The following is a 66,983-nucleotide window of genomic DNA, read 5'->3' on the forward strand; positions in this document are numbered from 1 at the left end:
AAACGTAGTTTACGCAAAATCTCCCCCTTAGCCAAGTTGGTAAGGGGGAGATTCTCCTACATAGCAGCTTTGAAAGGTTAACAGGTATGTCATAACATATCAGCATACATAAAAATGTATGATACACCCTTCCACATCTTGCACTCAAAAAATCACAAATAATTTTGTGATGTTCGTAATACGCGATTCGTAATGAACAATCCATCACACATTAAAATAAAAGGACGACTGGGATGGCGACAGCCATTGCATGCTATCAATTTGTGACGTCATATGACACGTTTAGCCTAGAATCAACTTGAATATGCAAAATTCGGTCGAAAAAAGAAACCTGTTTAATCAAGCCTAACCAAAATAAATAATACTATTGCACAATATCAGTATTAGTACAGGAAATACTCCCTACCTTCCAAGGGTCACCTTGAACCTGTTTGTCGAAGCGATGAAATTATGTTCAGCTTCCCCGCCATGTACATTCGGAAACCTACGGTTTTTTTTAAAAAGTTCCGAACTTCCATTAACCATTACGAGCCCGATTTAATTACCCCAGTCATTAATTCAGTCGTTATCACTATGTAGCATTTGACCAAACATTATAAAAAGTAATTTTAAAGAAATGACATTACATCTCTCTCTCTCTCTCTCTCTCTCATTTTTAGTCTGTCTTTTTGCTTAATGCTTAAACATTATTTTATATATTTGTTTTTGAGGAGTGAATTTTTACAGATTCTCAGTTTATGTATTTTTCATTAACCACAGGCTCCGCCTGCTCCATTTTAAAATTTTCTCTTAATGAAAAAAAATCCGTGTAAAATAATCCGCCGGTGCCTGACGGTCGTGACGTTATATTTTACATTTGCTAGAACCTCAACATATCAATGCAATATACACATTTATCATCAATGAAGATCTTATATTTTCAAAAAAAAATCTGAAGAAAAAAATCTTTTTACTCTGTGTGTGTTTGTTTAATTTTTTATTTTTTTTGGGGGGGGGGGGGGTGTTTTGTTTTGTTTGTTTTGGGTTTTTTTTAAAACAGCCTTTATAAAGGTAGCTTTTTCTTTCAAAAATCATTCATTCATTTATTCAATCATTGATGTCAGGCTTAAACAAATAAAATATTTTCATCAACAATTCGTCTATTTAAAGCTAGTTCTAAAGACTTTAAAATTTGCATGCTTGTTGAAAGTTGCGCTCTATACATGTATTTGATTTTCCTCAAAAAAGAGAGAATAAAACTTGTGCAACCATTTGACTGATTAAAATGATTGAGTTCTGCAAAAAATAGCTTCACTCCTTATGTCATACAAAGTAAGATACAGGTATATAGACGAAAAATATTTCATGCTATGTACTAGTATGTATATATCCTCTCTCTCTCATTCTCTCTCTCTCTCTCTCTCTCTCTCTCTCTCTCTCTCTCTGCACGTTTGTGTTGTAAAGTCTCATCTGCATGTCTGCCTATTCATCTGTCCATCCATTTGTCATCCCCCTCTTTCTCTCACTCTTTTCTTGTCTACTTATATCTTTTACTTGCTACCCATCTCTCTCTCTCTCTCTCTCTCTCTCTCTCTCTCTCTCTCTCTCTCTCTCTCTACCTCTCTCTGCATGTTTGTGTTGTAAAGTATCATCTGCATGTCTGTTTATTCATCTGTCCATCCATCCATCATCCCCTCTTTCTCTCACTCTTTTCTTGTCTACTTATATCTTTTACTTGCTACCCATCTCTCTCTCTCTCTCTCTCTCTCTCTCTCTCTCTACCTCTCTCTCTCACATACATACACACACAAACGCACTGTATCTCTCTCTCTCTTAATTTTTTTCTCTCTAAGTCTGAATGTCTGACTGTCTTCATTAAATTAAATGCTGTTTCTGTTCATGTTTACACTTATTCCTATCACATTTCTTTCTTTCTTCTTCTTTTCTCTGTCTTGGTATGCCTTGGTCTCTCTCTCTCTCTCTCTCTCTCTCTCTCTCTCTCTCGCTCTCTCTCTACATGTTTGTCTCTTAATGTCTCTTTATTTGTTACCTCTTTGCAACTGCATGTCCATCTATTCATCCATCTGTTTGTTTCTCCTTCTCCTTCTCTCTCTTTCTCTTGCTCCTTTTTCTTATCTACTTATATATTTAACTTGCCATTTATATCTTTTCTCTCTCTCTTTCTCTTTCTCTCTCTGTATGTGCATGTATGTTTAAGAAATAAATGGCAATTTAAAAAGTTCATTGGGATATGAACTTGGTTGGTCACATGATCAAATCCTGTAAAGCTAGGAGGGCTTCTCAGAAGATTTGATCAAGTACCATCCAAATTTATATCCTGGTGAATTACTTAACATTGCTTACATTGTAATTGATGTTTTTTGTTTTTTGTTTACAAATTTATGCAATTGTCAAATGATAAGCATGTGCAATTATCATGAAAAAGTTTACACAGAATTGATTAGTTCATATAACTAAAGGAAGCAATTTGTGAATGTAGATATTTACATTTCACATTGTGTGGAAAGCTACTAAAGATATAAGCACCATTACACAGACTGGGTACCCAAAGGTTTAAATGATGAGTTCCCCAGTCGACAGTAAATTATGCTATGGAAAGTGTCTACTTATTTTTACAGTCAACTGAGAAACAGGTTGACTGTTGACAGTAGACACTTTCCATAACAGGTTGTCAACCCTCAACCTGTCCCTCAGTAGATAGATCAATAGAATATTTCATGGAAAGTGTAAACTGTCAACCCTCAACCTGTCCCCCTGCATGTCAACATGAAATCGTTTCTCTGTGTTGTACATGTTTATTTATTACTAAACATTTCTTGTTATTTTTTCAGCCTATTGTTCTATTAAACATGTGTGTATTTCCCCCTTCCCTTCTGCTTTTTGACTGCATCTGTCTGTATGCTCTATCTGTCTGTCCCACTGTCTTTGACACTCTCACTTTTACAGTCTCTCTCTCTCTCTCTCTCTCTCTATGCATGTTTATTCCTAAATACCTCTGCATATATCTGTCTTTCTCTAACTCACTCTCCCCTTCTCCCTCTCTGTCTTTCTCTCTGTCTGTCTGTTTCTCCCTCTCTCTGTTCTCTCTCTCTCTCTCTCTCTCTCTCTCTCTCTCTCTCTCTGCATGTTACTGATGCCTGTGTATAAAAGCTCCATCTGTCTTTAATCAATTTGATCTGTCTGATATGATCTGAGTATAATCCATTTCTCTCTCTGATATTTTTATTTCAAATATATGACGTCTTAATGATTTACATGATGATAAAATGAACAATTTTTATTTCTTATATTTCCAGATGGCCTGATAATCTATAATACTGCAGCTTAGCATGCACAAATATCAGGCAGGTTATATATAAAACATTTTTATTCAATATTAATGATTAATGTTAATCTTTAAGATGATCAAGGATGACGGTAAAATGTACATATATTATGGTTAAAATCAAGCTAAATAAATTACAGGACTTAGTTATTATCCAGTATGATTATCTATTTGAAACTGTTGCTGACAACATTCCATTGTCTTGGTCATTTCACACAATGAAAATCTGTTTAAGTTTTTTATTAAATTTTTTTCATGTGTCTTATTTTTTCATCATCCTCTCTTGGGCCCCCATTCTTTACTTTTTCTCTGTCCCTGGCTCGATAATTGCCACATGTGTGTTTCAGCAGAGTATCATATTTCTAGTCTGACTCAGTTTTAGCACAACATTCCAATGTGATTAAATTCATGAACTAGGCTAGTTTCACCAGACACAAGAAATGAGTTTATGCCCCCCCCCCCCCCCCCAAGAAAAAAAAACAAATTTAATGTTAATACAGCAATAAAAATATAGTTCTACTGACAATAGAATGCAAGTTCAAAGAAAACATTCATTGATCCTATTGAATATATGATAAAAGATGGAAAGAGATTTACTTTGGCTTTAAATTATTAAAATGTACTTTTTGTTAAGTTAATTTTGTTAATTTATATATTTTGATAAAAAAAAAAAATTTAAAATAATTTAAAGCATTTAATCATACATGTAATTGCATGCTTTAAAGTTTACTAAATTAATACAATTTATTTCTCACACAACATTAGAAACTACCCATGGATCACAGTTCTTTCTGAGTAATCAAATCATAATATTTCCTTATTAAACACCCGAATAAAAAAATTATGCGATTCACACTGAATTAGCAATTTAGGTTAAAGATGTTATCTCATATTTCACCCAGAACAAGCAGCATAACTGATGAAACATAAGTTTATATGTACATGTACATGGAAAGAATAAATGGGTCAAAATATACACTAATTATTAATTATCAGTAAACCTGTTGATCTCACTATCTTTTTATTAATTCTTTTAGGTCAATGTTATGCATGTGCTCTCTCTCTCTCTCTCTCTCTCTCTCTCTCTCTCTCTCTCTCTCTCTCTGGAATGAAAATGATAAAATAACAGACAATTACAATTTTATGATTTCTAGTAAAGATCTAAATTGTTTTTCAACCTACATTATTTGTTTGCAGGCATAAATTGTTTATGTGTCTATAATATGATGCATTTTAAATATGAAATTATATAATATCACAATACCAATGACAGTGAACAAAATTGCAAATTTACAGCAAAATTCATCAATTTAAATAGTTGACTCTGCTGGCATGAGGAAAACAAACTCCAATGTATTACAGAAATCTATTGAACTATAATTCAAGCAGCAAGGACAACTTCTAGCTATAGTAGATGCAATTACCTGTTGCAAAAATTGGCAATTTGTTGACATCTTTATATGTGCATCTTTTAATATGACCTGAAATAAAAATAGCTTTGACCTAAACCTATATGAAGTGCATGTGCCAGCTGCAGCATGCATGGTTAGATTGACTGTTTATGGTGTTATAGTACTACCTAATTATCTTCATATTTTGATCATAAAAATATACATGTATTTGCATTCACAGTATTTATCATCCACCAGACACTGCAATTATATTAATGATAATATACATGCATCACTGAATTAAACCTTTAAGACATACAGGTTACTGTGACAACTACTTTATAATGAGTACAGTGGGCTCTTAATTCCAACAATTAAGCTCTCAAAGAAATCATCGTTCATATCTAACAAATTATAATAACTGTTTATAAATACATGTTCGTTCAATAGTTTAACCATTTTTGTAATATCCATTTCTATGCACTTTCCATTCTAAACTTCTACACAGTTGTAAATTGTTATACATGTACTTGGTAAGAACCTCGTTAGTTGCTAGAACTTGTGTTTGAGCTATTTATATATTATGTTTATGCAATCATTTCAAATATGTTCAAACCAAATTAATATATGTAGTCCCATTATGATGCTGATTTTTCTGTTATGAAGTCTGATTGCCAGCTAATACCGCCTTATTTTTTGTTCTGTAACAGTGTAATTATAAAATTTCTATACAATGTCAGTATTGTTGGTCATTGTTTATAGACATATAAGGAATTAATTATACATAATATAAACCTGATCACAATTCATAATGTCTCTAGACATTAAACAGATATAAATAGACTTTACATTGTGTTCCTTTAATTTTTAATTTCGAGTCATCTCTTTTTTATAATTCCTGTACATATGTACTAACAATTAAATTTTGCTTACATGATATTTATTTTGAACTGATTTTATGGTAATATAATAACAGTGGGTATGATATTCTAACACAATGAGTTCATGGATACACATGTACACCAAAGTTGAAAGTCTCGACATCTAAGAAAATCAACATCATGTATTGCTCAGGTCCAGTTCCCTTGTTACTTGAAAACCAGCCTTCCATAGTCCCACCCAAATTCAGATAACTAATTCCATTGATCAATATGGCTGGGGGTCTCTCAATATGACAGTTTTAACAAATACATTATATGCTAATATTTCAAACTTTTACTTACGGTGTAATGAATCATGCATATCCAATCAAATTTGTATGGGATGTACCCCTGGATCTAAAATCAAGGGTGTATTAGAATTGATTCTGGGATTAAGGGTCACTAAATTAATCCCACTTCACTTTTAATTAGACTTGGATAATAACTGAATTTCTAAGTAACTGAATGGAATTCAAAATCTCAGAAGTCTTCATGCAGATCATTATGTAAACATCTCATTTTGCATTTAATTCTTTTCTCTCATATACTTTAATGTCATGCAGTGACTTCACAAAATTTAACCTTTAATGTCTTTAGCAAGATCTAACGAAACTGCAATCTATTCAATGCTGTTTGATCAAATTGGGTAACTTCATTTGGGTTATAAAGTAGGACTGAACTCCACTAATTATACAAATGCATGTGCTGGTAAATGAAAACTGTTTTTATATGAATCTGAGACTCTCTCTCTCTCTCTCTCTCTCTCTCTCTCTCTCTCTCTCTCTCTCTCTCTCTCTCTCTCTCTAACACATGTTAGGGTTTTTTCCCATCAATTGAAAATAAATGAGAATACATATAAGATTAATATTCATATAAACATTCCAAGTTAAAAATTATACATGCAGGCTAATATTTATAAGTGCAATAAATTGTAGATGTATAAACAAGGGGCACCTAAAGGGAATTGTTTTGAATTTAATTTAAGCTCTGTCACAGACTTGGATTCCATTGACTTTATCATGATGTGATTGTGCATGTTTGTTTTATTCTATTGAATTGAGAATCTGTTATCTTTAATTGATAAGATTGAAAATCCAAAGAAAAATCAGATAATAATTAATTAGATATGCAAAATCTATATGTAAATGCAGAGTTTCAATGATATGTTCTGTGTACTGTGAGATGGTAATTAAAATTTAGATTTAAAAATGATGTTATCCCTATACATTAAGAAAAGGATATACATGTATATGATTGTACCCATCTTTTAGTCTTCACAACAGCAACCACATGTGCATTTCAAGAGTTATTTTTACCCACCTTAAGGATTGTTGGGTTTTTTTTTTCTTAAGCATCAGGATTTATGCAACCCATGGTTGTGTTCATTTATTGTATGTTTATATCAAATTTGAACACTATCATATATCTTTATAATTAGATATAATATATTTGTTCCCATCGTGGGTCCTTCATCAGAATGGTAGATGGTAGTCGTCTAGGTTATTAATTTAACTTGGGGGGGGGGGGGGTGTCATACTTTACTGTTGTTAAAACAAAAAGGTCTGTAGGACATATTCCTCACCTGAGTAATAGATTTCTTTATGTGTACATACAAATGCAGCTGCAAATTTATCAACAAAATTTATCAATATGGGTACAATATACAGGAAAATCTCAATATAAAACTCTTATAATCAGGATAGAAAAATTAAGTTGTGATCAAATGAATCGACATTATGCTATGAATACCGGTAAGTGACTGTGACTCTTGTTACCAAATAAGATTAAATGGAATTTTCACTTATTATAATAAATGTTTGCTTTCTCAGGCAAAAGAGTAAATATACATGTAACTTCCTTTTTTGATAGGACAAGACATCTGAACCCTTCTTTGCTATTTATATGGGGTGTATTCGTTTCAGGATATCTTCAGTGTATGTACTTGCTATTTTAAAAGTAGATAATAGGAGAGACATAAATAACAAAATATTTATGTCTCTGATGATAGAGATTTACAGGAGATCTCCGAACCCCAAACGAGCAAATTAGATTAATGTTGCAGCTCTCCATCCACTTAATCAAATACACTCATTGTCTCCAGCATATTTCAAACTTACACAAACTTGCACGAGTTCTTGGCGAGCTACATGTATGATATGGTGTTCCGATGGGACCACTTCGACCTTCGCACTTTCGCCTTTAGGTCGAAGAGTTGCAAAGGCGAAAGTGCAGAGTGCGACGGCGAAGGAGCGAAAGTGCGAAGATGCGACGGCGAAGATGCGATGGCGAAAGTGCGAAGGCGAAGGAGCGATACTACTACGCCTTCGCAACTTCGCACTTTCGCCTTCGCCTTTTTTGATAGCATTCAGAAAGTCTCGGTCGATTACATAGAATTTGATGCAGGCACCGTACTCGCCAAGGTTTTCCGATTAATCCATGATATTATTGGTACGCATGCGCTAGGCCATTGCGCTTACTATGAATGTTTATAAATATTTTAATGTGTATATGTGACATATATGTTTACCAGTGCTGGCTATGCCTAATCATTTATACTCCGTATAAAATGTAATGTCCACCAGAATGTATACATATGCACTTTCAGACTCCTGCCACCTACCAGCTGTCTGTTTACCGTGGATCAAACACAGAAACATTCTAATTTCATTATGCGACACTCCTTGCTCATGTATGGACCTAGAGGGGGAGAGGGGGTCCGCCACCCGGAAAATCCAATACTAATAACTTCACACATGCAGTAAAGGGGGAGAGAGGGTCCGGATCCCATCCCCCGGAAAATGTAATTTTATTAATTATATATAATAAAATTTCTAATTGAATATACTTCATTACAATGAAGTTGTTAATCTTATTAGAAATGTTGATATTGTAAGTTCATCGTCTACCTCATATTTCCTTTTATACAGCTAAAATTGTTTTTAAAAGATAGAGAGCTCCACAATTATAAAAAGGCGAAGGCGGAAGCGCGAAGATGCGAAGGCGAGAGTGCGAAGTTGCAATGGCGAAGGAGCGATAGTAGTATCACCATGTAAAATGTATATTTTACATGTTCCGAATATTTTCTATAGTTTAGCTTGTTGGTAAATTAACGTTATTCACTCTTCTTAATTATCGTGAAAGTCCTCCTGACTATGATGTGATAGAATGTAAATTAATGTTTATCAAACCGTCTTAACTGTAACAAAGAAATAGGACATCAAAGTAATCAAGTGTAGCTTTGGGAAAGATACTTATTAGAAAGGCAGGATTGAAGGACAATGGTTTCAGCTAACAAATATGTGTTTGACACTTATAGAGTTAATGCAATTACATAACATTTAGCGGATTAACGCAGGTGAATAAATGGGCGTTTACCTGGGAGATGGTCAGTTTAGGGATAAAGAAATATTCTCTGATTGGATGATTTATACATGTCAGTTATTTAGAGGGTCACGCCAGTAAAATATTATTATATGTTTTAGAGATGATTGTAGGTTAGTCTAAGAGAGTGGAGAGTCAGAGTTCGATAGTTAAAGGTTAAGAGTCAAGGTACAAGTCGTCCGTCTAATCCGTTACGTTTTCCCTCACTGTCATATGTAGGTTAACATTAAGTTAGAATTATTAATAAGCGAGTTCCCCCTTTTTAATGTGTACGGAGTGGAGAGTAACTGTTTGTATAATTGTGTTATTAACTGGAATAAATGAAGAAAATACAGCGAGTGTTGAGCTAATTCCCTAGTAATCGCCCGGTACGGAAAATACCCTATACGGTACAAAACCGGCGGTTATAGTAGTATCGCTTCTTCATCTTCGCGCTTCGCCGTCGCATCTTCGCACTTTCGCACCTTTGCCGTCGCACCTTCACACTTTTGCCTTCGCAACTTCGCACTCTCGCACCTCGACTTAAAGGCAAAAAAGTGGCCCCATCGGAACACCATAGTATGACGATTGTTCTACGAGAATGTTCAAATGTAGACGACCTATTACGACTTGACTATTCATTCGTGTGTTGGCTCTCATAGATACTTATATTTATAGTCCGTCAAAGGTTCAGAAACCTATTCAATAGAGGTACATGTATATGCAGCTGGAGATGACCGGATGATCATCCATACAATAAAGTAGAGAAAAGATGAAATAAAATAGAACAGCTCAATCACAGTGGCAACTCCGGGAAAATATCGATCAGAGCCCGTACAAATTAGTAAAAATGTTGAACAGAGGTCTTTGAAACTAGTTGAATTTCGGATGCATGTTGAGCGGAGATCGTGTCTATGCTTTCAGAACTCGCTAAGCAACTCTTAAAATGTCAAACTACTTTTTCAAACGGGGGGAATCGCCGACATACTAGTAATACAATAAATCGGCGACATGCGCACAAGACTGGACAACATCAATTCAATATGTCTTTGACATTTGTTCGAGACTAAAACTTGCACAAGAATTCAAAACTGTTTTGAATTCTTGTCGCTGTTTGGCGAGCAGCGGCGACATGAAGAGACATTTATTCAACATGCACAGAATTACCTGTGGTATGTTCGAGTCCTTCACGACACCTAAATGGGTTTATTACATGTACTCGCTATATAAACTCGTAGCTCCAAATCGTGACAGCGAGACCGGGGCTATAAGGCTCTCTGCGTGTGGTTTGGCCGCTTGTTAGGACATTAGGCTCCCGTGTTAGAACCTGCTGCACCATCGTTAGATGTCAAGACACCTAATGCATCAAAGGTATCCAATGTTAGGGCATTAATTAGGCTCCGTGATTAGGGCCTTTATGTAACTAAATCGATTTTAATTCTTCATCCTAACACAGTCAAAACAAAAACTGATAATTTAACGATCAATTTAATAATTTGTTTAAAGAAAGATATACAATGTAAATGAAAAAATGACAATAACAAACTGTCAACCATTTCAAAAATCCATAAAACGAAATGCAAATTCACAGTAGAGCAACACGGACCTCTAAAAATCAGGTGTCATGGGCGAGTGAGCATCCTCTGCGCGGGGTATATATTAAAGAAATACTCAAGTAAAGAATGACTGGATGATTTCTCCCATGCTAACCGGTCACACCCGCCGTGTGCTCTTTGTGGTAATCGAAAAAAAAAAATCGGAAAACTCCGTAGACAATTAGGTGATTAATTTTGGTATAACAATTAGTATGAAAAACGTCAGTCAGCATGTGACCCAGCGGAAGATTGTATTTGCTGACAAGGTCGTTGTATCGACCATAGAACGTACGAAAAGATGACTTCAAAGGAAACTGTCGACAGTCCTGTTTTATCAACTTGTTTAATTGTCAGTAGCTTGTCTCGTCTTAGAAACTGTTCATACGAAGAGCATGCCTTTATGTATCGAATTAACTTAGAGACAAAAACACCATATACAGGTGACGAAGGTATATTACTACATAAGTAAGGAAAGTTGACTATAGAAAAAGTTATCGCGTTTATCATAAAGTTGTGTTGTTAGATTAAAACATCATTATGCAAATCTTTCATGAAACAAAAAAAAAAGTTGGAATCTTTAGAAAAAAATAAGGAACTCTGTTCATATGCATAGAAAAAAAAATAAAGAACTCTGTTAATATGCATAGAAGTATCATTAGATGCATATTTCCTACCCCCCCCCCCCCCGGAGGTATGCAAACAACTTTACAGATTACATCTCTGCCAATGTAAAACAAAACCCTGTTTTACTTTAACCACATATTAACAGGTATTTACAATATCTTTGATAGCTACAATTATCCCTCTCGATCAAATATTCGAAAGTCTGCATCTATACATGTATTTTTCATATAAGATACAAAAATTAGGTATTTGGATAGCATCAGGGTCATCTATGTTGGTTTCTGGGAAACTTACAATATCAACATTTCTAATAAGATTAACAACTTCATTGTAATGAAGTATATTCAATTATAAAAAGTTAACTATAGACCGACTCTTGCCACACCAAGTTTGCTCCCCAGCTTTTGAATGATTGTTTTGTTACGTTTAGTAATGCAGTTATAAGTTATTCATATTTTTAGAATTCATAAATTGCACATAAATGTTTTCACTTTTTTCATTTCATCAAACCAATATTTTGATAAATCAGTCCCAGTTAAGTCTGTGTATAGAAGAAGCTTTGAAAGAAAAAAAAAATATGAAATGCACTACCTTCAAAAGACACGACCTGGTCATTATTTTCTACTACATGTATTAAAAAATTCTTCAGTTTTTATGCATAATAAAAATGTTGGTTTTTCTGTGTTCTACACAGCATGTACATGTGTATTGAATTATAATAAAATGATGCCAAAGACACCAACCATTCATTTTGATATGCATGCATGTATATTGTACTGTGGATGTCTATCGAAATATACTCAATGAAATCGATGATTGTGTCAATGACATCAATTATTCATTTTCTTAATCGTCAATTTTGTTTAATTCTTATAACTAATAAATGTATGCATCTGAGCATACACCAAAGAAGTTAACTGAAAAACATATGTGTAAATCAGGATTGTTCTGAAGTTTCCAATTTATAAGTAAAAAGGAAACGGTCAAAATGACACGCTTATATTATCATATTTTTTGTTCAACCTTAGTGTGCGTATAACTCTTCAATGTAAAATAAACAGTCGCCATATTCAGTTTGTTCCTAAGACATCGATTCACCTGCCTACTTTAAAGTAGTCATGTTGTATATTTTATTTGTTAAAATGAAATATATCAGAAAGGACACTTTGATAAAACTATAATCATGTACCAATCATTACTAAGTATATGAAATGTGTATGTATACATTAAGATTTAGCATATTGCCCGCAAATATTTATTTTAGAATAAAAATTAACCTCCTATCAAAAATTAAATAATAAACTGCACTATATATCTATGAAAAAATAGGCGGGCGTTGAATCTTACTGATTTGTAATGAATGCAATAACATGGCTCTTAAGATATGTCAAAAAATAGTTTTACAGTAAGAAAGTTTTGTAAATTAGCTACATGATAGAGATGATAGCTACATGATAGCAGAGGATACTCACTCCTCCTTGGCACCTGAGGCCCGTTTCACAACGGCTTCCTAAGATGTTTCCTAAGATAAGATATGCCTACATTGTAAGTTATAACTTAGGAAGTTCCTAAGATTTGTCATAGCTGGTTCACAAAACTTTATGAGCGTAACGCAGTTGACTAAATCTTATCTTAAGCCCCTTACACTATTTGTGCACGAGCAGAAGCGACTGAATATTCGTGCGACCGATAAAATTAGATGTGAATCGTAAACTGTTGCCGAAAAAATCGCATTTGAAAAAAAGTCGTACGATCTAAGCGAGCGTTATGTGATGTAAACGCATTAAATCTTGCGATATATCTTGCGTCTATATACGACTGTTGAAAGATAATGCGATAGGATCGCGCGAGAGACCAGGTGATCGGACAATTGAACGTGCGCCAATGCGATTGGACTTGCGATCATGCTTATATGGTACGAATGCTCGTGCGAGTCAGAGGGGGTATATATACCGCCCATTTCCGACGCTTTAGTAGACACAGTTGAAAGCGAAAGAACATGCCGGCCAGTAAGAAACAGAGATGCAGCAGCAGATATTATACATGTAATACCTCAATATGATTATTCTATTACATTTAATCGGTCTAGAAAGTCAGGTGACAGGGCGATTTCATAGGAATGAAAAAGCCGATATGAGCATATGATGTAGACAAGCATGATTAAATAAAAAAATATTTAATCGTTATGATTATATATCACAAGACCAACTTAACTATCTATGATTAGAAATTATGAAAGAAAAGGGAGGCAGTAACATGCAGAGGAAATCAAACAATCACGACGTTATTGCCTTTGAAAAGTCAAACATATAATCATATGTTGTTCGGGATAATAAAACGTTTTTTGCATTAATGTTTAAGGAATATGAAGATTTATTACCCCAGCAAAACAAATTTTCCTCGGGCGATGCCCTCGGGAAATATGATTTTTCTTGGAGAAATAAATCTTCATATATCCCTCACAACCATGCAATAAATGTATATTGTTGAACTGTGATCTGAAACAGAGATGCTTATACATGGTATATAAACTAATGGCAAATCATGGCATATTACTGATAAGTCGTGCAATGATAGTAAAACGTTGCAAGATAACATAGGCATGCTGAGCAACAGTCTTATGGTCGCACAATACGCGCATAAACAACTGCGATTTATCTTACGACCTTTAAAAATCGTCCATCGCTCTTGCGAGTACTCAAAACGTTGTAAAACGTTCGTACTAATGTTCGTGCGTTGCACTGCGATAATTTGGATCGCGTTCGGTCGCGTCTGAATAGTGTGCATGTCCACTATTCAGAGGAGACTTGATACGACAAGTATGCAGCGAATGCGAAAGTTGATGCAACGTAAGCGAGGGCTCGTGCAACGTATGCGAAAGCTCGTGCGAAGCTCAAAAATTTCGTCGCAAAGTGTTGTAAAGTGCTCGCGCGCCAATTGTGAAAGGGGCTTTAAGATACATTGTAAGCCAGTTTTTTTTAATAATTTCGTTAATTCCAAACTCACTAGTATCTCGATCATGTAAATTCTTTTCAATATGTCAGGATTAAAAGTCTACACGAGAGATGTTAATTGAAGAAATATATGTATATTTTGATAGTTCTAAAGTTTTCAGTTAAACCCCTGTCACACCGGAGCTGCGTCTTAACGGCGATCCCGCTGCGTCCTTAAAAAGTGTAAAACGCCAAGGTAAACGCAGTAGAGTCTCCTACAGCGCCGTAGCAACGCAACGACATCTTCGTCCGTCGCGGTGGGATCGCCTTGAACGTTTTAGAACGCCATGCGACGGCGCACACTTTGAACATGCACAAAGTAGGCGCCGTGGCTCTGCGTTCTGGTAAACACGCCCTAGAAGTGTTGTGAGGTCGCCGTGACAGCGCTGTAAGATCTCCAACAGCGCCACGAGAGCTCCGTGGGCGCGCTCAAGAAACGCAGCTAATCGCAGTGTAGAAGCAGTGATAAGCAATTGCGCTTGCACGGAGACCTCACGGAGTCCTTTGGGATCTCACTGCGTCTCTATCCTGCTCTCACTGCGCTCTCACTGCGCATCCACAGCGTTTGAACAAGTTGTTTTTCATTTGGCTGCATTCACACAGCGATCCCAAAGAGCTGTTGCTGCATTCACCGCGCTCTCGTGACGTTTCTTCTGCGTTTATACCGCGCTCCCACGGCGTTTCTTGTGCGTTGTCGAAATCTGTGACTGTTGTACAATAGCAAGCGATGTAATAATTATCAAACTGGATGTAGATGACTGTAAAAAGTAGCATTTGCTAATATTCCAAGACCTATCAATGAACGTAGATGGAATTCATGCCATCTAATTACGGATCTTTTTTGTAGACCTGACTACTAAGAGTTTTGTCATAGTCCTTCACAAATTGGTTAGAAGTAGTTATGTTTCAATTACAATGTACCTTCTTATAAAATCAAAAAAAAATTTAAATCATTTATTTACTAATTGTAAATTCTTGTTTGTTTCCAATACAATGGTACAAATCAATATTAACCTATTAAGAAGTAAAGAACGTCTTGTGCACGCAGTCAGCGCGCAGAGCAGGCCTTGGACGCGCGGTAGAAACTCCTAGAACGTCATGAGCGCACGGCGGAAAGTCAGCGAGAGCGCTAGCGCAGTACATCGCCAAGTAGAACTCCGCGGAAACGCATTTACACGCCGTGGGAGCTCCGTAAGAACGCCTCGGTCGCCGTCAGGACGCCGTAAAAAAACCTGTACATTTTTTCTCAATTTTACTTGCGATCCTACGGCGATTCCATGAATTTTACAACGCCGTGAACACGCCGTGGGGACGCAGCTTTGTGTGACAGGGCCTTAAGAAGTCCTGATGATTTGTGTATTCTTGTATTTTCGTTCAACTTTAATGTGCATGTAATTCATTTCAATACCAAATAAACAGTTACCATATTGAATTTGTTCCTAAGACATCGATTTAGCTGTTTTAAAGTTAAGACATACATGTAATTTAGGAATTTCATAAGATAAGACAAGAATAGTGAAACGGATAAGTAATGAACTTAGGAACAAGTACTAAGATATAACTTAGTCCTAAGTATGCTTTGTGAAACGCACCCCCCCCCCCCTGCTTTCGACTATTGATTGAATACCCAAATTGTCCATGGATATTTCTCCGTTTTTCCCGATCATGATATTTTCCCCAAATTACGACATTTTTCCCCGATATTGACATTTTTACCGATATAATATTGGGCGCACTGCGGGTGTGACCGGTCAGCAGTGGATGCTTACTCCTCCTAGGCACACAAAGATTTCCTAAGATGTTTCCTAAGATAGAACTTAAGATATGCCTAAGTTATAACTTAGGAAGTTCCTAAGATTTGTCATAGCTGTTTCACAAAACTTTCTTAGCGTATCGCAGTTGACTTATCTTAAGAAACAATGTAAGCCACTTTCATATCATATTTGTAATCCTAAATTGATACCGTCAATTTAAATTCTTTAAATTTCAATATGACACAAATGTAAACTTTTTCAATGATTGTAAAAATTCATTCCCTTATTCACCTAGAAACATCTTAGAAAAAAAGTAAAACGTGTAAATAGAGTGTAAATAGTGTAATGTCTAAGTACATGTACTAAAATTATGTATAATATTTTTACACTCACATGCATACAAGAGTAGATTAAAATTACGTAATAAATTCGTACACTTTATTTTCTTTAATTTGAGAGAATGGATAGATCGTCCTTTATTTTTTCAGCTATATATATTTCGTTATTTATATTTTAATATTATTTTTTGGACCGCATAAATTAATGGAAAATATTGGTCACTGCTATAATTTCTGTTATTTTTATGAATGTTCGAGTGGTTTTTTTTTTTGTCTACTTGGTCCATTTTTAATAGCATGTGTTAACGTATATTGTTATACTTTCATGTTAAATACTGAAATCTGATTGGTTAAGACGCAGTTAATAATATTTTCTATTACCCTCAGCGTTAGCAACGCACTTAGCAACGGGTAACATTAAAAATGTTACATGCGCGAAAATTATGCGCGTACGGTTCGCTGTAGAATTTACGTTATTCCTATATAAAAGCAGTAAAATTTTCTTAAAATTAAGACATTCAGTATAACAAAATAAATAGTGCCTGTTTGGGAGGATAACAGTTAAAATTGACACCCCTCGAAAACCATTGTCAACCTCCGCTTCGCGTCGGTTGACAATGGTTTTCTCGGGGTGTCAATTTCAACTGTTACCCTCCCAAACAGGCACTATTTATATACTAATATGCTTATTCCAAAATCTAAAAAACGATCGTTGAAATATCCAGATGATTTTACTGTTTCATACGGTATGTTCCAAATGGAATACAATAATTATATGCAGTGACAAGTAGGATTTTGAATGGACAGATGTGGAACTTTTAAACTAAGTTTTTATAACGCTAGTTTTCTTGTAATGATTGATATAAAATGGTGTGTTTTATTTTGTTGTTACAAAAAGAAAAATCGAAATTCACAAATAAATGCATCTCGGCTGATAGAAAAAACGAGGATATAAGGCAAGATTTTCAGTGACTGTATAAAACAGCATTCCTATGGAGGATTTAGCGTCGACATTCCTAAAACACTTCCCGGTTATTCCTACCCCCCATCCCCCAACAAAAAAAATCAATTAACATCCCACCAAAAAACCACACACACACACCTACCACCTAAATTTTCTCCCGTAAAAAAGGTTTATTTCTTGGAGGGATAGGACAATTCATCCAGTCAATCTGTAATTGAGTATTTATTTAGTATTTATTCCTGATTTTATCAAACTATTTAAGAGATCAGTGATTCCCGGGCGTGAATAATTTAATTAACATCAGTGCACTAGCTATAACTATACCCGCTATCAATCTGCGTGTGCGATTAGATAATCTAAAAAAAAATGTAAAAATTTGAAGTTAACACCAAAAAAATTAACTGATCATGAAGAAATATAGGTATATTTTGACAATTTTTAAGTTTTCAGTTTAGAGTAATGTATCTATCGACGGAGCTTTGAAATGAATAATTTGGACTATATAAACCTCGCATTTTTATGGCCAGTCATTAATTTTTAAATTATAAGGAACATATATTCCGTCTTTTTGAAAAGATTAATAATCTTGATAATAGCCCTTTAATGATACGTGTATTCTAGTATATTTGTTCAACTTTAATATGCGTATAATTCATTAAGATAGACAGTCGCCATGTTAAGTTTGTTCCTAAATATCGATTTACCCATTTTTTTTTTCAATTTTATTGTCATTTTCAAAATTAATACAAGAAATCAAAGAAACAAAGTAAACTTTTATTGTCACTTACAAACCCTTTCATACACTTGCACACATAACTAAAAGAAACATTCTAATTGTTTACATGAAAATTACAGTTTAAAAATATTTTTCCAGTTTGACCATTGTTTGTCAAATTTTACAATTTCACATGATTTAATTGATATGTACATGTATCTTTCAACCTTATATTTGAATAAGATATGTTGTAGTAGTCCCTTTAAGTGAGGATCTTTTTTTGTTTCAAACAGTTAAAAATATACTGTTTGGTATACAAAATTATAAAGTTTACAACTTTGTTACCCCAATTTAGAGATATTTCACCAACTATTACATTAGTAATATTAAATCCAATTTATTTTTTTACCCATCTTTATTTACCCATCTTAAAGTTAAGACATAACTTAGGAAATTCATAAGATAAGATTGGAATAGTGAAACGGGTAAGTAATGAACTTAGGAAAAAGTTCTTTCCTAAGATACAACTTAGTCCTAAGTATGCTTTGTGAAACGGGCCCCTGATATTTGGAGGTCCGTGTTGCTCTGCTTTGAATTTGTATTTCGTTTTATGGATTTTTGAGATAGTTCAAGGTTTGTTATATTTATTGTTTGTTATTGTGTTTTACCACTTTACAACTTACAGATCAAACCGAATGCTCCGAGACAACGACTTTACTCAATTAAGACATAAAACTGGAAACAGCAGACCAGACTGGATATGGAAAATTCATAGCGACGTTCAGGAAGTTACTCTTTGTAAATTTATTGTTAAACTTTTGACTCTCCAAGACCTTCCCCCGCACATCTGCAGTTTATGTTAAAAACTAATCACAAATATTTTTGAACATGTTTCTACTACTTGTGATTTATTTAGAGAAGCCTGGTGGCAAACTGTTATAGAAAATTTGGATGCAGTAAAGATCGTGTGATCAAAATCAAGAGGGATGTAAACCCCTCATATGAGTCCGAACCCCTTATCAACGCGTTTAGAAACAATCCCTATTATAATAATCGATCAGTGCTTATTATTAAAGTATTATATAAATTTTACTATTGTCAGGTACTCTTCACACATTTGCCCTAAAAGAAGAAAGTCACTATTCATGATCACAAAATACAACATTACAACACATGTTTAGAATATCGATGTTCATGTATTACGTAGAAGAAAACAAAACTGCCCACCACCTACTTTTTCTTAAATTTAAATTGAATGAACATTGAGCCCCCCCCCCCCAACACTTTTATGGGACAATGTAAAAAATTGAATCGAAAATAAGGAAATAATCAGTGAAATTGAAGTTAAAGGTACCCCCCCCCCCCCTAAGATTAGGATTTTCAGGATTTTGGAGAGTAACCTTTTTCCTTTTTTTTTTTTGTTTTTTTTTTTGCTTGTCAAGATTTTTTGGATGAGTCTAATATCATTTCAACAATTATTCTTTCATGATTATTGTTCGTTAATTATCACACAATATCCTTTTGTGTATGAATTTGTTTTTCTTTATTATTTGCATCATTACCCGCCATATGTCGAAGAACGAAGTGAAGTAACTGTTAACAATAAATTTGTGGCAATGTAAGAGTGTTTAGGTGCTCTTGCTACGGATTCGAAAAACTATATACAGCGATTTATTTACAAGTTCGGTGTTTATAACTTCAAAATCAGTTGAACAGAGTGAAAATACAAGTAATTTCAAAGTCGTTTTCTGGATCAAGGTAACAAATGTATTCTTGTTTACAGCGGGGTCATTTTTCTACGGGGTCATTTTTCGTCATGTTTTACATGAAGAAAAATAACCTCTGGGTCCTTTTTCTTCAGAAAAATCAAATTATTCTTCAGCAAGGGGGTTCATTATCCTACGTCGAAAAATGACCCCCGGTCATTATTATACGGGGTCATTATTCTTCATTACACCGGCATTTCTAATATCACAAAAGGGACAGTAATTTCAAGAATTACATACACAATTTTTATAACAAATTTTGTATGTGAAGAATATGGCCTAAATTCATTACGCATAAAGAAGATGGGTGTTAAAGGCGTGTACAGTACCTATATAAAGACAGATAAGATACTGTAAAATTAAAATATCAATATTTAAAGAATGTATATATAATATTACATCGATTTGTAACCCTTAAATATGGTAAATACTTGGAATATTTTGCTTTGAAATAGCGTATGCGTATCAAAACTTCGATATAGTGGCATTTCTGGAACTTATATGCCTTTTGATCTAAAGAGTGGGTCTGAGCTTTGTACTTTCGTCATGGTCTAGATAAGGTCTGATGGAAATTAAACCTATTTCAATCAAAAATACATGGAGAAATGACCCACTATACTATGAAAATATTATTTTGTATCACAACAGTTGAGTGATTAGGAAAAATCACTTTTGGAAATTGGGATACTCCAAATTAGAACTGAAAAAGGACGATATAAGGGAGAACCTCTATCTCGATGAAAGAATACATGTGTATAATTTTTTTTAGTCGATGAAAAAGAAAATGAGATAATTCTTTAAAATTGTATTTAGTGTTTTCGTTTTTAGAATGGAATTATTAAAAAATATCGAATACAATCAAACATTAGTAATGTTTTACTTAGACTGTATCATTTCCCTATTTTTAAAATTTTCCTAGACATACATCTAAATACTTACTTAAAACAAACCTGTATAGACAATCTTTATTGTCCACAAACGCAATGTGTAATTTCTGTCAATACATATATGTTATGATTGTATTTCAGTGGCAGATAGGCCCAATGGGCTGGGTGTTTCAATATTCATTTTGTTTTACAGTCATCTAATTTGTTATAGCACATGTCACTATAATAAATTATTCACTTTATTGCTTTTTTACTTAATATAAGTCCGTAAATTCGTGACCAAAGTCGCATATTGCATTTAAACAATGTACTTTTTGCGACTGAAATGGCTCTATGATGAGAGCATCAGATGAAACGTAACTTTATAGAACTAGGCTTTTTAGGTTGTGGGTTCGTTGACACCCACACTTTCTGAGTTTTTTCTTATCGTTTGTTAGAATATTCAAAACTGAATATAATTCGACATTGCCCTTTTGTAAACTTGTATTATAATATTACATGTATCAAATACATTTATAATTAATTAGAAATTGCATTTACGACTAAACCAAATGGACATTTGCACTATCGTTGTCACTCATTTTCTTGAGTAATTTTTGTGAAATCTAGAACAAGCAACCACCGTTTCTCTATGGGGGTTGTTCGCTGGAGTAATATACAACCTCACGAAAGAATTACAAATTGTGGAATGATATTCAAATAGGAGACGAGTTTATATACCTGTTAAAATGTATTTTCTTTGATTAAATAAATATCAGATATATAATGTCCAACCGAGTACTCTAAAGTTCTGTACTTAATTGTCAAATAGTAACTGCGTACTAAAAAAGCCCTCTGCATTTTCATGACTAAAATTATGAGGTTTGTTCTTCACGAGCAAATTGAGCCAGTTCTGCTCATCCAAGCTGTTTGTACATGTATATCTATGTGTTGTGCTTCTTGTACCTTTTATGGTTTTAAAAAAATATATAAATTCAAAAAAGAAGAATTAATACAACGATGCGATAAAATTAAAGAGATTGCCCTCAAACGTTATATGCAGTATCATACTAACTGTTGTTGTTGTTATTTTTTTTTATCAATTAAAAGACTCAATGATATTCTTGTTAAATAGTTTGATTATTGGTTATTTTCTGAATTTCTTAATACAAGTTTTCATTCTACAATTTTTTTCTCCATTTTTAAAAAATCAAACATACTGTAAAACATGTCAGATTGACGGACGATTAAGGTAATGTGATCTGGAAACAGGAAGAGGATCTTATATCGTCCGGGAGGGGAGGGGGATATATCTAATGTTTGACGAAATAATATGCTAGGGCGCCTCCTTTACACCCGGAGGGATATTGCACACCAGACCCATTTTTCTGTGGGAAAGACTATGCGGGAATGAGGGTTTGAGGGGGGGGGGGTGGCTATGCTTTATCACTGGTACCAACAAGTTTTTCTGGAAAAATCTTTTTATTCCCAATGGAAAATTTAACGTCATTTAAATACTGTGGAATCATTAGATTTCGTGGTTGCTCAATGATTTTTGTGGAATACGTGAGTATCTCTCATCCACGTATTAACATCCTCCACTAATTAATAAATTAGTGTTATAAAGTCATATTTCCTATATAGAAGAATACACGAAATTACGTTCCCATGAACCAATAAAATTTAAGCAATCGACAAAAATTGGCCCCCACAAATCTTTATCAAATGGCAATACATGTAACTATAAGAATGAAAATCTTAAAATAATATTTTAGTTATCATTCAAAGTAAGTATGTTAGATAAAGATATTTCGTTTTCTTAAATCATATTTTTATGACTGGGATTAGTTTTTCACAATACTTCTATTTCATTTTTCCGCAGGTCAAAGAGGAGATAACTCGTTGGGGTCATGTAGTGCATGCGTTGGAATGTAAACAATGAGAGAGAGAGAGAGAGAGAGAGAGAGAGAGAGAGAGAGAGAGATTCATTCATTATTAATAATTAAATTAATTATTGTGGATTTAATCGAAAAGTTGTTCGAACAGTAGTCTAAATCACCTAAAATGAAGTTATGAAATTTTATTTTGATTAATCCTCTTGATGTTTTCATAATAATGACGTGGTATTAATTTTTTTCAAAGACAAAATCCAGTATAGAAGTTTACGAATGGTGCTGACAGCAAAGTGCGCTATAATTAAAGACATTCTACTTAAATGGCAGTTGTGTAACCATATAAAAACCATTGTATTTAAAAATTCATTGGTTTATAAAATTAACATTTCTTGATAAATATATGTAGTTTGATTACTTTTCATTTTAAGAAATCAATTACACAGTAAAACACACTGACAGACGATTTCGGCTTAAATACTCCATCCGTGGTTCAAAGAGAAAATAACTCAAAATAACTCACTGGGTAGACGTTGGAATGTAAACAAGAGAGAGAGAGAGAGAGAGAGAGAGAGAGAGAGAGAGAGAGAGAGAGAGAGAGAGAGAGAATATGAATTATGATTGCATGTTTACATGGAGCAAATGATAAAAAATTGCATGACTATTAATTATATGTTATTTTAATTTTATGACAGATCATGAGCATAATTTAATCAAACACTTCATTGAATAACTAGCCTACAAATATTTCATGTAAACAAATAAATGAGGCTTGAAGGACAATTCGTAGACAATACAAAAATGATCGAGTTGTGCAAGTCTAGGAGCAATGAATTACAGATCTTGAGTTCACTTATTAGGTAAATTTTGTCAATGTTGAAAAATGAGTAATTACCTGGTGTTAAGTCTCTCATTCATACAATCCAGACTAGGATTTGAACCTAGATACCCCATAAAAATATGGTTGCTTTTCATTAAGCTACCTGGATTTGAAATGAGAAGGAACTTTACCACCAGATAAATTTAAAGCAAATCGAGACTTATGTCTACCACAAACTTTTGAAATCAAAATAAAAAAAAAAGATCTAACGGATTATAGTGTTGAAGATCTTACTGTATATGACATTGTAAAGATTTGTTTTAAAACAACCAAAGATGCTTGTGTATAGTGGCTTCAAATTTGAACTTTACACAAAATTCTTCCAGTTGGATACTACCTTAAAAAATCAATATCAAAACTACTGACAGATGTGTTTTGTAAAAAAATAAAGTGGAAAGGATAATTTATGTTTTTAAAATACATACCCTGTGGAAAGAACTAAGTTTATAAATTTATAGAAAGACCTCTGAAAGAATTGGATTTAATATGTTTAATATTATAATTGGCAAACTTTCATCGTCGTTTCATAACGAAATCGTTAATTTTATAATTCTTCATATGAAACAATATATATTTTGTTGTCTTATGTAAAATAAATCTCCATGCTTGGTTTCCTTTGTCACTTAAAACTAAATTACAATATTGAAAGATATGGTGCAACACAAACTTGTATATTCAATATTTTGCTGCTTATATCTGTTTTATTGTTATTATGACCATTTTGTCATTTTCTTATTTTTTTTGTTATTTTTTCTCCACGTAGGCAAGTAAACACAAAGTAATATGGTTAGGTGTTTATTCATAAGTGTGCGTAGTCTGCTTTTTCAAAAAGAAATTATAAAAATAAAACCAAAATAAAAACCACTTCATGTACCTGTAATGTTGATTGTTGATCTAAAAATCCTTATCGTCATGAATTTAGTCGGCATTCCCCAATTCTGATTGTCTGTGTTTTCCATATGTTTAATGACATCTGGTTTTTCTCCGTTATCAGTAACACAGCCGCTGAGAGAAGCTAACATGACCTTGGCTGTAAAATGTAAACAAAGCTCTTCGCGAAATTGATATGATCAAGAAATTAACCACAGTCTGTATCTGTACTGATATTAATTAGATGAAACAAAGTAGTTTGATTAAAATCTGTATCTTGATAAACTATGTCGTGCCAATACACGAGATATTTCAATAAACCTAATTACATTTATTATATTAATACGTCTTTTATATAAAAGGATGTAGAAGTATGTAGTATTACAAGAACAATTTTGATTATTTTGTATTTATCTCTCAGATTTAAGAATTTACATGGGCTAATCATCTTTTAAGAGAATATAACAAAAACATCAAACTGAGATAAGACATGATGGTACTATTCTCATCTTTTTGTGTTTTAAAACAAGCTTGGTTAGATTTGTTCAGATCTTGCGGCGTATATTTCAAATATTCTAAGTACCCACATTTTTAGTCTGTTAATTTTTTTTTACACCTTTTTCACGTTGACAAACAAAGAGCAAGTTTTCTTACCACATATCCACACGCGACGTTTTCGTTTAGTCCATCACAGAATGAAAACCGACAAAAATATAATCCGTAATCTAAAGTACAGCTCTCTTGTATTCACTTTCTTCAATGACACATCTTTATAACAAGCCGTAATCGTGTACAGATCGGTAAAACCATACTTAGCCGAACATATCGATCGCCATTTCTTTCCCCTTCTCGTTCACATTATTGGGTCAAGCATGCGTAGAAGCTTAAAATTATATACAAAAACAATACAGCTGAAAATGAGCACTAAAATTCCTGTCGACGGCAATATCTTTTGAAAACTAGATACATATGCATAGCGCAGTACCTCAAAAAAATAAGTCATAATATTAGCGATTTGCTCTGAGCTTTTTGTTGACATATGTATCAAATTTTAGAAAGAAATCTTCAAAAAACCGACGTTTGCTCCTAAATGACATCTCAGACGGAATCGCTCGGCCGGAGATATATACTTCCTGAATGGGTACCCTCAAAAACTTTACTGGCTCTAAGTTATTATGTATCAAATAATTATTTCAAAACTAAAATTTAACGTCTGAAAGAACTCTTCATATCATGATTAAAGTTTACCTGGTGTCAGTTCGCGATTCGCCGAGTTAGAGCGATTTAAAAAACCCGATCGGACATAGGTGCAAACCGTTTTTTCGCCCCAAGTCCCGTTGGCACCTAAATGACACGTCAGACGGTTTCGTTTGCAGCTATGTGATAACATTCGGTTATATATATATATATATATATATATATATATATATATATATATATATATATATATATATATATAGTGATTGTTGTTTAGGTTAAATTTCTTTAGCAGCCATTTTACCTGACATTTAAACCTGAAACCATAAACTTGATGTTGAACCCTGCATGGGGGTTAAGTTTTGAACTTATACTTCGGTAGAAGCTCTTTTAAGACGAAAATAGAAATCATTTAATGTTCCGGTTTGCATTAAAATTTACAGAAATCAATTAGGCCTACATATTGCAAATCAATTTCAACAAGAGTCCCCCCTCTAACTAATGATAATCATTAACAATCATTTCATGAATATTAACAACACTTATAAGCCTTCAAGTAGAGCAACTCTCAATTTTACAAAAAACAATTTGACGGGTACTTTTTCCCCCCGAAACTGTCCCTTGCTACCAAAAGGTTCTTCGATTTCAACTGATTGTCTATGATTAAGATTACTGTAATATAAGCAATATATTCCAAAAGATTTAGAAGGTTTCCTTGTTGATTAACCATACTGATAATTTAACGAGAAACAGAAAGTCATGGGCTAATTCATTGGGGTGGAACTTTTAAACAAAAGCATTTATCATTTAACTAATGCTGTCTATTTCTTTGTATTGATGTAATAAAAGATAAACTGGGATGTGAAGGTAAATTCCAAAAGCTTGGTGATTAACCATACTGATAATTAAATGAGAAACAGAAAATCATGGGTTCCTTCATTGGGGTAGAATTTTTAAACAAAAGCATTTATCATTTAACTAATGCTGTTTATTTCTCTGTATTGATGTAATAAAGGATAGATTAGGCTGCAAATATTAAAACAAAGAGACTTAGTAGGTTTCCTATGTGATTAAATTGTACTGACATTTCAACGCGAAGCCGAAAACCATGGGTTCCCTCATGGAGGTTTAAATTCAAGTTAAAAGCACATTTCTTTGAAATCTTCCTGATTATTTCTTTGTATTGATGTTGAAAAGATACAAAAAAAGGTGCCAGAATAGATTCCAAAAGATTTAGGAGTTTTCCTTGGTGATTAACCATACTGATAATTTAATGAGAAACAGATAATCATGGGCTCTGTCATTGGGGTGGAATTTTTTAACAAAAGCATTTATCATTTAACTTATGCTGTTTTATTTCTTTGTAATGATGTTATAAAAGATAAGTTAGGCTGCAAATATTAACACAAAAAGACTAAGTAGGTGTCCTGTGTGATTAACTGTACTGACATTTCAACGCGAAGCCAAAAACCATGGGTTCCTTCATGGAGGTTTAAATTCAAGTTAAAAGCACTTTTCTTTTAAATTTTACTGGTTATTTTCTTGTATTGATATAATAAAAGTTAAAAAAGGGTGCCAGGATAAATTCAAAAAGATTTAGGAGTTTTTCTTAGTGACTCACTATACTAATTTTCTCTGTATGAACTGAAAATTATGAGCTCTTTTCTGGGCTGCAATTTCTGAATAAAATGATTTCTCACTTAATTAATGCTGATTTTCCCTTGTATTCATTTAATAACAGGTAATTTAGGGTGCACATATTATTCAAAGCAGGTTTAGGGTTAGGGTTAGGGTTGGGTTGGGGTTAGGTTTAGGGTTAGGGTTGGGTTGGGGGGTTAGGGTTAGGTTTAGATTAAGGGTTAGGGTTAGGTTTAGGGTAAGTGTTTCGGTTAAATTGAAGTAGGGTAAAGGCATATTTACGAAATCATTTGCTGTATCAACTCGTCAATGTCACCGAATTGTCACGTGGTCTTTGAAGGGCGGAGTTAAAGGTGGATTGATATATATATATATATATATATATATATATATATATATATATATATATATATATATATATATATATATATATATATATATAGTGATTGTTGTTTAGGTTAAATTTCTTTAGCAGCCATTTTACCTGACTTTTAAACCTGAAACCATAAACTTGATGTTGAACCCTGCATGGGGGTTAAGTTTTGAACTTATACTTCGAAAGAAGCTCTTTTAAGACGAAAATAGAAATCATTTAATGTTCCGGTTTGCATTAAAATTTACAGAAATCCATTAGGCCTACATATTTCAAATCAATTTCAACAAGAGTCCCCCCTCTAACTAATGATAATCATTAACAATCATTTCATGAATATTAACAACACTTATAAGCCTTCAAGTAGAGCAACTCTCAATTTTACAAAAAACAATTTGACGGTGTCACAATCAATAGATTTATTCATTCTTACTATTTTCCTATAGGGTACCTCTGATTTTTATTCTATGTTCATATCCTTTTTGGTGCCTCAGATTTTGTCAATTCAGGTATTGGTCAATATTGGACTATACTCGGTCTATTTGTTTACTATGATGCTATAAATACCCATGTTTTGGTCAGTGAGCCGGGGTCCATTAGCACGCACTGCAGTAGTAACACGATGTATAGCTAAGTGTATTTTTTACGGTAACCATCTCCATTAGGGGTAAGTTCGTTTTTCCTTATACTTTAGTCTTGTTTGTAATATTTAAGACTTTAGGTAACTGTTCTTATACGTGTTCGATAGTATTTTCGTGTTAACGTTTTACATACTTGTTTATTTACCGTAGAGTTATGGTACGTTTGTGTGACAAGCGTGGTTTGCTAGTTTATTTGTGAGTTTATATTTCGTAGTCTTATACGGCGTTTTTGGTCATACATTGACTGTTTTGTGATGTTAAGGGGTCTTATACACTTAACTTTATTGCATGTTAAGAGGTCTTATACGCTTAACTGTGACTGTGTTTGATACGTTAAGAGGTCTGATACACTTAACGGTTTTTCACAGCGAGTATTGTTCGGTGTGATTGTATGGCGTGCAGTTGCGGTAATTAGGTAAATAAGTATATTGTGAAAGTGAAACGTTGAATTGAAAATATTGTTATTTATATATAATTAAAAGGTTCCAACAAGGCTCCAGCAATGTCCCAGTGATGATTCGGCCATAGTCACCAGTGTTCCGGTATTGAACATCTTACCACCCGTGCAACCTCCTTCGAGTATTCCCTTACTACGCTGGAAGCCGGTGGACGGAAGCCGTCATCTTAGGACGTGGTACCGAAGGAGGACACATTGGAGGAACACTGGAGGGACACTGCTGTCCAATATACCACCATAGGACATTGACGAATCAGATATTAGAAACATTTTTTTTTGTTAATATTTTGTGTGTGTGTGAATGTGTATATTTGTAAATTTATTGATTTTATATATAGATAAAGATTGTAAATACTTATTGTTGTTTTCATTGCTTGACTGGTTAGACACACGACGGCTGTCGTGACAAATTGGTGTCAGAAGTGGGATAATTATGTCTAATCAATCAGCAAATAATGGTCATTTTGTTTTTGTCAATTAGTTTTTGAAGTGTCTAATATGATTTTTTTTCATTTAAGGTAGCTAGAAATTGTATGGAACCCCGGTGGAGAACGGTTACTGTTGCCTTGTGTATGGTTATATTTTTCCTTTGAGCGTTTAGAGGATAAGTACATTTTTGTTTGAAATAATTATTAGCATTTGATTGTGTAGTTGATATATTTTTGAGTATATTAAGATGGACCAACCAACGTTACAAGAATTAACGGAACACGGACAGAAAATGGAACTCAAGGGATCAGATCCCCAGAAGTTCATACGAGATCAGCAAGCACACTATCGGGAGTTACGAGCTGCAGAGATCGTCACAGAGATATCGCACCTACTACAACAAACGGGCGAGACAGCGAGACATGAAAGAAGGCGAGAAAGTTCTTGTGTTGCTTCCTACCGCTAGCAACAAGTTACTGATGCAGTGGAGAGGACCTTACATAATAGTCCAGAAGGTAGGGAGTGTAGATTACAAGATTGATGTAGACGGAAAGCTTAAGACATTCCATGCTAAAATGCTGAAGCGATATGTTGATAGACAGGATGATGACAATATTAACAGAGACATTGTAGGAGTAGCGGTTATCGATGTAGAGAACGACAGCTCAACAGATGACAGTGATTTAAATGACTCTCCGTCACATTTGAATCCGGAAGGTCCAGAGAATGTCAACATCAGTGATGAACTTGGTGAGAGAGAAACTCATGACATTAAAACTTTGCTTTGTAAATATTCTGATGTTCTTACAGATGCTCCAGGACTGACTACTTTAGCGAAACATGAAATCAGATTGACCAGTGAAAAGCCTGTACGCACAAAGCCATATCCATTACCCTTTACTTCACGTGAAACTGTATGCGAAGAGGTCAGGAGAATGCTAGAAACAGGGATCATCGAACCATCGACAAGTCCTTATACATCGCCGATTGTTATAGTCAAGAAGAAGGACGGCTCCAATAGATTCTGCATAGATTTTAGAGCAATTAACAGAATAACAGTGTTTGATGCAGAGACGATTCCGTGTGCGGACGATATATTCGTGCAGTTGGCAGGCAGTAAGTACGTGTCAAAATTTGATCTCTGTAAAGGTTATTGGCAATTACCTCTTGAAGAAACGTCAAAGTGCATAACAGCTTTCCAGACACCACTTGGACTGTTTCAGTTCATGGTTATGCCGTTTGGTCTGGTCAACGCGTCAGCCAGTTTCAGCCGTTTAATGAGAAAACTATTAGAAGGTATGCAGTTCATTGACAACTTTATAGATGATGTTATAATATATACCAAGTCATTTCAGGAACATTTGCAGATTGTGGAGGAGTTTTTAGAAAGACTGCGCGCTGCAAACTTAACTGCGAAGCCAAGTAAGTGCTTTATTGGATTTCAAAGTTTAGAGTGTTTGGGACATATAGCAGGAGAGGAGAAACTTCTTCCAGTACCAGAGAAAGTAGCAGCTATTCAGGAGTTTTCACCACCTACCACTAAGAAACAGGTTAGGTCATTTTTGGGACTAGTTGGTTTCTATAGAAGATTTATACCTAACTTTTCAGCTATTGCAGCCCCGCTGACAGATTTGACACGGAAAGGACAGCCTAACAAGTGTATCTGGGGACAGCAGCAGGAAAATGCATTTACATCGCTGAAGTACGCACTCATGGTAACAAATGTGTTAAAATTACCCGATATTAGTAAACCATTTATATTGCAGACAGATGCGTCAGATGCAGGTGTTGGTGCAGTGTTGTTGCAAGAGGAAGATGGAGTGAGAAACCGGTTTTCTACGCTAGTCAGAAGCTGAAGTCGCACCAGTTATCCTACTCTACGATCGAGAAGGAATGTTATGCTATAGTCTGGGCGGTCCAGAAGTTCCAAAGGTATTTATATGGAAAAGAGTTCCTACTGGAGACCGCCCACCAACCTCTGGTTTATCTAAGCCACGCCAAGGTATCTAATGCTCGTTTAATGAGGTGGGCATTGTTATTGCAACCATACAGATTCCGGATCATCGCAATTAAAGGTTCTGAGAACGTCGGTGCAGACTGTCTAAGTAGACTGTAAATATGTTACAGTACATTTTGTGTATATTTTATTGACATTTTTTTTATTGATTGTGTTTTTTTATCAAAAGTTTATAAAACTTTCTTGGATAGGGAGATATTGTCACAATCAATAGATTTATTCATTCTTACTATTTTCCTATAGGGTACCTCTGATTTTTATTCTATGTTCATATCCTTTTTGGTGCCTCAGATTTTGTCAATTCAGGTATTGGTCAATATTGGACTATACTCGGACTGTTCTATTTGTTTACTATGATGCTATAAATACCCATGTTTTGGTCAGTGAGCCGGGGTCCATTAGCACGCACTGCAGTAGTAACACGATGTATAGCTAAGTGTATTTTTTACGGTAACCATCTCCATTAGGGGTAAGTTCGTTTTTCCTTATACTTTAGTCTTGTTTGTAATATTTAAGACTTTAGGTAACTGTTCTTATACGTGTTCGATAGTATTTTCGTGTTAACGTTTTACATACTTGTTTATTTACCGTAGAGTTATGGTACGTTTGTGTGACAAGCGTGGTTTGCTAGTTTATTTGTGAGTTTATATTTCGTAGTCTTATACGGCGTTTTTGGTCATACATTGACTGTTTTGTGATGTTAAGGGGTCTTATACACTTAACTTTATTGCATGTTAAGAGGTCTTATACGCTTAACTGTGACTGTGTTTGATACGTTAAGAGGTCTGATACACTTAACAGTTTTTCACAGCGAGTATTGTTCGGTGTGATTGTATGGCGTGCAGTTGCGGTAATTAGGTAAATAAGTATATTGTGAAAGTGAAACGTTGAATTGAAAATATTGTTATTTATATATAACTAAAAGGTTCCAGCAAGGCTCCAGCAATGTCCCAGTGATGATTCGGCCATAGTCACCAGTGTTCCGGTATTGAACATCTTACCACCCGTGCAACCTCCTTCGAGTATTCACTTACTACGCTGGAAGCCGGTGGACGGAAGCCGTCATCTTAGGACGTGGTACCGAAGGAGGACACATTGGAGGAACACTGGAGGGACACTGCTGTCCAATATACCACCATAGGACATTGACGAATCAGATATTAGAAACATTTTTTTTTGTTAATATTTTGTGTGTGTGTGAATGTGTATATTTGTAAATTTATTGATTTTATATATAGATAAAGATTGTAAATACTTATTGTTGTTTTCATTGCTTGACTGGTTAGACACACGACGGCTGTCGTGACAGACGGGTACTTTTTCCCCCCAAAACTGTCCCTTGCTACCAAAAGGTTCTTCGATTTCAACTGATTGTCTATGATTAAGATTACTGTAATATAAGCAATATATTCCAAAAGATTTAGAAGGTTTCCTTGTTGATTAACCATACTGATAATTTAACGAGAAACAGAAAGTCATGGGCTAATTCATTGGGGTGGAACTTTTAAACCAAAGCATTTATCATTTAACTAATGCTGTCTATTTCTTTGTATTGATGTAATAAAAGATAAACTGGGATGTGAAGGTAAATTCCAAAAGCTTGGTGATTAACCATACTGATAATTAAATGAGAAACAGAAAATCATGGGTTCCTTCATTGGGGTAGAATTTTTAAACAAAAGCATTTATCATTTAACTAATGCTGTTTATTTCTCTGTATTGATGTAATAAAGGATAGATTAGGCTGCAAATATTAAAACAAAGAGACTTAGTAGGTTTCCTATGTGATTAAATTGTACTGACATTTCAACGCGAAGCCGAAAACCATGGGTTCCCTCATGGAGGTTTAAATTCAAGTTAAAAGCACATTTCTTTGAAATCTTCCTGATTATTTCTTTGTATTGATGTTAAAAAGATACAAAAAAAGGTGCCAGAATAGATTCCAAAAGATTTAGGAGTTTTCCTTGGTGATTAACCATACTGATAATTTAATGAGAAACAGATAATCATGGGCTCTGTCATTGGGGTGGAATTTTTTAACAAAAGCATTTATCATTTAACTTATGCTGTTTTATTTCTTTATAATGATGTTATAAAAGATAAGTTAGGCTGCAAATATTAACACAAAAAGACTAAGTAGGTGTCCTGTGTGATTAACTGTACTGACATTTCAACGCGAAGCCAAAAACCATGGGTTCCTTCATGGAGGTTTAAATTCAAGTTAAAAGCACTTTTCTTTTAAATTTTACTGGTTATTTTCTTGTATTGATGTAATAAAAGTTAAAAAAGGGTGCCAGGATAAATTCAAAAAGATTTAGGAGTTTTTCTTAGTGACTCACTATACTAATTTTCTCTGTATGAACTGAAAATTATGAGCTCTTTTCTGGGCTGCAATTTCTGAATAAAATGATTTCTCACTTAATTAATGCTGATTTTCCCTTGTATTCATTTAATAACAGGTAATTTAGGGTGCACATATTATTCAAAGCAGGTTTAGGGTTAGGGTTAGGGTTGGGTTGGGGTTAGGTTTAGGGTTAGGGTTGGGTTGGGGGGTTAGGGTTAGGTTTAGATTAAGGGTTAGGGTTAGGTTTAGGGTAAGTGTTTCGGTTAAATTGAAGTAGGGTAAAGGCATATTTACGAAATCATTTGCTGTATCAACTCGTCAATGTCACCGAATTGTCACGTGGTCTTTGAAGGGCGGAGTTAAAGGTGGATTGATATATATATATATATATATATATATATATATATATATATATATATATATATATATATATATATATATATATATATATATATATATATATATATATATATAGTGATTGTTGTTTAGGTTAAATTTCTTTAGCAGCCATTTTACCTGACATTTAAACCTGAAACCATAAACTTGATGTTGAACCCTGCATGGGGGTTAAGTTTTGAACTTATACTTCGGTAGGAGCTCTTTTAAGACGAAAATAGAAATCATTTAATGTTCCGGTTTGCATTAAAATTTACAGAAATCCATCAGGCCTACATATTTCAAATCAATTTCAACAAGAGCCCCCCTCTAACTAATGATAATCATTAACAATCATTTCATGAATATTAACAACACTTATAAGCCTTCAAGTAGAGCAACTCTCAATTTTACAAAAAACAATTTGACGGTGTCACAATCAATAGATTTATTCATTCTTACTATTTTCCTATAGGGTACCTCTGATTTTTATTCTATGTTCATATCCTTTTTGGTGCCTCAGATTTTGTCAATTCAGGTATTGGTCAATATTGGACTATACTCGGACTGTTCTATTTGTTTACTATGATGCTATAAATACCCATGTTTTGGTCAGTGAGTCGGGGTCCATTAGCACGCACTGCAGTAGTAACACGATGTATAGCTAAGTGTATTTTTTACGGTAACCATCTCCATTAGGGGTAAGTTCGTTTTTCCTTATACTTTAGTCTTGTTTGTAATATTTAAGACTTTAGGTAACTGTTCTTATACGTGTTCGATAGTATTTTCGTGTTAACGTTTTACATACTTGTTTATTTACCGTAGAGTTATGGTACGTTTGTGTGACAAGCGTGGTTTGCTAGTTTATTTGTGAGTTTATATTTCGTAGTCTTATACGGCGTTTTTGGTCATACATTGACTGTTTTGTGATGTTAAGGGGTCTTATACACTTAACTTTATTGCATGTTAAGAGGTCTTATACGCTTAACTGTGACTGTGTTTGATACGTTAAGAGGTCTGATACACTTAACGGTTTTTCACAGCGAGTATTGTTCGGTGTGATTGTATGGCGTGCAGTTGCGGTAATTAGGTAAATAAGTATATTGTGAAAGTGAAACGTTGAATTGAAAATATTGTTATTTATATATAATTAAAAGGTTCCAACAAGGCTCCAGCAATGTCCCAGTGATGATTCGGCCATAGTCACCAGTGTTCCGGTATTGAACATCTTACCACCCGTGCAACCTCCTTCGAGTATTCCCTTACTACGCTGGAAGCCGGTGGACGGAAGCCGTCATCTTAGGACGTGGTACCGAAGGAGGACACATTGGAGGAACACTGGAGGGACACTGCTGTCCAATATACCACCATAGGACATTGACGAATCAGATATTAGAAACATTTTTTTTTGTTAATATTTTGTGTGTGTGTGAATGTGTATATTTGTAAATTTATTGATTTTATATATAGATAAAGATTGTAAATACTTATTGTTGTTTTCATTGCTTGACTGGTTAGACACACGACGGCTGTCGTGACAAATTGGTGTCAGAAGTGGGATAATTATGTCTAATCAATCAGCAAATAATGGTCATTTTGTTTTTGTCAATTAGTTTTTGAAGTGTCTAATATGATTTTTTTTCATTTAAGGTAGCTAGAAATTGTATGGAACCCCGGTGGAGAACGGTTACTGTTGCCTTGTGTATGGTTATATTTTTCCTTTGAGCGTTTAGAGGATAAGTACATTTTTGTTTGAAATAATTATTAGCATTTGATTGTGTAGTTGATATATTTTTGAGTATATTAAGATGGACCAACCAACGTTACAAGAATTAACGGAACACGGACAGAAAATGGAACTCAAGGGATCAGATCCCCAGAAGTTCATACGAGATCAGCAAGCACACTATCGGGAGTTACGAGCTGCAGAGATCGTCACAGAGATATCGCACCTACTACAACAAACGGGCGAGACAGCGAGACATGAAAGAAGGCGAGAAAGTTCTTGTGTTGCTTCCTACCGCTAGCAACAAGTTACTGATGCAGTGGAGAGGACCTTACATAATAGTCCAGAAGGTAGGGAGTGTAGATTACAAGATTGATGTAGACGGAAAGCTTAAGACATTCCATGCTAAAATGCTGAAGCGATATGTTGATAGACAGGATGATGACAATATTAACAGAGACATTGTAGGAGTAGCGGTTATCGATGTAGAGAACGACAGCTCAACAGATGACAGTGATTTAAATGACTCTCCGTCACATTTGAATCCGGAAGGTCCAGAGAATGTCAACATCAGTGATGAACTTGGTGAGAGAGAAACTCATGACATTAAAACTTTGCTTTGTAAATATTCTGATGTTCTTACAGATGCTCCAGGACTGACTACTTTAGCGAAACATGAAATCAGATTGACCAGTGAAAAGCCTGTACGCACAAAGCCATATCCATTACCCTTTACTTCACGTGAAACTGTATGCGAAGAGGTCAGGAGAATGCTAGAAACAGGGATCATCGAACCATCGACAAGTCCTTATACATCGCCGATTGTTATAGTCAAGAAGAAGGACGGCTCCAATAGATTCTGCATAGATTTTAGAGCAATTAACAGAATAACAGTGTTTGATGCAGAGACGATTCCGTGTGCGGACGATATATTCGTGCAGTTGGCAGGCAGTAAGTACGTGTCAAAATTTGATCTCTGTAAAGGTTATTGGCAATTACCTCTTGAAGAAACGTCAAAGTGCATAACAGCTTTCCAGACACCACTTGGACTGTTTCAGTTCATGGTTATGCCGTTTGGTCTGGTCAACGCGTCAGCCAGTTTCAGCCGTTTAATGAGAAAACTATTAGAAGGTATGCAGTTCATTGACAACTTTATAGATGATGTTATAATATATACCAAGTCATTTCAGGAACATTTGCAGATTGTGGAGGAGTTTTTAGAAAGACTGCGCGCTGCAAACTTAACTGCGAAGCCAAATAAGTGCTTTATTGGATTTCAAAGTTTAGAGTGTTTGGGACATATAGCAGGAGAGGAGAAACTTCTTCCAGTACCAGAGAAAGTAGCAGCTATTCAGGAGTTTTCACCACCTACCACTAAGAAACAGGTTAGGTCATTTTTGGGACTAGTTGGTTTCTATAGAAGATTTATACCTAACTTTTCAGCTATTGCAGCCCCGCTGACAGATTTGACACGGAAAGGACAGCCTAACAAGTGTATCTGGGGACAGCAGCAGGAAAATGCATTTACATCGCTGAAGTACGCACTCATGGTAACACCTGTGTTAAAATTACCCGATATTAGTAAACCATTTATATTGCAGACAGATGCGTCAGATGCAGGTGTTGGTGCAGTGTTGTTGCAAGAGGAAGATGGAGTGAAGAAACCGGTTTTCTACGCTAGTCAGAAGCTGAAGTCGCACCAGTTATCCTACTCTACGATCGAGAAGGAATGTTATGCTATAGTCTGGGCGGTCCAGAAGTTCCAAAGGTATTTATATGGAAAAGAGTTCCTACTGGAGACCGCCCACCAACCTCTGGTTTATCTAAGCCACGCCAAGGTATCTAATGCTCGTTTAATGAGGTGGGCATTGTTATTGCAACCATACAGATTCCGGATCATCGCAATTAAAGGTTCTGAGAACGTCGGTGCAGACTGTCTAAGTAGACTGTAAATATGTTACAGTACATTTTGTGTATATTTTATTGACATTTTTTTTATTGATTGTGTTTTTTTATCAAAAGTTTATAAAACTTTCTTGGATAGGGAGATATTGTCACAATCAATAGATTTATTCATTCTTACTATTTTCCTATAGGGTACCTCTGATTTTTATTCTATGTTCATATCCTTTTTGGTGCCTCAGATTTTGTCAATTCAGGTATTGGTCAATATTGGACTATACTCGGACTGTTCTATTTGTTTACTATGATGCTATAAATACCCATGTTTTGGTCAGTGAGCCGGGGTCCATTAGCACGCACTGCAGTAGTAACACGATGTATAGCTAAGTGTATTTTTTACGGTAACCATCTCCATTAGGGGTAAGTTCGTTTTTCCTTATACTTTAGTCTTGTTTGTAATATTTAAGACTTTAGGTAACTGTTCTTATACGTGTTCGATAGTATTTTCGTGTTAACGTTTTACATACTTGTTTATTTACCGTAGAGTTATGGTACGTTTGTGTGACAAGCGTGGTTTGCTAGTTTATTTGTGAGTTTATATTTCGTAGTCTTATACGGCGTTTTTGGTCATACATTGACTGTTTTGTGATGTTAAGGGGTCTTATACACTTAACTTTATTGCATGTTAAGAGGTCTTATACGCTTAACTGTGACTGTGTTTGATACGTTAAGAGGTCTGATACACTTAACAGTTTTTCACAGCGAGTATTGTTCGGTGTGATTGTATGGCGTGCAGTTGCGGTAATTAGGTAAATAAGTATATTGTGAAAGTGAAACGTTGAATTGAAAATATTGTTATTTATATATAATTAAAAGGTTCCAACAAGGCTCCAGCAATGTCCCAGTGATGATTCGGCCATAGTCACCAGTGTTCCGGTATTGAACATCTTACCACCCGTGCAACCTCCTTCGAGTATTCACTTACTACGCTGGAAGCCGGTGGACGGAAGCCGTCATCTTAGGACGTGGTACCGAAGGAGGACACATTGGAGGAACACTGGAGGGACACTGCTGTCCAATATACCACCATAGGACATTGACGAATCAGATATTAGAAACATTTTTTTTTGTTAATATTTTGTGTGTGTGTGAATGTGTATATTTGTAAATTTATTGATTTTATATATAGATAAAGATTGTAAATACTTATTGTTGTTTTCATTGCTTGACTGGTTAGACACACGACGGCTGTCGTGACAGACGGGTACTTTTTCCCCCCGAAACTGTCCCTTGCTACCAAAAGGTTCTTCGATTTCAACTGATTGTCTATGATTAAGATTACTGTAATATAAGCAATATATTCCAAAAGATTTAGAAGGTTTCCTTGTTGATTAACCATACTGATAATTTAACGAGAAACAGAAAGTCATGGGCTAATTCATTGGGGTGGAACTTTTAAACCAAAGCATTTATCATTTAACTAATGCTGTCTATTTCTTTGTATTGATGTAATAAAAGATAAACTGGGATGTGAAGGTAAATTCCAAAAGCTTGTTGATTAACCATACTGATAATTAAATGAGAAACAGAAAATCATGGGTTCCTTCATTGGGGTAGAATTTTTAAACAAAAGCATTTATCATTTAACTAATGCTGTTTAATTCTTTGTATTGATGTAATGAAAGATAGATTAGGCTGCAAATATTAAAACAAAGAGACTTAGTAGGTTTCCTATGTGATTAAATTGTACTGACATTTCAACGCGAAGCCGAAAACCATGGGTTCCCTCATGGAGGTTTAAATTCAAGTTAAAAGCACATTTCTTTGAAATCTTCCTGATTATTTCTTTGTATTGATGTTGAAAAGATACAAAAAAAAGGTGCCAGAATAGATTCCAAAAGATTTAGGAGTTTTCCTTGGTGATTAACCATACTGATAATTTAATGAGAAACAGATAATCATGGGCTCTGTCATTGGGGTGGAATTTTTTAACAAAAGCATTTATCATTTAACTTATGCTGTTTTATTTCTTTGTAATGATGTTATAAAAGATAAGTTAGGCTGCAAATATTAACACAAAAAGACTAAGTAGGTGTCCTGTGTGATTAACTGTACTGACATTTCAACGCGAAGCCAAAACCCATGGGTTCTTTCATGGAGGTTTAAATTCAAGTTAAAAGCACTTTTCTTTTAAATTTTACTGGTTATTTCCTTGTATTGATGTAATAAAAGTTAAAAAAGGGTGCCAGGATAAATTCAAAAAGATTTAGGAGTTTTTCTTAGTGACTCACTATACTAATTTTCTCTGTATGAACTGAAAATTATGAGCTCTTTTCTGGGCTGCAATTTCTGAATAAAATGATTTCTCACTTAATTAATGCTGATTTTCCCTTGTATTCATTTAATAACAGGTAATTTAGGGTGCACATATTAATCAAAGCAGGTTTAGGGTTAGGGTTAGGGTTGGGTTGGGGTTAGGGTTAGGGTTAGGGTTGGGTTGGGGGGTTAGGGTTAGGTTTAGGTTAAGGGTTAGGGCTAGGGTTTGGGTAAGTGTTTCGGTTAAATTGAAGTAGGGTAAAGGCATATTTACGAAATCATTTGCTGTATCAACTCGTCAATGTCACCGAATTGTCACGTGGTCTTTGAAGAGCGGAGTTAAAGGTGGATTGATATATATATATATATATATATAGTCATTGTTGTTTAGGTTAAATTTATTTAGCAGCCATTTTACCTGACATTTAAACCTGAAACCATAAACTTGATGTTGAACCCTGCATGGGGGTTAAGTTTTGAACTTATACTTCGGTAGAAGCTCTTTTAAGACGAAAATAGAAATCATTTAATGTTCCGGTTTGCATTAAAATTTACAGAAATCAATTAGGCCTACATATTGCAAATCAATTTCAACAAGAGTCCCCCCTCTAACTAATGATAATCATTAACAATCATTTCATGAATATTAACAACACTTATAAGCCTTCAAGTAGAGCAACTCTCAATTTTACAAAAAACAATTTGTCGGGTACTTTTTCCCCCCGAAACTGTCCCTTGCTACCAAAAGGTTCTTCGATTTCAACTGATTGTCTATGATTAAGATTACTGTAATATAAGCAATATATTCCAAAAGATTTAGAAGGTTTCCTTGTTGATTAACCATACTGATAATTTAACGAGAAACAGAAAGTCATGGGCTAATTCATTGGGGTGGAACTTTTAAACAAAAGCATTTATCATTTAACTAATGCTGTCTATTTCTTTGTATTGATGTAATAAAAGATAAACTGGGATGTGAAGGTAAATTCCAAAAGCTTGGTGAATAACCATACTAATAATTAAATGAGAAACAGAAAATCATGGGTTCCTTCATTGGGGTAGAATTTTTAAACAAAAGCATTTATCATTTAACTAATGCTGTTTATTTCTTTGTATTGATGTAATGAAAGATAGATTAGGCTGCAAATATTAAAACAAAGAGACTTAGTAGGTTTCCTATGTGATTAAATTGTACTGACATTTCAACGCGAAGCCGAAAACCATGGGTTCCCTCATGGAGGTTTAAATTCAAGTTAAAAGCACATTTCTTTGAAATCTTCCTGATTATTTCTTTGTATTGATGTTGAAAAGATACAAAAAAAGGTGCCAGAATAGATTCCAAAAGATTTAGGAGTTTTCCTTGGTGATTAACCATACTGATAATTTAATGAGAAACAGATAATCATGGGCTCTGTCATTGGGGTGGAATTTTTTAACAAAAGCATTTATCATTTAACTTATGCTGTTTTATTTCTTTGTAATGATGTTATAAAAGATAAGTTAGGCTGCAAATATTAACACAAAAAGACTAAGTAGGTGTCCTGTGTGATTAACTGTACTGACATTTCAACGCGAAGCCAAAAACCATTGGTTCTTTCATGGAGGTTTAAATTCAAGTTAAAAGCACTTTTCTTTTAAATTTTACTGGTTATTTCCTTGTATTGATGTAATAAAAGTTAAAAAAGGGTGCCAGGATAAATTCAAAAAGATTTAGGAGTTTTTCTTAGTGACTCACTATACTAATTTTCTCTGTATGAACTGAAAATTATGAGCTCTTTTCTGGGCTGCAATTTCTGAATAAAATGATTTCTCACTTAATTAATGCTGATTTTCCCTTGTATTCATTTAATAACAGGTAATTTAGGGTGCACATATTAATCAAAGCAGGTTTAGGGTTAGGGTTAGGGTTGGGTTGGGGTTAGGGTTAGGGTTAGGGTTGGGTTGGGGGGTTAGGGTTAGGTTAAGGTTAAGGGTTAGGGCTAGGGTTTGGGTAAGTGTTTCGGTTAAATTGAAGTAGGGTAAAGGCATATTTACGAAATCATTTGCTGTATCAACTCGTCAATGTCACCGAATTGTCACGTGGTCTTTGAAGAGCGGAGTTAAAGGTGGATTGATATATATATATATATATATATATATATATATATATATATATATATATAGTCATTGTTGTTTAGGTTAAATTTATTTAGCAGCCATTTTACCTGACATTTAAACCTGAAACCATAAACTTGATGTTGAACCCTGCATGGGGGTTAAGTTTTGAACTTATACTTCGGTAGAAGCTCTTTTAAGACGAAAATAGAAATCATTTAATGTTCCGGTTTGCATTAAAATTTACAGAAATCAATTAGGCCTACATATTGCAAATCAATTTCAACAAGAGTCCCCCCTCTAACTAATGATAATCATTAACAATCATTTCATGAATATTAACAACACTTATAAGCCTTCAAGTAGAGCAACTCTCAATTTTACAAAAAACAATTTGTCGGGTACTTTTTCCCCCCGAAACTGTCCCTTGCTACCAAAAGGTTCTTCGATTTCAACTGATTGTCTATGATTAAGATTACTGTAATATAAGCAATATATTCCAAAAGATTTAGAAGGTTTCCTTGTTGATTAACCATACTGATAATTTAACGAGAAACAGAAAGTCATGGGCTAATTCATTGGGGTGGAACTTTTAAACAAAAGCATTTATCATTTAACTAATGCTGTCTATTTCTTTGTATTGATGTAATAAAAGATAAACTGGGATGTGAAGGTAAATTCCAAAAGCTTGGTGAATAACCATACTAATAATTAAATGAGAAACAGAAAATCATGGGTTCCTTCATTGGGGTAGAATTTTTAAACAAAAGCATTTATCATTTAACTAATGCTGTTTATTTCTTTGTATTGATGTAATGAAAGATAGATTAGGCTGCAAATATTAAAACAAAGAGACTTAGTAGGTTTCCTATGTGATTAAATTGTACTGACATTTCAACGCGAAGCCGAAAACCATGGGTTCCCTCATGGAGGTTTAAATTCAAGTTAAAAGCACATTTCTTTGAAATCTTCCTGATTATTTCTTTGTATTGATGTTGAAAAGATACAAAAAAAGGTGCCAGAATAGATTCCAAAAGATTTAGGAGTTTTCCTTGGTGATTAACCATACTGATACTCAGCTATGTTAAGGGCGTCCATACAAAAATAGCGATATTTATCACATAAAATGTTAGCCTTTGAACAATCTTGGTATTCTACTCCAAACATTTGTTAAACAAAGTGATATTTTATCGATTATACAAATTAAATAATTTGTTATCGGATGAGCAATTTTTGAGTCTCTTGGGAATACCCTGTCACGTGATACTGCTAAAAATAGATGAACCAGGAATAATACGAAAAAATGCAAAGTGCAAGGGCATAACATAAACAAATATAGTTATTTCTGTTTCTAACTTGTAAAATGAACCTTCAAAATTTCGAAAAATGCTGGGAGCTTAAAATATTCAAGTAAGAACAATTATTAAATTCAATGTAAACAGTGTATGAACAGCAATTTACTGGGATTTCCCGCAATTAACGCTTATTTATATGAAATGCGCAGCGACTTCATACAGCTCCCAGCACTTTTTGATATAATAGGGATACAATGGTAAGACATGGAAATTTTCAATATATTTGATCAAGTGTATGCCCTTGCACTACTGCATTTTATCTTACCCACTTCACTTTCAGCATCATTTGCGTGAAATTCAAACGCAACACTGACTAAGATCAGGATTTTGATTTTCATTCTTAAAATAATTTAACGCTGTGAATTTCACTAAAATAATGTTTAAATGTTGTTTCTGTTCACACCAATCATCATTATAAAATTGTTGAAATTGGAAAAACATAACTTCATCAGTTGCCTTTATTGGGGGGGGGGGGTGTAAGTGTTGAGTTTGTTTATGTTTCATAATAATTTATGTTACTATGCTGGTGAATAAGTTCTTTTAATGTATAATCAGGTTTACTTGTAATCATAATTGATATTTTAGTACTAATGAAAGAAAGCAAGAAGAAACAATATATCAATATATTATCAAGAATTTATTTTGATAATCAACTTTACAAATATCGCTTTTCTGTGACAAACTGTTCAACAAGACTAGTGTTTTCTGATTTTTAGTATTTTTCAGTCATAATGTGTAATTTATGTAAATTGACAATTCTTCTTGCACACCACATGTCCTTCTCTTCTGTCTTTTTGATATTAGGAGGTAGTCCAGTTGATAAGAAAACCAATACCTGAAATGATGAATAAATATCAATTTCAAATTTCATTTCAATAGATATCAATGCAAATTATTATAATAGGTTACATTAGTATCATTATCAATATGATATAAAAAAAACAACAAACTATGCATGAAGTTGAAGTTAGTGAGTAAAAGAGATATTTATATACATTTGTAGTACCTACTTTTTATCAACATCCCAAGAAGTGTTTTCAGTGGACCATCTACTGCCTTAGTAACCCTGAAAATGAATAATGTGTCATAATTAGCATTAAGCTATTGTGTTAAAGATAACATGAAAATGAAACATTACTCTATTATTGGGCATATTAATGGCGGTTTCAATTTCAGTGATATTACAACAGGCATAACCAAATGTTTATTGTTTTAAAATGTGTGGAAATTCAGTTTGAACACACTTTAATTTTGTCTTAAATAAATTTAATTAGATCTTCATAAAAGAAGGCTGAATAAAATAACACATTTCGATTCACTTAAACAACATTACAATCTTATCTATAATCATTCCAGATCCTCACAGTAATCTTTGTAGTGCTAGCACATACAGTGTTTGGCCATGGACTTTTTATTGTGTACTTTGAACATGGGGGAAATGCGATCTAATATTATCGCGATATGAGACCAGTAAAAAGCTAAAATGAGCCTCAACGCTCTCTATGATCAAAACTAGCGAAACACAGAACAATTACTTTGCCTGACTGAGTCACCAAACTGATGTTTGAACACAATATTACATGAAAAACAAATGTAAACAAGTAAACAAAATCGAAGCCGAGGAATTTCACTTCGTTTCCGTTCCATCCAACAATATTAGGTAATATAAAACAATATCTAGGGGAAGTACAGATAAATCCTACCTTGTTCAGTTGAATCCTATGCCGATTTCTGTCCACGCTGGTTGTAAACGAGTTAAATTCCGAGATATATCACTGAAGTCCACATGTTTATTCTGATCACAGCTGCAAGCGCCGGTGTGACGTAGTCAACCTCGACACGTCATCAGACGACTTAGGATTTCATGATTTCGCGAGGGATAAAGAATAGATTATGATTTTATTTCAGTACACCTTTCTTGAACCATTCAAACCCAATAATTAATCATATTCATTTTGGTAGATGTTTGTTAATTACCGAAATACCCATATCTCGTAAAATCTCATGAATAAGGGGCGGGGCTTATGCAAATATTTCTAAATCACACGTGGTAGAATTCTTAGACCTTCCTTAACATAGCTGAGTAATTTAATGAGAAACAGATAATCATGGGCTCTGTCATTGGGGTGGAATTTTTTAACAAAAGCATTTATCATTTAACTTATGCTGTTTTATTTCTTTGTAATGATGTTATAAAGGATAAGTTAGGCTGCAAATATTAACACAAAAAGACTAAGTAGGTGTCCTGTGTGATTAACTGTACTGACATTTCAACGCGAAGCCAAAAACCATGGGTTCTTTCATGGAGGTTTAAATTCAAGTTAAAAGCACTTTTCTTTTAAATTTTACTGGTTATTTCCTTGTATTGATGTAATAAAAGTTAAAAAAGGGTGCCAGGATAAATTCAAAAAGATTTAGGAGTTTTTCTTAGTGACTCACTATACTAATTTTCTCTGTATGAACTGAAAATTATGAGCTCTTTTCTGGGCTGCAATTTCTGAATAAAATGATTTCTCACTTAATTAATGCTGATTTTCCCTTGTATTCATTTAATAACAGGTAATTTAGGATGCACATATTAATCAAAGCAGGTTTAGGGTTAGGGTTAGGGTTGGGTTGGGGTTAGGGTTAGGGTTAGGGTTAGGGTTGGGTTGGGTTGTGTTAGGGTTAGGGTTAGGGTAAAGGCATATTTACGAAATCATTTGCTGTATCAACTCGTCAATGTCACCGAATTGTCACGTGGTCTTTGAAGGGCGGAGTTAAAGGTGGATTGATATATATATATAGTGATTGTTGTTTAGGTTAAATTTCTTTAGCAGCCATTTTACCTGACATTTAAACCTGAAACCATAAACTTGATGTTGAACCCTGCATGGGGGTTAAGTTTTGATCTTATACTTCAGTAGAAGCTCTTTTAAGACGAAAATAAAAATCCTTTAATGTTCCGGTTTGCATTAGGGTTAGGGTTAGGGTTAGGTTTAGGGTAAGTGTTTCGGTTAAATTGAAGGGTTAGGGTTAGGGTTAGGGTTTGGTTAGGGTTAGGGTTAGGGTTAGGGTAAAGGCATATTTACGAAATCATTTGCTGTATCAGGGTTAGGGTTAGGGTTAGGGTTAGGGGTTGGGTTAGGGTTAGGGTTAGGGTTAGGGTTAGGGGTTGGGTTAGGGTTAGGGTTAGGGTTAGGGTTGGGGTTAGGGTTAGGGTTAGGGTTAGGGTTAGGGTTGGGTTAGGGTTTGGGTTAGGGTTGGGTTAGGGTTAGGGTTAGGGTTAGGGTTGGGTTAGGATTAGGGTTTGGGTTAGGGTTGGGTTAGGGTTAGGGTTAGGGTTAGGGTTAGGGTTAGGTTAGGGTTAGGGTTAGGGTTAGGGTTGGGTTAGGGTTAGGGTTAGGGTTAGGGTTAGGGTTTGGGTTAGGGTTAGGGTTTGGGTTAGGGTTAGGGTTAGGGTATAGGCACTTTGACGAGATGCGTGTGCGGGAATGCGGGACTCCGCCTATTAATCCACGTGACTGTCAATCATTTCGTTCTATCAATATCTGATGATTTGGTGTTTTATCATTCCTTTGATTGTGACTTGGATTATATGGGTTTTTCACTTGTTAAAGGTAACTGCATTTTTTAATATCATTATTTAATTGCTCATTATCCTGCATTCTAATGTTAAGTAGCAATAGATATGAAATTCTATAAACATAGTAGTTATTCCTGGTAGTAATTGATAGACTATTGAATTGATCTATAGTTTACAATTAAATTTCAATCGTAGCAAGATATTCATCAAATGTAGTGAATGATTGATATTAATGAAACTTTTTGATATACTTAATTAAGATAATTACGTTAAAAACTTTGGCTCATTAAACTTAAGGTCTAACATTGTTTTACTCTGTGTTGAACCCGTGTATACACTGGGATCAACTAGGGTATACCCTGAGTTTACCCTGGGTATACCCCGGGTATACCCTGGGTTTACCCCGGGTATACCCTTGGTGTACCCAGGGTATACCCTGGGTTAAACCCGGGTATATCCTGGGTTTAACCCGGGTATACCCTGAGTTTATCCCGGGTTTAACCCGGGTATACCCTGGGTTTACCCCGGGTATACCCTGGGTTAAACCCGGGTATACCCTGGGTTAAACCCGGGTATACCCTGGGTTAAACCTGGGTATACTCTAGGTTAAACCCGCGTTTAATCTGTGTTAAACCCGGGCATACTCTTGGTTAAACCCAGCGTATACCCTGGGTTTTACCCGGGTGTACCCTGGATTAAACCATGGTAAAGGCCGAGTTATATTTAGGTTTACCCCGGAATATACCCTAGACTATACTCGGGTTTAACCCAAGGTTGATCTTTGAGAATAGAGTTTAATATATATTTTTGTTAAAAAATTAATTAATTGAGATATTATGCCGGGTAATTATTTCTTATCATCATCTAAGTTGAAAATTAGATATTATAAAAAAAAAGCTTTTCTCATTACGAGTGTCTAAACACGTCATATTTTTTAAAAATTTTAGATGGATATGGAAGATACGGAACAAACTTTTTCTGAAACGGTGTTGGAGAATTTCAACCTAGCCAAGGCGTACAATTCTGTATCTGAAACACCACAACTCTTTTTAAGAAGGGATGATCGGATTTTTGGAAGATGTCTGACAGTCGATGAAGTAGAAAGAGAAGTATGGTTGAGATATTCCTTTGACATTGATGGATGCGTTGTGGAGTTTAAATCTTTGGCCGCAATAAGAATGCCCGTGAGACATATCACACTGTTTCCAAATGATAATGCAAGTCTACGGAACGTTAGAGGCCTTTTGAAAAAGCACGTCAGATTAACAGAATACAGTAAAAGCGAACTTATGACCTTCTCAAACAGCTTAGGGTTCCAGCTATTTTATGAAAGAGGGTGGGAATGTTGGATAGCTTTAATTCCTATGCACCAGATGCATTCAGTTGCATTATCCATTCAGCAAGTGAGACAACAAGCCCTCGCCACATTTCTTCAGCTGAGAGAGAATTTTAAAAATACACTAATGGCTCTTGCTTTGCGTGGAGAGGCTAGAAGAACTCTCGAAAAGAATGACATTAATGACGTTCGAAAAATGTTCATTTTACCTGACGATTGTTATGCAATACTCGATGCTTTGCAAGCATCTTTATACCAACTGACCCAAACTGGACTTTTGAGACCAATCATATTTTGCTTCCGCTTTGGTGAAAAAATGACCTGTGGATTATCATTGTCAGATTTTAATACCCAATTTACATTGCGTACAACTATCCATGTTGCTGCAAACATACTGTCAGACTCTGAAGAAGTTGATCTTCTTTGGTCTACTGCGGGATTGCAACAAATCATCCGCCACAGAGGAACACTTTGTACATGCTTATCATTCAAAGACTGTGCCAACTATCAGAGCAATCTAGATGGAAGACCAATGGATATCAAAACTTGTTTGCGGACGATTTGTCGTTTTCCACACGAGGTGCAGTTTGTTCAACTTTACGCTGACATTCCACATCGTCAACCCAATTGTCGATATCATCCAGTGTCGGGTTGCATTGTTGGAGGTATGTGTTTCCCACGATCGACAGCAGAGGCATTCCTACGCGACGCTGATCATTATATATCTACTTTGCAAAGCAACTGGACATTACTAAGGAGAAGTACATGTAGGATTGAATTTGTTGTTTCGCAGGATTCAGTTGCTGACCATATAAATGCTATGGATTTTATTAATTTAACCAAACTAGAAGTACTTTTAGAATCTGTACCTCTGTTAGTGCCTTTTCCTTTGCATATTCTAACATGCATTCGACATTTGGGTTTATGGATTTGCAAGGAACTTAAAGAATTATTGAACGAGTATAAAAAAACAGGATATGTGCGTGCCACCTGGCAATCCTATCAGTTGGAACTAGCCTCCGAAAAACTTTTGTGGGGAAAGCCACTTTGTGGAAGGAGTACATCTTACTCTATCAATCTAGGACCAGGAGCTCTTGGTCCCAGTAGAAGTTCAACTGACCACTATGGATTTCTATCTTTAGAAGTGTACTCAACCTGTATGCAAAACGAATATAGCATTCCCCCACAAGAAATATGGACAACATCTGAGGTCATATCTAAGATGATAAAACGGTCAGTGGGATTGCACGATCACTTGGATGGCAGCTATGGAGTCATTGGTCGACATTTGGTTGTTGCCTTACTACATGACCTGCACGAAACTGGCAAGGCTGCCAGTTACGTTCTTTTTGAAGATTTCCTACGAGAGATAAAATCTTGCAAGACAACATTTAAGACAGTCGGTGCTGTAACAATTAGATCGCTGGTCAAACTGTTAACAACAAACAGAAGAACAAATTCCCAAATGGTTTTCCCCAGCTTGTACCTGCTCTTGGATAAAAGTAATATATCAGTGGCAGAAGTCATAAAAGCTGGTATTCTTGAACTTGACCTTAAACATTTTCCAGCTGTTACAACATATGACAGGCATGGGAATATGACACTGACTTGGTCATTTAATGATAAATTCTGGACGGTTGTATATGACAAACATTCTACAGATATCACAGAAAACACACTTGTCACAATATCAGATTTAGTAAGAGGTGAATTGGAAAAACGGGGGCTAATATACCCAAGTAAGATTAAGAAAACCCCAAAGATTCTTCCTTGGTTAACAATGTGCCTTCGAAGGCTCCAGAAAGAAAATATGGATATGGAACAATTAGTAATAACAATGACGTATATCAGCTGTATTGCACTTTTGATGCAGGGCCAATATGTCGAATATGACAGGTTAGCTTTACTGACGATCGACCTACCGGTAGATAAAAACAAACTGATCGCCTTGGAGATTTTGTCAAAGTTGCAATTGGCCAGCTTTAGATTTCGCAATTTGCAGTTAAATCGCTTGCACTTCACCATCCCACATAAACTTGAAATGTTGACAGGAGCAGAAAAGAAAAGTACGAAGAAGGGAGAAACAACGCAATCAGAAGAGGTTACTACCAATGACAATAAAGTCGAAGAACTCCCCCCAAAATACGTCGATCATGACAATGCTGACGATGACCCTATTCTATTTGATAAAGACATCGGACATCGAAGAACTTCCACTTGCTTCCCGATTTCTACATCCTTGAAAGCTCCCTGGTCAGCCCAAGAGTTGGAATTCCTGCATGCTCAAAGGTTGGCAGAAGTTACCATTCGTGAAAAATACGAACGCTTTAAATTACAGTGTTTAAGATCAAATATTCCTTTCCGTACATTTCGGGCTTTTGAAACAAAACTACAAAGACTTTCAAATAAGTAAATATATGCTGCAAGAAGCATAATTTAATTGCATTTACATTTAACAGTTATGTGAGTTATAAGTCATGTTTGATTATAAGCAGGATATTGTTGATTTCGGAATTTCTACATCGGCAATCACTAAAGCAAATAAATTTTGTCTAAGTTTATTTTTGTCTGAGTATTTAATTTGGAAGTAAATGTGAAAAAAGTAATCTTTGACTTTTATTTCTTTATCAAACATTTATCAGGGAGTTTGTGAAATTTAGAACATTTTTTTAACTTCTTAAATAGTTTCCGTCGAGTCTATTTTTTGATAATGTATTGTGTAGAGAATGGAAGTACTTAAGAATAAAAAATTGTTTAGATGGCTAAAAGTTTCTTGTGAATCAACCTAATGAACTAATAACTTCAATTAAATACTGAGAAAGGGTTTTTTTTCTTCAAGGTCATGATTTCACAAAGTCTCCATTTATGTTGAATAAGAAGATTGAAAATGTTTTGAATTTTTTTTTATCATAGTGTATAATTTATTAATGGTTTAAGTTCGCAGACAGATCTTTGTCCGCAAACATAGCGTACTAAATAAATCACGCACAAAAAAAGTATGAATGAACTATTTCACTTCTTTTTGAACTGTTTTATAATTTAAAACGGCAAGATAATCTTTTACCATAACTTGCAATTACAGGACAAAGTAAAATCTAATATTTGGCAGTTGCAAATGCTTACTCGAACGTTGAGCTTATGGATTGATGATACACAAGCCGTGTTAACTAGTCTTTCCCATCACTCAGAGCGCCTGCTAACGTTAACACAGAAAGCACAGTCATTGTTTCCTTGTCACTCCTTCAGTGCAGACGGTGATTTTCTTAGGAGAGGTAAGCAATTCATTAATTGAAAGTAATCAGTATACCTAATGATAAAGAATGTTTAGAATGCAAAATTAATTTCTTGTTTGTCTAAAGGAAGTTCAAATAAAAAAATAATAATATTAAATCATTCTACAATTTTAGAATATGTACAGACTTCCATAGATAAGATTAAAATGACTCAATCAAACACAATTGGTTTTGTTCTTATAAAACAAACTATTTTGTCGCATACGTTTATTTTAATTATTTTACGATGTTCCTGTGCACTACAGATTCCTCACTTGTCTTGAATTAAATAGCAGTATGGAGAATGACTGGCTATCCGAAGGTAATTTTTATAACATAGATATTGAAACATTGTTTAATATAGCAAGCATATTACAACTTTACATGCATGTTTTTGAATCATATTTGATAGATGAAAACGATCCAAAGTATGAAGCCTTAAGAGAATTTGTCCTTGAGACTTTCGGGAAGTTCAGTCGTAAAATAAGAGAAGTTGGTATTAAGCTTGAAAACCTTGAAAAAAAATTGGACTCAGGAACAGAATGTGCCAAGTTCGAAGCTGATTTGGACCAGATTCATAAGAAAATTGATAAAGAGGTGAAGCCTGAATTTGAAAACGCACTTTCCTTCCAAATTAGTCAAGTGAACTCGAGAATAGACGAGTTAGAAATGGCTCTAGTAAATCCTAAAAAGAGAAAAATGATAGACACTGAAGAATTTGAAGAAGAGGAAACAGAAGCTAAGATCGCGACATCTGTGGAAGAATTAAATGAAAACATAAGAAAAGAAGTCGCGGAAGTGTTCAAGAGCATCGAAAGGAGCTACCGCAAAGAACAGGAAAAAGTTTCGAAGTTACAGCTAGCGTACATTCATTACTGGCTGGGATTGCAGGAAACCATTTCTCCAAGTAAGTATAATATACTCCATGTATAGCAACGGGGAAACGTTTATAGTTAAATTAAGATAAAAGAATGAATGCCAGTTTCATTTATTCGTAATGCTTATGCTTTGAGATAGAATGAGAACTCAAAAAGTGTTGTTTTGTTACAATAGCAAAAATGGTAGACATCCAAAATTTGATAAAAGATGGTGTGGAGGATCGCATATGGAGCGAGGGATGGAAGCCAGACGTTCGAGGGGATTTCACCAACTATTTACAGGACAAAGTAAAGAAAATAGTCAAGAAGAAAAGAGCAATCAACGAAAGAACAAAGCTCCAGCAAGAGCTAGACAACTTGGTTGGGAATGATTTGCAATAAAAGTTTGCTTATGGTTTGTGTAAAAAGAAAAGCATCTGTTCATTAAGTATTGCTTATCATTTATGTTATCCTTTATGTAAACCTTTTGTTAGTGCAAGGAAATTTGCTAAAGTAATGAAAGGTAAAAGAAGCAGGAAGCTATATATTATATTAACATTATGTTGATGTAAGGAAAGTAACTTCATAAAATATATGTTGATATCATTTTTGATAAGAGTAAAAAATGAGTATGTTTTAACAACAAATATGAAAACTAATAAACGAATGATCTTTAAAATAATTTGTTGGTTAGTTTTTCAACGCACAACGCAACTTCAGTTATACATAGTGGATAAAACTTTATCCCTTTAAAAATCCAAGTTTGGGAAAGTTTAATGTATATTTAATTTTAACAGCCTCTGTACAACATTATCCCCGAATATCAAGGTCTGGGATTAGATTTTAGATGATAAACCCGGGATGACCCTAAAAATCAGGGTTAGCTCGGGGTTAGCCCTTAAACTTCCGGGTTGGGGAAGGGTTGGTGGATATTTCATGTGACCTACCTCTGTACAACATTATCCCCGAATATCAAGGTCTGGGATTAGATTTTAGATGATAAACCCGGGATGACCCTAAAAATCAGGGTTAGCTCGGGGTTAGCCCTTAAACTTCCGGGTTGGGGAAGGGTTGGTGGATATTTCACGTGACCTACCTCTGTACAACATTATCCCCGAATATCAAGGTCTGGGATTAGATTTTAGATGATAAACCCGGGATGACCCTAAAAATCAGGGTTAGCTCGGGGTTAGCCCTTAAACTTCCGGGTTGGGGAAGGGTTGGTGGATATTTCACGTGACCTACCTCTGTACAACATTATCCCCGAATATCAAGGTCTGGGATTAGATTTTAGATGATAAACCCGGGATGACCCTAAAAATCAGGGTTAGCTCGGGGTTAGCCCTTAAACTTCCGGGTTGGGGAAGGGTTGGTGGATATTTCATGTGACCTACCTCTGTACAACATTATCCCCGAATATCAAGGTCTGGGATTAGATTTTAGATGATAAACCCGGGATGACCCTAAAAATCAGGGTTAGCTCGGGGTTAGCCCTTAAACTTCCGGGTTGGGGAAGGGTTGGTGGATATTTCATGTGACCTACCTCTGTACAACATTATCCCCGAATATCAAGGTCTGGGATTAGATTTTAGATGATAAACCCGGGATGACCCTAAAAATCAGGGTTAGCTCGGGGTTAGCCCTTAAACTTCCGGGTTGGGGAAGGGTTGGTGGATATTTCATGTGACCTACCTCTGTACAACATTATCCCCGAATATCAAGGTCTGGGATTAGATTTTAGATGATAAACCCGGGATGACCCTAAAAATCAGGGTTAGCTCGGGGTTAGCCCTTAAACTTCCGGGTTGGGGAAGGGTTGGTGGATATTTCATGTGACCTACCTCTGTACAACATTATCCCCGAATATCAAGGTCTGGGATTAGATTTTAGATGATAAACCCGGGATGACCCTAAAAATCAGGGTTAGCTCGGGGTTAGCCCTTAAACTTCCGGGTTGGGGAAGGGTTGGTGGATATTTCATGTGACCTACCTCTGTACAACATTATCCCCGAATATCAAGGTCTGGGATTAGATTTTAGATGATAAACCCGGGATGACCCTAAAAATCAGGGTTAGCTCGGGGTTAGCCCTTAAACTTCCGGGTTGGGGAAGGGTTGGTGGATATTTCACGTGACCTACCTCTGTACAACATTATCCCCGAATATCAAGGTCTGGGATTAGATTTTAGATGATAAACCCGGGATGACCCTAAAAATCAGGGTTAGCTCGGGGTTAGCCCTTAAACTTCCGGGTTGGGGAAGGGTTGGTGGATATTTCATGTGACCTACCTCTGTACAACATTATCCCCGAATATCAAGGTCTGGGATTAGATTTTAGATGATAAACCCGGGATGACCCTAAAAATCAGGGTTAGCTCGGGGTTAGCCCTTAAACTTCCGGGTTGGGGAAGGGTTGGTGGATATTTCATGTGACCTACCTCTGTACAACATTATCCCCGAATATCAAGGTCTGGGATTAGATTTTAGATGATAAACCCGGGATGACCCTAAAAATCAGGGTTAGCTCGGGGTTAGCCCTTAAACTTCCGGGTTGGGGAAGGGTTGGTGGATATTTCATGTGACCTACCTCTGTACAACATTATCCCCGAATATCAAGGTCTGGGATTAGATTTTAGATGATAAACCCGGGATGACCCTAAAAATCAGGGTTAGCTCGGGGTTAGCCCTTAAACTTCCGGGTTGGGGAAGGGTTGGTGGATATTTCATGTGACCTACCTCTGTACAACATTATCCCCGAATATCAAGGTCTGGGATTAGATTTTAGATGATAAACCCGGGATGACCCTAAAAATCAGGGTTAGCTCGGGGTTAGCCCTTAAACTTCCGGGTTGGGGAAGGGTTGGTGGATATTTCATGTGACCTACCTCTGTACAACATTATCCCCGAATATCAAGGTCTGGGATTAGATTTTAGATGATAAACCCGGGATGACCCTAAAAATCAGGGTTAGCTCGGGGTTAGCCCTTAAACTTCCGGGTTGGGGAAGGGTTGGTGGATATTTCATGTGACCTACCTCTGTACAACATTATCCCCGAATATCAAGGTCTGGGATTAGATTTTAGATGATAAACCCGGGATGACCCTAAAAATCAGGGTTAGCTCGGGGTTAGCCCTTAAACTTCCGGGTTGGGGAAGGGTTGGTGGATATTTCACGTGACCTACCTCTGTACAACATTATCCCCGAATATCAAGGTCTGGGATTAGATTTTAGATGATAAACCCGGGATGACCCTAAAAATCAGGGTTAGCTCGGGGTTAGCCCTTAAACTTCCGAGTTGGTGAAGGGTTGGTGGATATTTCATGTGACCTACCTCTGTACAACATTATCCCCGAATATCAAGGTCTGGGATTAGATTTTAGATGATAAACCCGGGATGACCCTAAAAATCAGGGTTAGCTCGGGGTTAGCCCTTAAACTTCCGGGTTGGGGAAGGGTTGGTGGATATTTCATGTGACCTACCTCTGTACAACATTATCCCCGAATATCAAGGTCTGGGATTAGATTTTAGATGATAAACCCGGGATGACCCTAAAAATCAGGGTTAGCTCGGGGTTAGCCCTTAAACTTCCGGGTTGGGGAAGGGTTGGTGGATATTTCATGTGACCTACCTCTGTACAACATTATCCCCGAATATCAAGGTCTGGGATTAGATTTTAGATGATAAACCCGGGATGACCCTAAAAATCAGGGTTAGCTCGGGGTTAGCCCTTAAACTTCCGGGTTGGGGAAGGGTTGGTGGATATTTCACGTGACCTACCTCTGTACAACATTATCCCCGAATATCAAGGTCTGGGATTAGATTTTAGATGATAAACCCGGGATGACCCTAAAAATCAGGGTTAGCTCGGGGTTAGCCCTTAAACTTCCGAGTTGGTGAAGGGTTGGTGGATATTTCATGTGACCTACCTCTGTACAACATTATCCCCGAATATCAAGGTCTGGGATTAGATTTTAGATGATAAACCCGGGATGACCCTAAAAATCAGGGTTAGCTCGGGGTTAGCCCTTAAACTTCCGGGTTGGGGAAGGGTTGGTGGATATTTCACGTGACCTACCTCTGTACAGGGTTAGGGTTAGGGTTAGGGTTAGGGTTAGGGTTAGGGTTGGGTTAGGGTTAGGGTTAGGGTTAGGGTTAGGGTTAGGGTTGGGGGTTGGGTTGGGTTAGGGTTAGGGTTGGGGGTTGGGTTGGGTTAGGGTTAGGGTTGGGGGTTGGGTTGGGTTAGGGTTAGGGTATAGGCACTTTGACGAGATGCGTGTGCGGGAATGCGGGACTCCGCCTATTAATCCACGTGACTGTCAATCATTTCGTTCTATCAATATCTGATGATTTGGTGTTTTATCATTCCTTTGATTGTGACTTGGATTATATGGGTTTTTCACTTGTTAAAGGTAACTGCATTTTTTAATATCATTATTTAATTGCTCATTATCCTGCATTCTAATGTTAAGTAGCAATAGATATGAAATTCTATAAACATAGTAGTTATTCCTGGTAGTAATTGATAGACTATTGAATTGATCTATAGTTTACAATTAAATTTCAATCGTAGCAAGATATTCATCAAATGTAGTGAATGATTGATATTAATGAAACTTTTTGATATACTTAATTAAGATAATTACGTTAAAAACTTTGGCTCATTAAACTTAAGGTCTAACATTGTTTTACTCTGTGTTGAACCCGTGTATACACTGGGATCAACTAGGGTATACCCTGAGTTTACCCTGGGTATACCCCGGGTATACCCTGGGTTTACCCCGGGTATACCCTTGGTGTACCCAGGGTATACCCTGGGTTAAACCCGGGTATATCCTGGGTTTAACCCGGGTATACCCTGAGTTTATCCCGGGTTTAACCCGGGTATACCCTGGGTTTACCCCGGGTATACCCTGGGTTAAACCCGGGTATACCCTGGGTTAAACCCGGGTATACCCTGGGTTAAACCTGGGTATACTCTAGGTTAAACCCGCGTTTAATCTGTGTTAAACCCGGGCATACTCTTGGTTAAACCCAGCGTATACCCTGGGTTTTACCCGGGTGTACCCTGGATTAAACCATGGTAAAGGCCGAGTTATATTTAGGTTTACCCCGGAATATACCCTAGACTATACTCGGGTTTAACCCAAGGTTGATCTTTGAGAATAGAGTTTAATATATATTTTTGTTAAAAAATTAATTAATTGAGATATTATGCCGGGTAATTATTTCTTATCATCATCTAAGTTGAAAATTAGATATTATAAAAAAAAAGCTTTTCTCATTACGAGTGTCTAAACACGTCATATTTTTTAAAAATTTTAGATGGATATGGAAGATACGGAACAAACTTTTTCTGAAACGGTGTTGGAGAATTTCAACCTAGCCAAGGCGTACAATTCTGTATCTGAAACACCACAACTCTTTTTAAGAAGGGATGATCGGATTTTTGGAAGATGTCTGACAGTCGATGAAGTAGAAAGAGAAGTATGGTTGAGATATTCCTTTGACATTGATGGATGCGTTGTGGAGTTTAAATCTTTGGCCGCAATAAGAATGCCCGTGAGACATATCACACTGTTTCCAAATGATAATGCAAGTCTACGGAACGTTAGAGGCCTTTTGAAAAAGCACGTCAGATTAACAGAATACAGTAAAAGCGAACTTATGACCTTCTCAAACAGCTTAGGGTTCCAGCTATTTTATGAAAGAGGGTGGGAATGTTGGATAGCTTTAATTCCTATGCACCAGATGCATTCAGTTGCATTATCCATTCAGCAAGTGAGACAACAAGCCCTCGCCACATTTCTTCAGCTGAGAGAGAATTTTAAAAATACACTAATGGCTCTTGCTTTGCGTGGAGAGGCTAGAAGAACTCTCGAAAAGAATGACATTAATGACGTTCGAAAAATGTTCATTTTACCTGACGATTGTTATGCAATACTCGATGCTTTGCAAGCATCTTTATACCAACTGACCCTAACTGGACTTTTGAGACCAATCATATTTTGCTTCCGCTTTGGTGAAAAAATGACCTGTGGATTATCATTGTCAGATTTTAATACCCAATTTACATTGCGTACAACTATCCATGTTGCTGCAAACATACTGTCAGACTCTGAAGAAGTTGATCTTCTTTGGTCTACTGCGGGATTGCAACAAATCATCCGCCACAGAGGAACACTTTGTACATGCTTATCATTCAAAGACTGTGCCAACTATCAGAGCAATCTAGATGGAAGACCAATGGATATCAAAACTTGTTTGCGGACGATTTGTCGTTTTCCACACGAGGTGCAGTTTGTTCAACTTTACGCTGACATTCCACATCGTCAACCCAATTGTCGATATCATCCAGTGTCGGGTTGCATTGTTGGAGGTATGTGTTTCCCACGATCGACAGCAGAGGCATTCCTACGCGACGCTGATCATTATATATCTACTTTGCAAAGCAACTGGACATTACTAAGGAGAAGTACATGTAGGATTGAATTTGTTGTTTCGCAGGATTCATTTGCTGACCATATAAATGCTATGGATTTTATTAATTTAACCAAACTAGAAGTACTTTTAGAATCTGTACCTCTGTTAGTGCCTTTTCCTTTGCATATTCTAACATGCATTCGACATTTGGGTTTATGGATTTGCAAGGAACTTAAAGAATTATTGAACGAGTATAAAAAAACAGGATATGTGCGTGCCACCTGGCAATCCTATCAGTTGGAACTAGCCTCCGAAAAACTTTTGTGGGGAAAGCCACTTTGTGGAAGGAGTACATCTTACTCTATCAATCTAGGACCAGGAGCTCTTGGTCCCAGTAGAAGTTCAACTGACCACTATGGATTTCTATCTTTAGAAGTGTACTCAACCTGTATGCAAAACGAATATAGCATTCCCCCACAAGAAATATGGACAACATCTGAGGTCATATCTAAGATGATAAAACGGTCAGTGGGATTGCACGATCACTTGGATGGCAGCTATGGAGTCATTGGTCGACATTTGGTTGTTGCCTTACTACATGACCTGCACGAAACTGGCAAGGCTGCCAGTTACGTTCTTTTTGAAGATTTCCTACGAGAGATAAAATCTTGCAAGACAACATTTAAGACAGTCGGTGCTGTAACAATTAGATCGCTGGTCAAACTGTTAACAACAAACAGAAGAACAAATTCCCAAATGGTTTTCCCCAGCTTGTACCTGCTCTTGGATAAAAGTAATATATCAGTGGCAGAAGTCATAAAAGCTGGTATTCTTGAACTTGACCTTAAACATTTTCCAGCTGTTACAACATATGACAGGCATGGGAATATGACACTGACTTGGTCATTTAATGATAAATTCTGGACGGTTGTATATGACAAACATTCTACAGATATCACAGAAAACACACTTGTCACAATATCAGATTTAGTAAGAGGTGAATTGGAAAAACGGGGGCTAATATACCCAAGTAAGATTAAGAAAACCCCAAAGATTCTTCCTTGGTTAACAATGTGCCTTCGAAGGCTCCAGAAAGAAAATATGGATATGGAACAATTAGTAATAACAATGACGTATATCAGCTGTATTGCACTTTTGATGCAGGGCCAATATGTCGAATATGACAGGTTAGCTTTACTGACGATCGACCTACCGGTAGATAAAAACAAACTGATCGCCTTGGAGATTTTGTCAAAGTTGCAATTGGCCAGCTTTAGATTTCGCAATTTGCAGTTAAATCGCTTGCACTTCACCATCCCACATAAACTTGAAATGTTGACAGGAGCAGAAAAGAAAAGTACGAAGAAGGGAGAAACAACGCAATCAGAAGAGGTTACTACCAATGACAATAAAGTCGAAGAACTCCCCCCAAAATACGTCGATCATGACAATGCTGACGATGACCCTATTCTATTTGATAAAGACATCGGACATCGAAGAACTTCCACTTGCTTCCCGATTTCTACATCCTTGAAAGCTCCCTGGTCAGCCCAAGAGTTGGAATTCCTGCATGCTCAAAGGTTGGCAGAAGTTACCATTCGTGAAAAATACGAACGCTTTAAATTACAGTGTTTAAGATCAAATATTCCTTTCCGTACATTTCGGGCTTTTGAAACAAAACTACAAAGACTTTCAAATAAGTAAATATATGCTGCAAGAAGCATAATTTAATTGCATTTACATTTAACAGTTATGTGAGTTATAAGTCATGTTTGATTATAAGCAGGATATTGTTGATTTCGGAATTTCTACATCGGCAATCACTAAAGCAAATAAATTTTGTCTAAGTTTATTTTTGTCTGAGTATTTAATTTGGAAGTAAATGTGAAAAAAGTAATCTTTGACTTTTATTTCTTTATCAAACATTTATCAGGGAGTTTGTGAAATTTAGAACATTTTTTTAACTTCTTAAATAGTTTCCGTCGAGTCTATTTTTTGATAATGTATTGTGTAGAGAATGGAAGTACTTAAGAATAAAAAATTGTTTAGATGGCTAAAAGTTTCTTGTGAATCAACCTAATGAACTAATAACTTCAATTAAATACTGAGAAAGGGTTTTTTTTCTTCAAGGTCATGATTTCACAAAGTCTCCATTTATGTTGAATAAGAAGATTGAAAATGTTTTGAATTTTTTTTTATCATAGTGTATAATTTATTAATGGTTTAAGTTCGCAGACAGATCTTTGTCCGCAAACATAGCGTACTAAATAAATCACGCACAAAAAAAGTATGAATGAACTATTTCACTTCTTTTTGAACTGTTTTATAATTTAAAACGGCAAGATAATCTTTTACCATAACTTGCAATTACAGGACAAAGTAAAATCTAATATTTGGCAGTTGCAAATGCTTACTCGAACGTTGAGCTTATGGATTGATGATACACAAGCCGTGTTAACTAGTCTTTCCCATCACTCAGAGCGCCTGCTAACGTTAACACAGAAAGCACAGTCATTGTTTCCTTGTCACTCCTTCAGTGCAGACGGTGATTTTCTTAGGAGAGGTAAGCAATTCATTAATTGAAAGTAATCAGTATACCTAATGATAAAGAATGTTTAGAATGCAAAATTAATTTCTTGTTTGTCTAAAGGAAGTTCAAATAAAAAAATAATAATATTAAATCATTCTACAATTTTAGAATATGTACAGACTTCCATAGATAAGATTAAAATGACTCAATCAAACACAATTGGTTTTGTTCTTATAAAACAAACTATTTTGTCGCATACGTTTATTTTAATTATTTTACGATGTTCCTGTGCACTACAGATTCCTCACTTGTCTTGAATTAAATAGCAGTATGGAGAATGACTGGCTATCCGAAGGTAATTTTTATAACATAGATATTGAAACATTGTTTAATATAGCAAGCATATTACAACTTTACATGCATGTTTTTGAATCATATTTGATAGATGAAAACGATCCAAAGTATGAAGCCTTTTTTTCTTTTTTTCTTTTTTTCACCACTCTTTTTTTCAAAAGGGTGGCTCCCATCAGCCACGCACCTCCGTTCACTTGACTCTACACTAATTTAGTGTTTCGGCGGTGTGATACGAGGTTAATAAGTAATAAATGGTTTTGAAAAAGGAATCGGTTTATAATTTAGGTATTCCTTTTCTTTAATTTTACTGCTGCAAATCCGCCTCATCAGGAGTTTATTCGCATTACTGTATGTGTATGTACATAGTACATATATTAGTTATTGTTTAATTATTGAGGAGGTGAGAATATCACCAATATTTTGATTTCGTTTGTAGGACACAATCGGTAATTCTGAGAAAATTTGTCTACATTCTTGTACAATCTTTGTACAATCTTTTTTTCAACCCTTAGTGCCATCGGAAAATCCACCCAAGCGGCCGGAGCAGCCAAATCTAAATTTAACGAAAAAACCAGACAGTTGAAGGAAGAATTTGATCGGAAACTTTTAGATTTCAAAGTTAACATCCGTTCAGAAAGAAAATCCACAATCAATCAACACTCCAGACGACCTTACACTGCCAAGGAAAAGAGCGTGAAAAAAGGACAAAAATTCCGTCCATATTGAATATGTGTTCTTATAAAGCCAACGAGCTTTGTGAAAAATTTAATAGCTCAAACAATCATGTGACAGTATACCTTACTGTATTTTAAAACAAACTCTTCTATCATTCATAATGTGGTTTATAATTGTATTACAGCATTGAACAATAGCTCATTGCGTATCGCAATGCTTTCAATTTAGGATTTACCTATATTGCATAAAAATGTGAGTGCTATTAAATTCGTATTGTCAAAATAATGCCTATGCCTTGAGTTTTGATTGGAGCTCAGTTTTCTGCAAGCTCCTCCCACAGTTTGGGAATTAGTTTGTTGTCAGGTCAGTAGTCATTCAACTACAGAATGGCTCGTCGTTTCAATCGAAACGCAAAATCTAAATCCAAAAAACACCGATCGTTTAATAACACAGCTCGGAAAAATAGAGAGCATAGAAACAAAGTGCGTATAGCACGGGAACATGTTTTTAATCTCACGCCTGACAAATTGTCAGATAACGATTACTTACTTCTGGCTAGAGGTCTTAAATTTGTACCATCACCTACCTCTCTTCATGTTAAACAGCAAATAATGCGCGATTTCAATGAATTCGCCAGAAAATTAAAATGCAGATACATGTTCTATGATCAAAATAATGACAACAATATTCACCCCTTTCGCATGAAAAGTGGCTATCAACCTGCAATGATGAACAATCCCATACAAAACTATATTGACAAAACAAAACTAGAATTGTCATCTATGGAAATTCGTAAGACAACTGACAATCTAAGCGCTTTGGAACGCAAAGCGCTAAACACATTAAAAGGCAGAAAAGACATTATTATTAAAAAAGCTGACAAAAATAACATGTGTGTTATACTCAACAAAAGTGATTACATCAAAGAAGGTGAACGTCAGTTAAATAGCAAATACTACTGCAAAATTACTGATCCTAACTTTAGGCATCTTAATGAAAGCATCATGAATAAACTATCAGAAATGAATGATAACGGTGTACTTGACAAGGTATCTTTTGACTTTCTTCGGAAAGCTGAAAACACGAGGTTAGGGAGACTGTATTTGCTCCCAAAAATACATAAGCTCAATATTGAGACATTTAATAAAATCAAAAATAATGGATGCTGCAATGTACCAATTATTCCACCGGGTCGACCTATTATTTCTCAAATAGGATCACCCACCGAACGCATAAGTCAGTATGTAGATTATTTTCTAAATCCAATTGTGCAAACATTAAGCACGTATATCAGGGACAGCTCGGACTTTATCCTTAAACTTGAACATCTAAGACCACACGCAGATTGCCTGTTGGTCAGTTATGATGTAACATCACTCTACACAAATATGCATTTCGAGGAGCTAATTACGGCAGTTCAGACAGCCTACGCTGATTTTGATAAATCAGAATACGCGATTCCAGCTCCCCCCACAACAGATCTTTGTTTTCTTTTAAGGCTGGTATTAGAAAACAATATCTTTGAATTTAATTCAGTTTTATATAGACAAATAATAGGATGCGCCATGGGTTCTAAATGCTCCCCATCTGTATGCGATATTCGCTTACACCAAATCACCAATGAAATCGTCTGCAAATTTGCGGGGAAAGATAACATTATATATCACGGTCGCTATCGCGACGACGGATTTATTATTTTTCATGGACCTGAAACTGAAATTCATGAATTGTTCGCAATAGCCAATTCGCATCACCCTTTACTCAAATTCACGTATGAATTCTCTACACAAGAAATTAATTTCCTCGATACAACGGTGTTTAAAGGAAATAGATTTCAATCAAATCTAATCCTTGACTTCAAAACCTATATAAAACCAACAAATACATTCCAATATTTGGAACGTAGCAGTGCTCATAATTCCTCTGTTTTCAAAGGATTTATCAAAGGCGAAACTATACGCCATTTAAGAAATACAAGCAATGAAAATACTCTACTTAGTATTCTACGTGAATTTGAAATGCATCTCTTAAAAAGAGGCTACAGTGAAAAAGAAATCAAAACAAGTATACAATGTGTACTTGCAAACTATAGCAGAGACAGTTCATTGAAAAATAAAAACGAAACTAAAAACCGAAAAATTCCTCTAGTTTTTGTCACCAAATATAACCCAGGCATACGGCATCTTAAACAAAAACTGACTAAATACTGGCACATTCTTACAAGAGAACAAGAATGTAGACAAATTTTCTCAGAATTACCGATTGTGTCCTACAAACGAAATCAAAATATTGGTGATATTCTCACCTCCTCAATAATTAAACAATAACTAATATATGTACTATGTACATACACATACAGTAATGCGAATAAACTCCTGATGAGGCGGATTTGCAGCAGTAAAATTAAAGAAAAGGAATACCTAAATTATAAACCGATTCCTTTTTCAAAACCATTTATTACTTATTAACCTCGTATCACACCGCCGAAACACTAAATTAGTGTAGAGTCAAGTGAACGGAGGTGCGTGGCTGATGGGAGCCACCCTTTTGAAAAAAAGAAAAAAAAAAAAAAAAAAAAGAAAAAAAAAAAAAAAAAAAAAAAAAAAAGAAAAAAAGAAAAAAAGAAGAATTTGTCCTTGAGACTCTCGGGAAGTTCAGTCGTAAAATAAGAGAAGTTGGTATTAAGCTTGAAAACCTTGAAAAAAAATTGGACTCAGGAACAGAATGTGCCAAGTTCGAAGCTGATTTGGACCAGATTCATAAGAAAATTGATAAAGAGGTGAAGCCTGAATTTGAAAACGCACTTTCCTTCCAAATTAGTCAAGTGAACTCGAGAATAGACGAGTTAGAAATGGCTCTAGTAAATCCTAAAAAGAGAAAAATGATAGACACTGAAGAATTTGAAGAAGAGGAAACAGAAGCTAAGATCGCGACATCTGTGGAAGAATTAAATGAAAACATAAGAAAAGAAGTCGCGGAAGTGTTCAAGAGCATCGAAAGGAGCTACCGCAAAGAACAGGAAAAAGTTTCGAAGTTACAGCTAGCGTACATTCATTACTGGCTGGGATTGCAGGAAACCATTTCTCCAAGTAAGTATAATATACTCCATGTATAGCAACGGGGAAACGTTTATAGTTAAATTAAGATAAAAGAATGAATGCCAGTTTCATTTATTCGTAATGCTTATGCTTTGAGATAGAATGAGAACTCAAAAAGTGTTGTTTTGTTACAATAGCAAAAATGGTAGACATCCAAAATTTGATAAAAGATGGTGTGGAGGATCGCATATGGAGCGAGGGATGGAAGCCAGACGTTCGAGGGGATTTCACCAACTATTTACAGGACAAAGTAAAGAAAATAGTCAAGAAGAAAAGAGCAATCAACGAAAGAACAAAGCTCCAGCAAGAGCTAGACAACTTGGTTGGGAATGATTTGCAATAAAAGTTTGCTTATGGTTTGTGTAAAAAGAAAAGCATCTGTTCATTAAGTATTGCTTATCATTTATGTTATCCTTTATGTAAACCTTTTGTTAGTGCAAGGAAATTTGCTAAAGTAATGAAAGGTAAAAGAAGCAGGAAGCTATATATTATATTAACATTATGTTGATGTAAGGAAAGTAACTTCATAAAATATATGTTGATATCATTTTTGATAAGAGTAAAAAATGAGTATGTTTTAACAACAAATATGAAAACTAATAAACGAATGATCTTTAAAATAATTTGTTGGTTAGTTTTTCAACGCACAACGCAACTTCAGTTATACATAGTGGATAAAACTTTATCCCTTTAAAAATCCAAGTTTGGGAAAGTTTAATGTATATTTAATTTTAACAGCCTCTGTACAACATTATCCCCGAATATCAAGGTCTGGGATTAGATTTTAGATGATAAACCCGGGATGACCCTAAAAATCAGGGTTAGCTCGGGGTTAGCCCTTAAACTTCCGGGTTGGGGAAGGGTTGGTGGATATTTCATGTGACCTACCTCTGTACAACATTATCCCCGAATATCAAGGTCTGGGATTAGATTTTAGATGATAAACCCGGGATGACCCTAAAAATCAGGGTTAGCTCGGGGTTAGCCCTTAAACTTCCGGGTTGGGGAAGGGTTGGTGGATATTTCACGTGACCTACCTCTGTACAACATTATCCCCGAATATCAAGGTCTGGGATTAGATTTTAGATGATAAACCCGGGATGACCCTAAAAATCAGGGTTAGCTCGGGGTTAGCCCTTAAACTTCCGGGTTGGGGAAGGGTTGGTGGATATTTCACGTGACCTACCTCTGTACAACATTATCCCCGAATATCAAGGTCTGGGATTAGATTTTAGATGATAAACCCGGGATGACCCTAAAAATCAGGGTTAGCTCGGGGTTAGCCCTTAAACTTCCGGGTTGGGGAAGGGTTGGTGGATATTTCATGTGACCTACCTCTGTACAACATTATCCCCGAATATCAAGGTCTGGGATTAGATTTTAGATGATAAACCCGGGATGACCCTAAAAATCAGGGTTAGCTCGGGGTTAGCCCTTAAACTTCCGGGTTGGGGAAGGGTTGGTGGATATTTCATGTGACCTACCTCTGTACAACATTATCCCCGAATATCAAGGTCTGGGATTAGATTTTAGATGATAAACCCGGGATGACCCTAAAAATCAGGGTTAGCTCGGGGTTAGCCCTTAAACTTCCGGGTTGGGGAAGGGTTGGTGGATATTTCATGTGACCTACCTCTGTACAACATTATCCCCGAATATCAAGGTCTGGGATTAGATTTTAGATGATAAACCCGGGATGACCCTAAAAATCAGGGTTAGCTCGGGGTTAGCCCTTAAACTTCCGGGTTGGGGAAGGGT

The 66,983-nt window shown here is 35.4% G+C and overlaps 3 protein-coding genes and 4 long non-coding RNA genes across 7 annotated transcripts; 6 read left to right on the forward strand and 1 right to left on the reverse strand.

Moving 5' to 3' along the window:
• The first annotated feature begins 28,006 nt into the window (after positions 1 to 28,006).
• LOC128168620 (uncharacterized) lies at positions 28,007 to 28,917 on the forward strand. The gene is made up of 2 exons (XR_008241425.1): positions 28,007 to 28,400; positions 28,443 to 28,917. It is a non-coding gene; the product is annotated as an uncharacterized LOC128168620 (long non-coding RNA).
• Positions 28,918 to 30,823: 1,906 nt separating this feature from the next.
• On the forward strand, positions 30,824 to 32,263 carry LOC128168622 (uncharacterized). Its single transcript, XR_008241426.1, has 2 exons — positions 30,824 to 31,474; positions 31,931 to 32,263. It is a non-coding gene; the product is annotated as an uncharacterized LOC128168622 (long non-coding RNA).
• Positions 32,264 to 34,326: 2,063 nt separating this feature from the next.
• Positions 34,327 to 35,214, forward strand: LOC128168617 (uncharacterized). Its single transcript, XR_008241424.1, has 2 exons — positions 34,327 to 34,697; positions 34,740 to 35,214. It is a non-coding gene; the product is annotated as an uncharacterized LOC128168617 (long non-coding RNA).
• Positions 35,215 to 43,790: 8,576 nt separating this feature from the next.
• LOC128168626 (uncharacterized) lies at positions 43,791 to 45,137 on the reverse strand. Its single transcript, XR_008241428.1, has 3 exons — positions 44,821 to 45,137; positions 44,128 to 44,183; positions 43,791 to 43,952 (listed from the first exon to the last, which is right to left on the reverse strand). It is a non-coding gene; the product is annotated as an uncharacterized LOC128168626 (long non-coding RNA).
• A 2,499-nt stretch (positions 45,138 to 47,636) lies between these two features.
• LOC128168624 (uncharacterized) lies at positions 47,637 to 50,585 on the forward strand. Its single transcript, XM_052834782.1, has one exon. It carries the CDS (start codon positions 47,861 to 47,863, stop codon positions 50,429 to 50,431), a length of 2,571 nt encoding a protein of 856 aa, XP_052690742.1. The 5' UTR covers positions 47,637 to 47,860; the 3' UTR covers positions 50,432 to 50,585.
• A 535-nt stretch (positions 50,586 to 51,120) lies between these two features.
• Positions 51,121 to 52,549, forward strand: LOC128168619 (uncharacterized). Its single transcript, XM_052834780.1, has 4 exons — positions 51,121 to 51,290; positions 51,557 to 51,612; positions 51,703 to 52,197; positions 52,344 to 52,549. Exons 2-4 carry the CDS (start codon positions 51,588 to 51,590, stop codon positions 52,547 to 52,549), a joined length of 726 nt encoding a protein of 241 aa, XP_052690740.1. The 5' UTR covers positions 51,121 to 51,290; positions 51,557 to 51,587.
• A 4,928-nt stretch (positions 52,550 to 57,477) lies between these two features.
• Positions 57,478 to 60,426, forward strand: LOC128168625 (uncharacterized). The gene has a single exon (XM_052834783.1). The coding sequence runs from the start codon at positions 57,702 to 57,704 to the stop codon at positions 60,270 to 60,272; it is 2,571 nt and encodes an 856-aa protein (XP_052690743.1). The 5' UTR covers positions 57,478 to 57,701; the 3' UTR covers positions 60,273 to 60,426.
• The last annotated feature ends 6,557 nt before the right edge of the window (positions 60,427 to 66,983 follow it).

The sequence above is a fragment of the Crassostrea angulata genome, unplaced genomic scaffold (genome assembly GCF_025612915.1).
Source record: "Crassostrea angulata isolate pt1a10 unplaced genomic scaffold, ASM2561291v2 HiC_scaffold_20, whole genome shotgun sequence".
Lineage (NCBI taxonomy): Eukaryota > Metazoa > Mollusca > Bivalvia > Ostreida > Ostreidae > Magallana > Magallana angulata.

Bases quoted from the DNA above. Each gene is read 5' to 3' on its own strand.
- LOC128168624 (XM_052834782.1), top strand. From the start codon at position 47,861: ATGCCCGTGAGACATATCACACTGTTTCCAAATGATAATGCAAGTCTA.
- LOC128168619 (XM_052834780.1), top strand. From the start codon at position 51,588: ATGGAGAATGACTGGCTATCCGAAG. The intron at 51,613-51,702 runs GTAATTTTTATA...CATATTTGATAG, and splicing joins GAATGACTGGCTATCCGAAG to ATGAAAACGATCCAAAGTAT. The intron at 52,198-52,343 runs GTAAGTATAATA...TTGTTACAATAG, and splicing joins GCAGGAAACCATTTCTCCAA to CAAAAATGGTAGACATCCAA.
- LOC128168625 (XM_052834783.1), top strand. From the start codon at position 57,702: ATGCCCGTGAGACATATCACACTGTTTCCAAATGATAATGCAAGTCTA.